Raw genomic sequence first — 72,089 nt, 5'->3', positions numbered from 1 at the left:
ATAACCTCCACCAAAAAACTCCTAGAAACAATAGACTTGTATAGTAAAGTTGCAGGCTATAAAATCAATACCCAAAAGTCCATGGCTTGCCTATACACAAACAGTGAGAGAGAAGAAAGCAACATGAAAAAAACAACCCCGTTCACAACTGTGCCCCAGAAAATCAAGTACTTAGGAATCAGCTTAACTAAGGAAGTAAAGGACCTGTACAAAGAAAACTACAAAATGCTATTTCAGGAAATAAAAGAGGACATGAGGAAATGGAAAGATATCCCCTGCTCATGGGTCGGGAGACTTAACATTGTCAAAATTGCAACACTACCGAAAGCATTGAATAAATTCAATGCAATCCCTATAAGGATACCCATGACATTCTTCAAAGAAATGGAGCAAACACTCCTGAAATTTATATGGAGCAATAAGCCCCCACGAATAGCTAAAGCAATTCTTGGGAAAAAGAAAATGGGAGGAATTAACCTCGCTAACTTCAAGCTCTACTACAAATCAGTAATAATTAAAACAGCATGGTACTGTAACAAAGGCAGAACTGCAGACCAATGGAACAGGGTTGAATACACTGACATCTCCCCTCAATCATATGATCATCTAATCTTTGATAAAGTTGCAAGAAATGTGAAGTGGAATAAGGAAAGCCTCTTTAATAAATTGTGCTGGCATCACTGGATGGCTACATGCAAAAAAATGGGCTCCGAACTCTGCCTAACACCGTGTACAAAAGTAAGATCAAAATGGATTAAAGACCTCAACATCAGAGCAGAAACCATAAGGTACATTGAAGACAAAGTTGGCAAAACCCTCCATGACATTGAAGCTAATGGTATCTTCAAAGATGCCACGCCACTGGCCGAGCAAGTGAAAACAGAGATAGATGAATGGGACTATCTTAAACTGAGAAGCTTTTGCACCTCAAAAGAAACAGTGACTAAAATACAAAGACAGTCTACAGAATGGGAAAGGATATTCGCCCAATACACATCTGACAAGGGGTTGATATCAAGGATATACAAAGTACTGGTTCAACTCCACAAGAAGAAAACATCCAAACCCATCCAAAAATGGGGCAATGAAATGAACAGAAACTTTCTCAAAAAAGAAATCCGAGTGGCAAAAAGCACATGAGAAAATGCTCTACATCATTAATCATCAGGGAGATGCAGATCAAAACCACAATGAGATACCATCTCACACCTCAGAGACTGGCCCATATTCCAAAGAACGAAAGCAACTGATGCTGGCGTGGATGTGGCGAGAAAGGGACACTCCACTGTTGGTGGGAATGTCGACTGGTTCAGCCCTTCTGGAAAACAGTATGGACGATTCTCAAAAAATTAGAAATTGAGCTCCCATTTGACCCAGCAATACCACTCCTGGGAATATATCCCAGAGAGGCAAAAATGTATAGTCGAAGTGACATCTGCATTTGTTTGTTCATTGCAGCACTCTTTACAATAGCCAGAAACTGGAAGAAACCTGAATGCCCAAGAACAGATGACTGGTTAAGGAAACTTTGTTTCATCTACACAATGGAGTACTATATATCTGTTAGAAAAGATGAAGTCATGAAATTTACATACAAGTGGTACAACATGAAAAGTATCATGCTAAGCGAAATGAGTCAGAAAGAGAGGGATAGACATAGAAAGATTGCATTCATCTGGGGGATATAAAGTAACAAAGTATTAGATTAATACCCAAGAATAGCTGAGATCAGCACCAGGAGGATTACTCCATAGCTTAGTGGCCAGTTGGGCATTCTAGAGGAAAGGGCAGCTCAGACAGAGAAGGGAACACCAAATAAAGGGTGTTTGGAGGATCCTCCCAGGTGGGGAGATGCATGTTGAAAGTAGACTATGGACTGAACATGTTTGCCACTCAAAGCCTCTTTTGCAGACCACAACACCCAAAAGGAGAGAGAGAACACAATGGATCGCCCTGCCACAGAGGCAGGGTTGGATGGGGGGGTGGGGGTGGGGAGGATATTATCCATGGTGGTGGAAAATGGGCACTGATGGAGGGATGGGTATTTGATCATTGTATAATCGAAACCCAAACACAAAAAATTGTAAATCTACAACTGTACTTCATGGTGTTTCACTAATAAAAAGAAAAAAAAAGAAAAAAATATCCTGCAGCATGTTAATAATATTATAAAAATGCATCTAAGAGATAATATCTGAGAAATTGAAACAATGATTTTACACTAAAGTATCTTTTTAAATATCAAATAAATTAAACAAAACCCAAAAATATTTTTTACTTAAAACAACTGTTGTAATACGTAAGTTTTATGCATCAAAATGAAGAAATTAATAATTTTTATCCTAGGTATATTCAAAAAAGGAGAGAGAGAGAAAGAGAAAGGGAGAAGGTAGAGAGAGAGACAGAGAGACAGAGAGACCGAGATACAGAGAGAGAGAGAGATAGGGAGACAGAGTTAATCCAAGAATACAATGCATACTACATATATTTTATCCACATACACTAAATGCTAATTTTTATTTTAAAAAAGTCACACAAAGTAAGTATTTCACTGAAGTATTTTTTGATATTTTTATTAGCCATTTAATGTTAATAAGCAATATGAAATAAATTATTGTGGACCTGCTATGGGGGCACACTTGAGGGTAGTAGGAAAAATTCAGACATTGGTGGACCAAAAGTAAGAGTGGTGGTGGGGTTTGTGTTGGAATCTTGAATCCTATAACAAACCATGGATAACTTTGTGAGCCACAGTATTTGCATGCAAAAAATGGGTGGAAAAATAATAGAGTTATAAAAAAGAGGTACTTTGGGAAATTAACTCAAGTAATTAAGAAAGACATTTGACTATATCCAAATTGTCACTGTCTCCCATTGTTCATTGATTTGCTCGGGCGGGCCCAGTAACGTATCCATTGGAGACTTTGGTTACGGTGTTTGGCATATCGAATACATCACGGGTAGCTTGCCAGTCTCTGCAGTGCAGGCGAGATACTCTCGGTAGCTTGCCGGGCTCTCCGAGAGGAGCAGAGGAATCGAACTCGGGTCAGCCATCTTGGCTGCGTGCAAGGCAAACGCCCTACCGCTGTGCTATTGAAATTGTACAATTAAAATCGAGGTGATATAAATGAAATACATAAAGTACAGATATCAGAGAAGGTAAGATGCTTATCTTTTGTGCAGCCTTCTTGTCTGGCACCCCATACAATCTCTGGAGCCCTCCCAGTAGTGATTGCAGAGTTAGAAATAATATTTGAACACCTCTAAGTGTTTTCCTAACCCATAACCCCAAAGAGAATAATACAAAGATAATAATATACAAACAATTAAAAAACATAAGGATTTCCACTCTGTTATTATCAGGAATATGTTATACTATTATCTTAAACTAAGTGCTGATATATGTATGTATGAATGTTCATAAGTGTGATTTGAATTTTGTGTTGATATTTTATGTATCTGAGAGAGATAAAGAAAATATGTATGGTATTGTGTTGAGATATGCTTAATGGAGTAGTATTAGTATAGAGTCTCAAGAGGTAGGCAAAAAATGTTTTAGCATTTCATTATATTTTAATAACTTGTTTTTAATCCTAAAGGCAATCTTAAATTAAGAAAGAATATTAATAGAATCATGGAATGTTAGCAAGGCAAGTTTGGTAGCTGGGTAGAAAATGGAATTAAAGGTAGAATGGTAAATAGGCTTTCAACTTCCATGCCAACTCTGATCAATTGGTAGTGACTCCCTTGGGCACATTTTGAGAAGGATTTTGAGGTTTTCACTAGGATTAGCAAATGATCATAATTAATTATTAATGTTTTCCCTTATATTTTTCTTTCCTAATTTTTTGTGGGGATATATCTATTTATAATTAATCGAGTCACTGTCCTCCTGCTGTTCATCGATTTTGCTTGAGCGGGCCCAGTAACGTCTCAATCGTGAGACTTTGTTGTTACTGTGTTTGGCATATCGAATACATCACGGGGAGCTTGCCAGGCTTTTCCATGCGGGCGAGATACTCTAGGTAGCTTGCCGGGCTCTCCGAGAGGGGCGGAAGAATCGAACTCAGGTCGTCCATGTTGGCTGCATGCAAGGCAAATGCCCTACCCGCTGTACTATCACTCCAGCCCATTATAGTTAATACCTACTATAAATATTATTTGTGCATCAACATGTTTAGGAAAAATAAAGATAGAATGCATTTATGTATATTTCCAAGATTATCACTGTAATATCACTCTTATTTAAAACAGAAAAGGTAGAGTTAGGATGAATATTACCTTATAGATCTATTAGAATTATCTCATCCAATTTAAAGGCACTAGGAAACAACACTTATTCATATTGCAATATCAAATAAAAAACAAATTAAATAAATATTAAGGCGAAGTAAAAAGATTATATGAGACCATTGTTTTAAAGTATATAAACACTTCCAAAGCTTGATAATATGTAATTTACTTGACGCTAGAGAAGAACACTTTTAGGAGCAGTGTACTCTGGACTCTCTCTTCTCCTAAACAAGTGCTCATAATTCAACAGGGGAAAGAGAAAGTTGAACTTCTTTCAAAGTGGCAGTTAAAGAGATAAAGGAACAAGATAAATGAGAAGATCAGCCAGCAGCGGAGATGTGGCTTCCCGGAACCTTGAGGAACAAGCATACATGTGAACTGGAAACTGTCTGAGGCTAAGGTTCCCACATGAGCATGTAGTCCAGAGGGAACTGCTGCAGTTTTAGAAGTGCTCCAGAATTAGAACTCTAACCAGGACCAGCATCAATGGGGAGCACCTCCCTCACAGGTACAGTGGTTTGGGTGGGGGGTGGATCTTGGCCTCCAAGGCAGCGACTGCTCATGGCCAGAGTAATTTTGACATTTCATGTGCTTTGGACTCACATCTCAGCCTCCGTTACCTAATTCTTACAAGGACAGCCTAGGTATGTCAGACACACTAGGCCAATTGCCATTAACCTATTCCAATCAAAATACTCCACAAACTCACCAAAATATTGGTGAGCACAAGAAGCAGAACAAGCCTAATGTTAGAGAACACATTCCCTGACTCTGTACTAGAGGACCCATGTAAGTCACAGAGGAGCACCAAAGAGGAAGTTAATATACTTGAAGGGGAAAAAGGAGACCAACACTGAGCTCATCCAGAATCCTCTCTCAGTCAAAGGGAGCACAGTGATAGTGAACCTGAGGGATCTGCCTCCATACTAGTACAGCAACATGAAGAAACATTGCAGAGCCTTACCATGAGGAGTGGATAAAGAAAAGAGCCCAGAAGCCTCAACAGGGAATATCCACAAATACAATCTTTCTGATAAAGAGTTCAAAGATGAAATGTTGAGGATGTTAAGTGAGCTCAAAGAAATGGTGGAAAAGCACATCCAGTAAATTAAAGGAGGATCTGAAATAAACAATGGAACGGTCAATAAAACACAGGAAGAAACAAGAGCAGAATTAAGAAAGCTACAAACTGAAGTGTCACTAATAAAGAATTCCGTAGATGAAATTAATAACTCAGTGGTTGCCCTCAACAGAAGAATGATAACAACCAAAGATAGAATAATTGAGCTTGAAGATGAGCTACAGAAGGCGTACAGAAAACAACATACAATGAAAAAAAAAAACTTCAAAAGAGCTAAAGGATGAATAACAGACTTAGAGGATGAATTCAAGAGAAACAACATAAGCATAATCAGAGTACCAGAAGAACAGAGAGACAACCCTAATGAAGTAGCAACAGTTAAATACATCATTTTTGAGAAGTTCCCAGAACTGGAGAATGCAGGTATCCAGATCCAAGAAGCCTGAAGGCTAAAAGCGACCCTAATAAAAGGAGACAGTTAAAAGAGACCCTAATAAAAATACTCCAAGACATGTCATAATCAGAATGATGAATACCAGAGATAGAGACACAATACTGAAAGCAGAAAGGCCTAAGAAGGATATCATATACAAAGGAGTATCCCTTAGAGCAATAGCAGATTTATCAGAGGAGACCATTCAAGACCAAAGACATCTCAATTAAATGAAATCCTCACTAAGAATATTTTATCTGGCTAGACTCACTCAGAATTGAAGGAATGATACACTATTTCGTGGATAAACAAAAACTCAGGAGCTTCATAGCCTCAAAACCATTCTTAAAAGGAAACTTTGGTACATCTACACAATGGAGTACTATGTAGCTGTTAGAAAAGATGAAGTCATGAAATTTACATACAAGTGGTACAATATGGAAAGTATCATGCTAAGCGAAATGAGTCAGAAAGAGAGGGATAGACATAGAAAGATTGCATTCATCTGGGGGATATAAAGTAACAAAGTATGAGATTAATACCCAAGAATAGCTGAGATCAGCACCAGGAGGATTACTCCATAACTTAGAGGCCAGCCGGGTATCCTAGAGGAAAGGGCAGTTCAGATAGAGAAGGGAGAACCAAATAAAGGATGTTTGGAGGATCCTCCCAGGAGGGAGATGCATGTCGAAAGTAGACTATGGACTGAACATGTTTGCCACTCAATGCCTCTTTTGCAGACCACAACACCCAAAAGGAGAGAGAGAACACAGGGGATTGCCCTGCCACAGAGGCAGGGGGGATGGGGGGGATGGGGGTGGGAGGGATATTATCCATGGTGGTGGAAAATGGGCACTGGTGGAGGGATGGGTATCTGATCATTGTATAATTGAAACCCAAGCACAAAAAATTGTAAATCTACAACTGTAAAAAAAAAAAATAAAAATAAATAAATAAAAAATAAAAGAGGAAAAAAAAAGGACCGAATGAACTTATCTTTGTAAGATAAAACAAACCTCACAGAAAGATGGCTTATAAAACCCCATGACAATAATCTCTCTCAATGTCAATGGTCTAAATGCACCAAATAAGAAACACAGAGTGGCCAAATGGATTTAAAAATTGAATCCAACATTTTGCTGCCTACAAGAAATATCTGAACAGCTGAAGCAAACACAGACTCAAAGTCAAAGGATTGAAAACAATACTCCAAGCGAACAACTCCCTCAGAAAAGCCAGGGTGGCCATATTAGTATCAGACAACATAGATTTCAGGCTGAACAAGATTAGAAAGGAAAATAAAGACCATTTTTTTAATAATCCAGGGATATGTGCATCAGGAAGAAGTCATACTCCTAAACATATACACTCCCAAAAAGGGGCCAGCAAAATACTAAAAACAACTGCTAATAGACTTCAAGGAGGACATCGGAGACTTTATCATGGTCTTATCGTCTCTTGATAGAGAAGTACACTTTCAAATCCTGATTTTGCACTTGCTAACAATCATATTTACAGCAAGATTTCCTGGGTGTGCATCCTATTTAAGCATGAAGTACTAAGTAAAGTGAAATTTTTATGAAACTCAAGCTTGAAGTTGTGCATGTATATAAAATGTAAAGGTAAAGGTAAAGGCCCTCCCGTTGATCGTCGATTTGCTCGAGCGGGCCCAGTAACATCTCCATTGGAGACTTTGTTGTTACTGTGTCTGGCATATAGAATACTCTCGGTAGCTTGCCGGGCTCTCCGAGAGGGGCGGAGGAATCGAACTCGGGTCGGCCATGTTGGCCGCTTGTAAGGCGAATGCCCTACCCGCTGTGCTATCGCTCCAGCCCCATAGTGAGTGGTCGCAAGGTCAACCTAAAGTCAGAAATAAAATGTAACTGATAAGAAATATTGAATGAAATCACACAAACTTTGAAATTATTGTTTATTTCACATTGCATTATTAAAAATAATTTAAAATAAATGATATATAAAAGTTTAATAACATAGCATTTCTACTTATTTTGTTCAGTCACATACAAAAATGTCAGGTAGCCTGCATAATAATAAACTAATTGGATGAGAGAAGTCTATATTTACTGTGCTCCACACCAAACTAACATGAAATTGAGTTGGTTTTTCCAAAGAGACCACAAGATATAAGGACCTAGTCAGTATTAAATATAAAGTCAAGTGTAAATCAAAATTTATAGAACTATTTCAAATTGCTTTCATGGCACAAAGTTATTGATATATGAATTCTGAGATGAGACATGGCTTCAAATTCTATTTCATTCCCCAAAATGCACACATGGGATTTTAGACATGAGTAAAAATTGATCTTTTTACCTTTTAATGGATAATTGTCACCCTTCAATGACACCTTCATTGATGCTGCCATTTTAATCACAACTTTTGTTTGATTCTATTAAACAGTATTATGTTGAAATAGAGTTAGTACTTTTAAATAAATTATTGGCTTTCATACTGTTTCTTTTAACTTAGGAGAACTTTGATTGAAATATGGTCGTTTCAGTCATTTTCAGTTTATTTCTATTTCATTAGTTGACATAATCATAACCCTAGTGGCTAGAATTTCAAAGTCTAGAAAACTAAGCAAAATGTATTCAGAAAATGGAACCAAAGGCAGGCAAGATTTGGGAAAACGTGATTATAAAAACTATTACTCCTGACCAAAAAAAGATATATAGAGGGTTTGATAAAAGCACAAAAATATAAAATAACTATTCTAAAATTTACTCCCTTATTATTGTAAAACATTCAACTTTTAAAAAATGTGTTTAACTTTAAAATAAATTATTTTCTATAATTTACCATAAATATCCTATAAGTTCATCACTCTTCAATTATATAAAGACCAAAATACTAGCAAAATGAACCATCTTGTAAATGCTTCACTATATTTAGAATTAAAATATGTCTGTTTTGTGATCTCTAGCAATTCATGTCACATATTATCATCTTCTTTTCATTTAGGAGAAGCATGGGGATAGAAAATGTACTATCTGGTCATGGTTGAGCTTCTTTATGTTTCACTTCAGTTTTCTGGGCATTACTAGAAGCTTTTATTTCACAGTTGTTTCTTGTTTAAGTCTCACACAAGATGACAACAGCATGGGGCAAATCATTTTTGGCTTAATTTGAAATGCTGTTTTCAGTGTGTTTTAACAGCAGCAATTCTCATATGAGCAAGTAAAGATCATAAATGTTATCTGTAACTCCCCAGATAAACTACAAATAGAAACACAAATACACAACAGAATTTGTAAAGTGATAAAGGAATTTAGCATGTCTGAGCCATGACAGTAGAGTTTAACATGGGAAAAATCCATATAAATGAAATTTTATATAGTTTTAAAAGGAACAAGTTAAAAATAAAGAATATAAAAGTGATTCGTATCAAATGGTATACGATTGAGATTCAATCTAAATTTATGTTCCTTAGGTGAAATGTATGCTATGTCAAAAAAAGTTTATGATCACAAGTTTGTGAGTATTTTTTTGAGTATGCTAGAGTATTCCTTCTGAGTAGTGGCCAGAACAGCTCAAGTAGAGCTAAAGATGTTTTGGAACTACATCCGCGATACTCAGTCTGGCTGTGCAGGCTGGATGCAATGTTTGGTCCTGTGATGCTGTTCAAGTTAAGTGGTGCTGGATTCTACAAGGATCAAACTGATGACTGAGTATGAGCAAGCCTACAAATAGTGTTACTAGAGGCGATCATGTCAAGTCACGGATCAAATTTGAGGCCTCATTCATGCCAGACAAGCACTCCATCTATCTCAAGGGGAGCTTTGTGCTATGTCACTAGCATTTTGAAAAAGTGTTTTTTCTCTTTTGTGTGTGGTGGCTTTTCGATCACAGCTGGCAGTGTTCAGGGTATATTCCTGACTGGTCTCCTGAAGAGTTTGGGGGATCATCAAATGAACCAGGGACCAAACGGGGTCAGCCACATGCCAGTCTACCTCTTTACCTACTATTTCTATCTCCTGCCTCACTATTTCAGTGTTTTCTTTTCTTTTACATAGTTACTGAGGCTTATTGGTGATCATACCGTAAGAGTAAACATAAATTAGAGGCTCAATTTACTTGTTGAAAATGAAGAAAAATATCCTTAGCCTCTTCCTTTTTTTCAGAGCATAATATAAACAAAGAAGCTTTAAACACTTCTCATTGCAGGAAAATCTTTTAAAAGATCAGGGTTTCAGAGAGAGAATAGAAGGTTAGGCACTTCCCTTGCTTTTGGTCAAGGCAGATAGATCCTAATACTTTTTCTTACAGAAAAGGATAAATAAGTAATCCAGGAACCATGTCAGGACCTGAGAACTGATCATTAAACAATTTATTGGGCCTGTCTCCTAATTTTCTGGAACAATAGAAGCACAACTTCAGTTGGTGGCTGGCTTCAAAATGCAAACCTACATAAATTCATTTTTAATGAAAGCAGTTAGTTAAACAAGTGGTAACTCTAATTTCCAAATAATTTAAGATGAACTACACACAAAAAATATTCTATTGAGTTCCTTTACTAAATAATTAGTTATCATTTACCTTAAAATAATGCATACAATTTATCACTTAGCTGTAAAAAAGTGCGATTACTTAGTGTTTGTAATCTCTTAAGGGACTGCTTCTGAAGTTTACGACATTTCACTTTGGTTTAATGCTTTTTCTAATAATTAAACTGTCTTTTTTTCTCTTTTATTTCTATGCAAACTTTTATCGCAGTGGTAGAAAATTTTGTTTTTAGTATATATCTCAAGAAATATCAGTGACCTTCAAGACTCTCCCAATTTTAAGTATGATTTTATGGATATTGTGGGCAGGTTTTCATTGTTTCTCTACTACTGCAGCCCTATGTACATATGATATCTACCACGGATAACACTGTCTCCATCAATGGATGATATTATAATATCAACCCTTAGACAACTACTTTCCTACTTAAAAATTGATCCTCAAGATCACCTTGATTTGTCTCTTATGAGTAAGTAGTTTACTTATCATGCAATCATAATAAGGAGCTCTGATGTTAAAACTTTCATCAGTATCTTATATTTACAAACGACGCTACAAATCTAATATAGAGATTATGGCAACTGTGGGTAACTGACACAGAATATCTCCAGCCTATACTCAAGCAGCTTGAAGAACTTTTATTCTATGTTTGTCCAACTCTCCTTAAAAATATTTTAGTCAGATCCTAGAATAAGGGTCTTATTTTATTTATAAACTTTCTTTAAATGCTATAGTTACTTCATGTTTGCTTTAACTGAATCTTCAAATATTTCTTTATGGGAATAAACTGACTGATATTAGAAATGTTTTGGTATATTACCTTTCTTAGATTTATAATTAAATTGACTTAATATCAGAGGTGTCTTTTCTTAGTTATGGAGGAAATTATGGGTAAATTTATCACTAGAATATTTCATAGGTTTCCTTGAATAAATTGCATTGCTAATAGTAAAAAAATGACAAACTCAAGAGTTTGACTGCTGGTTTAGATTCTAGAATGAAAACTAAACAAACTCTATGGCAGCCTTAAATTAATCTGCTATTTTTTGTATCTTCTGAAGTATATTGGTAAAAATAAAAATAAACATAAAAAATTTTTTTTTGTGTAGCAAACATGCATTAGTTTAATTCAAAACCTCACAAAGTTCTCAAGTCAAAATTAGATGTGGCTAAAACATGAAATAAAAATATTGCACTCAGATGAAATGAGGAATTTGGATTCCCAGGTTAATCTGACTACTTTGCTAATGACATTTTTATGTACTTTGATTATTCACAGTGAACAACCTTTCTGATTTAGAAAAACTTGTAATAAGTTATTCTGGGATATTCTACCTGTACACCCTCATTCTTCCAATGATCTATCAAAATCACCTTATTTTATCAAAGGACATAGACTGCTATCTTCATCTTGCTGAGGAAAACAGAAGCATTGTCATATACTTGGAACAATGGTGGATATTAGTAATATGATAAATTTGCTTAAAAAAACACATTAGTGGTGACATTTACTAAACAGTATTTATGTCATTTGCTTAGTAGACATATAAATCAGATAGTACTTAAGTAATGACTAGATTCCTTCAAATTTAAATTGACTTCAAGTAAGGTTGCAACTGCTATTTTGTTGCAATATATTTATTGGTAAACCACCACAGTTCCTGACACTTAGTATGCAACTATTTATTTGTCTGATGCTTTTTTCTATAAAATTTTAAAAGATTATTAGAAGCAAGTTTCCCTTACCTAGGGAAAAATTGCAGTAATAGAGTCAATAGTATATCTTCACAGTTTTGCCTCAGGGTAATACCAGTCATGTTCATTGCCATAATATTGCCTAAATTTTTATTTCTTTTTACGTTCCACAAATCATTACATGTGGTTCATTGTTAAAAAAAGTCATTAATTTTGGGGGGGTATAATGAATGGGAGGTGACTCTACTTGCATATATTAATAAAACATAGGCCAAATATAGGAGATAGTGGTAAGACATTACCTACAGGCTAAATTATTAATAAATAAAAATTCATTAATAAAATCATGCTTATTTTGTTTGCTTATTATCTATGGTTTTAAAAGGCATATTTTGATTGAGATGTCAATATTTACAGTGCTATTACCCATGCTATTACTCATTCATTTCAACACCCCAGAAAGCTCACTGCCCTCCTTCAGTTTTCCAAGGACACCTCCTACCTACCAGTTCCCAATGTAAACTCAGTTCCTTGGTCAAAGTCTTCAGTTCTGATGATTGACTATTTGATGGCTCCTTACTATGTTTCTATATTATATCAGATTTGAGATAGATCTCTATTCCTCTTCTTTATTTTATTTTTTTTAATTGTGGAGGTTGTGACACCTTCACTCATAGGCGAATAGAGCTAATTCCTGGAATTGTACAAAATGGTAAATTAATGATAACTTGATGAAGTAAATATATTTTTTAAAATCTTGTATATTTTCTACAGGTGTGTACTTTTTAAAAATACTACAAATGTATAACACAATTTAGGATTTATTTTAAAAAATCCTTCAAACAAAATTTAGGAAGAGTGAAGAGAGTTAAGTAAACTTTAAGGGGAGATCCTGAAAATAATTGCATAGAAATATGAGTGTTTTATCCTGAGAGAAAATAATACCTTTAAGTTAGAGATATGAGGTCACAGATAATAGTTAAATGGATTAATAATGTATTTAAATAATAAATGATCTGTGACAGTAAAAAATAACTTGATCAAATAGATAGCATTTAATATAAAAATGTTAATTCTTTAATATGAATATATAAAATCCACAGCGAGAACTAGATAAGAAGAGGTCTTGCACATATGAATGATAATCTAACTGGACAGACTATTATTGGTGTTGTATTCATTTTATTGAGTTTTTGTACCTTCATTCTCTTCTGGCTCATAGAGTCTCATTTGACAAAGAACAAACTAAATGAACAGCTTTTTTAATAGTCATTATGACACAATTAGGACACAATAATGATGGAATTTGGGAACATAAGATGAATTATATGATTTTGGTACAAGATGATAATAATGTACTGTTTCACCAACAACCAGCACATACTATATTTTGGGGGAGGAGAATGGAAATGTATGTGACATTTTTATTATTCCTTATAGAAAACTCACAGGGTTGCTTCCTATACCAATGATATTTATAGTTTGGAGGTCTTACTTCTCACTTGGGCAACACTTACAGTATTGTACAAAGCAATGTTCCATTGAATTGGAAGATAAAGTATCACCTATTCACTTTGGGATACTTATAGTACCAAAACAACATGTCACAAAAAGAGTTACTCTACTAGTTGAAGTGATTGATTCTGGTTATCCAAGAAAAACTGTTTTGCTGCTGTACACTGAAACAATGTGAAGAGACAATTTATCAGGAGCTGAGAAGATTATTTGAGGGCACCTTTGAGAATTTTATTTTCAATAATAAAAACTAATGGAAAACCATGACATCCAAAAAAGGCACGAAGTTTCAGATGTGTGGTCATTTTTAAATAAAGATGCAAACACATGTACACACACACACACATACATATTGTACAAAGAAAATAGCAAAGAAAACTTGAAACTGGTAGTAGGGTCAATGGAAATATGGAATAAATAGTAACAGAGTCATAATTAGGGGGCTGGACAAATAGTACAACAGGAGAGGTGTTTGTTCTACAACCAGCCAACTATGGAAGGTTCTATCTGTGTACCCCATTTGGTTCCCTGAGCCCAGCAGAGATAATCCCTTAGCACAGAGTCAGAATAAGTTTTGAATACCACTGTGTGTGCTCCCATCAAAAAAGAAAAGAAGAGAAGAGAAAATAAAATTTTAAAGGCTTTTTAAGTTTAAATATTTATTTGGTTTAACTAACACCTAAGCTCTTACAATGAAGACCAAGCTAGACTAGCACATTTGCTGTATCTCCTTGCATTAGGTTATATACATATATGTACATTAAATTTTTGTCTCTTCCATTCTTTCTATTTTATGTAAAATTTCATGAATTTAACTTAATGGCAGTCATATTAACTATGCAAAAAATTTAGTTAAAGCACTGTTTAACATAATAGCAATGAAGTTACTTTGCCTTCCTATTTTGAGAATGGAATCCGCAAAATAATAGCTGCATCTTGTTTAAGTTATAACTTAAAGGCAATTGTCACCAGGATTTTAAGAGAGAAGTAAATTCTTATGGTGTATTTCATACAAAATCTCAGTTCCAGAAGTATAGTAAAATTCTGCTGCTAAAAATTGTTGTGACCCTAAAAGTTACCAACTAGTAGAATATCATATACTCCATGGGACCTTAGGATAAATCTGGACTTATCAGGATAAGACAAAATATGGAAAGTGATTTCCTTATAAGTGGTTCATTTTATTTATTATAATATATTTAGTTTGCTGCAAAGTCAAAATTTGTTTCTGTGCTTCATACTTTTCCCTGATTTTAACTTTGTTAATAGGATACTTTGTTAGAATACTTTAAGTGAAAAATCAGGTTCCCTATTAAAGAAGTACTTTATTCTTTGATAACTCTTTCTCATGTGATTTAGTAAGTTTTAAGGACAAAGATGATTAGCACCTACTAGGCCTTAATCACTTATCATTTGCTAAATAACTGACAATTCCATACATCTTTCTGAGTATTCTGAGAAAAACTAGCATGCGATAAATGGAACTTCTATGCATTTCTTTGATTTAGGCACTAACGTTTGTTTGTCTTGGTCCTGTTGGCCAGGGAATCCAAGTTCAAGGATGGAGTTTCAGCTAATTTCAGTGGGGAAAGATATGATAAGTGACTCTGTGGAAGAAATTTTGAAGAAAATCAATATATTATTAATTTTTTGCATCTAAATACATACTAAAAATTAATGAGTTTCATGTTTATAGTTCACCGTATCATAAATCTCAGTGTGTTTTCTAGACTACAAAGAGATATGAGAATTGTCAAAAATTTTCTCTTCAGTTTCTTTTTCAATACTTCCATTTAGTGGTAGTAAGCACTATATAATAAATTATTTGGGGGCAGATTTGAAGGGTGGTTGAGAAAATAAGGACAATTGTGGTGAGAAGATCACAGTGGTAGTGAGATTGGATTTGGAATGTTGGATGCCTGTAACAAATATATAATGAACAACTTTGTAAATCATGGTTTTAAACAAAATGGGGGGATATAGAACTGATTAATTTTCTGTATTCATAAAAATGCGCAAATAAAAATCTCTTATTCTAACACAAGGCACCATGCTTACTCATAAGCACCAAACGTGAGTGCTATACTCAATGCCAGGTACTGGAAAGTTTGATATCATCTTTAAAGACACTCTTTTAATGCTCATTTTTCAAACTGGTTTAAAGGCTATCAATTCCCTAAACTATTGTCTCAAAGTCCTGTACTATTCCTGCACATCTGAATGATAATCTAGTTGAATAGAGTATTCTTTGTGAAGTGTTAAATTCATTGAATTTTTATACTACAGACAAGTTGATCAGATTTTATCTAAACTCTGTTGTCACATTTCTCAGAACAGCTTAGAGCAGTTTACAAATGAGAAAATTTAAGGAAACTAAAACATAGATAAGAGGGATGAATATTTTGGAGAGACAGTTTGGCCTGTAAACAAAGGCACTAATTGTTCTTTGTTTGGAGCTATCTTTTCTTGTATGTTCAAACAAAGAACTTCCATGAACAATAGACATGATGTTCTTCAAAAGTAATTACAGCTTTTGTGCTATTATAAAATATTTGAGTTTCTTTGTGCAGAGTTCTTCTTAAGAGATGTAACTGCTTAACTGTTAAAGCAGTTAAGAGATGTAGACCGTTAACTGCTTATACGCATAGGCACCTATCAGAGCTGATTAGTGTTCTTGGGTCTTAGAACAATAATTAGGACTGCTATATTAGAATAAACTGACTTACATGCAAAAAATCTCAAAATGGACAAAAAATATACCGTTTTAAAGAACTCTATGGATTAGTATTTTTATGTGGAAAACATATCCTTTGTTTTTATTTTTTAATTATTTAAATTAAATCACAGTGAGATACCCAGTTACAAAGTTGTTCATAATTGAAATTCAGTCATATAATTTTCCAACACCACTGAATAACCCTTCACCAGTGTACGTTTCTCACCACCAATGTCCCCAGTTTCCCTCCTGCCTGACTCTATGGCATACACTTTTCTTCTTTCTCCCTCTTTTTCTCTCTCTCAATCTCTATATATTAAACAGAAAGAAAAACAGCCAAAAATAATAATCAAAATAATTTAAAAACACTGACCCATATGAGTAGAATATTTCTATTCTAAAGTGAAATAGCTTTTCTTCTTAGAGTTTCGGTTAAACTGTGCCATAAGACTTTCTGATGCACAAAGGAAATATTCTAAAGAAAAGATACAAAAAACTTTGTGGCATATAACCGAATGGTGCCCATTTTGAATGCTTTATTAATATCTGCCTGTGAATAATTAAATCAAAATGATATTTCCATTGATAGATTTTTATTCAAAGATATGCACACTAACCTTAGTACTTAAGTACTAAGAGACTGGGAAAATTTTTAATCACATGTGATCAAGAAAAAAATTCAGTTATTTGTTTTTAACAATTGTTTCTTATAGTTCAGGTTAAGAATATAGAGTGTGGGATCTGAGGACATAGTTCTGGAATTATGGTCCTTGCTTTACACGCTGCAGATTTTCTAGTTTGACCCTGGCACAAAATAGTCTCCTTAGTATCACCATGTGTTTCGCAGGAGACCCCTGAACAATATCAGCCTGGTACAGGTAAAGCTGCAAAGCATAGGGCTCTAACTGCTCTGCATTCTGGGTCCTTAGTACTCTAACGCAGACTTGGTTAACCAGGCACTCCTGGAAGAGATTCCAGCTTTCTGAGCATTGCCTAGGAATGAAAAGCATAATCATTTGTGAATGCCCAATCTAAAAAACACTTCTCTGTTTGGTAAAAATATAAACAACCTAGTATATAAATATTCACTGCTGCTCCTTTACCCGTCATCTCTCTTTGCTTAAAAAAAAAAGGTTTCTAAATATACTTACTAGAAATAGCAAAACCCCACTGTCATGCACATTTTCAAGGTAGAACCATATTAATTTAACTTGCTTTTAAATAAATAATAAAGGTTTTATTTTTTTTTCCTTCGTCTGTTTTCCTGATAAACTTAAGACATTATTGTGCTCAATTATTTTCAGTGTTTACATAACTGATTTACTGCCTGAGGCAGAAGGCAAGACACATGCAAAATCTTCACTATGTTAAGGTCAGGTAATCAATTTCCTATCCCAAAAGACAAAACTAATAGTACAGAGGATTATCACTAAATACAAGCAGCTGCTTTGGTAAGACTGGAGCTTTTCTAGGGAATCCTGCAATAATGGAGTAGGCAGGAAACAGAATCCCATATATCTCTATCTTTGAATTCTGTAAAGCCCAAATAGGTGATTTTTAACTACAAATAAAATGAGGATTAATTTTGCTTTGATTCAAGTAATTGCTATTAAACATAAATGCATTTGAAGCTAAACATGAAATGGTTATGGTTAAAATAACATTTCTTTGTTCTGAGTATATTTTAAGATTTTCTTGGTTAGCAAAATTAACTCTATTCTTACACATTCAAGAATTTTTGTCTTAAATGATATGAACAATTTAATGAAAGTATTAACTTTAATACTCACAGTTTCTAAATATTATCACAATATGACTTTATGCCATAATTATTTAATAGAATTGATAACAGCTCCATGCATTATTTCCTCTCCATAAGTTCATATTCTGCAGAATGATTAAATATAAACAATTTCTAAATTTAATTAATTCTATAGATCAATTTCATTTAGTAAGAGAACACATATGTGATTTTATTCTTCTCTATGGGTTTTATCTTAAAATTTATTGATGCAATGTAACTCATTAATATTTCAAATCCTCCTTGGCTTTAATTCTAGGCATAATACATGTTGGCAAACTATATAATACTTTGCTTGAATATAAACAAAAGAATCAGTAATCTTGAAATTACATTTTTTACTATAATATCTTCACAACATTTAACACAAATATATCGAGGATTATTTAAAATAGTAAGTATCTTATTTGATATCAGATTATGTGTTTCTTCTATTTTTTGTCTTTATTGCTCGAGTTGACCTGATGCATCAATACAGGGATTCTTCAAGTATGTGTCATGCTCTTTTGATTTAACATGTCTTCTCTAACTTTTAGTATATTTGTTTATTTTCTTAACTTTAAAAATACCCAGTGTGAGTCATCAAAATATCCTTTAAAGAATCCAAATCCATTTATTCAACTATAGTATTCATTATCCAATTTCACACACATCTCTTAGTTACCTTAAATTAATATGTTCAGAAATAAATTATTGATCAGCTCTCATCCTACCTTATCCTAAATTTTATTCTTCCCTAGTTTTGTTTCAACCAATTTAGTTAGGAAATTATTCTCCCTGTGTTCTTAATTTCAATAGGATTTACTCTATAACAAGCTATTTTTATCTAAAAGCCACTATATTATACATAACCACCTCTTTTTGCTCCTTTAGTCTCAAATATCATGAATTTTATGTGACCAACATATAAAGTAAAGAAGTGCATACTGTCCTTCATAATTCCTAGTGTAGTAAAATCACCATCACTTCTCTGTAGAATGCTTTTCAACAACACTGTCCTCCCGTTATTCATTGATTTGCTCGAGCGGGCCCAGTAACATCTCCATTTTAAGACTTGCTGTCACTGTGTTTGGCATATTGAATACATCACATATAGCTTGCTGCTGTGCAGGCAAGATACTCTCAGTAGCTTGCTGGGCTCTCTGAGAGCTGTGGAGGAAACGAACTTGACTTGGTAGGGCTGGCTGCGGACAAGGCAAATGCCCTACGGCTGTGCTATCTCTCCAGCTCGAATGCTTTTCAATATCAGCAAATATTCAGTGACAGTTTAATGATTTCTCCTAAAATTGGGGATAATTTACATATTTTTTGTTCCTGGTCTCTATACCATTTTCCGCATATGCCTAACTTATCACTTGTCAATCTTGATTCTTTCTCTCTAACCTCCAAATGAATGACACAATTTTAATTACTGTGAATATTTTAATTTCTTGAACACATATATTCATTACAAATGAGCATGCATTTCCAGAGTATTTCCTACACCTATTCTCCATTTTAGTATCTTTTTTACAATTTAATTTATATATATGTATATGTGTGTGTGTGTGTGTGTGTGTGTTTGTGAGTGTTTGTTTCTGTGTGGGGGCTGGAGTGATAGCAGAGTAGGTAGAGTAGGGTGTTTGCCTTTTATGTAGCCGACCCAGATTCAATTCCTCCGTCCCTGTTGGAGAGCCCGGCAAGCTACCGAAAGTATCTCACACACACGGCAAAGCTTTGCAAGCTACCTGTGATGTATTCGCTATGCCAAAAACAGTAACAAGTCTCACAATTTGTTGTGAGACATTTCTGGTGGCTCCTCGAGCAAATCTATGCACAATTGGGAGGACAGTGCTACAGTACTGTGTGTGTGTGTGTGTGTGTGTGTGTGTGTGTGTGTGTGTGTACAGAGAGAGAGAGAGAGGGGTTCGGCAGGGTGATACCATTTCACCGAAACTCTTCAGTACCACCCTTGAGAACATCATGCGGTGACTGGAATGGAAAGAAATGGGTTGGCAGCTATACCACCTCAGCTTTGCTGAGGACATGGTTCTAATAACACCAAACATCAGCCAAGTAGCACGAATGCTGGCTGACTTTGACTGTGAGTGTGGAAAGGTTAGACTGCAGCTGAATCTCATGAAGACAATGTTCAAGATAAATGGACTAGTTCCTGACATTCCATTTGCTCTCAACTGAGCAAACATCCCTGAATCTCGCAGTTATGTGTATGTAGGTCGAGAAGTAAGCATGATGAATGACCTGGCACCTGAGCTGCGCAGGAGGAAGAGAACAGCCTGGAACACCTTCAAGAGCGTTGAAGAAGTTGTTAAGAGAATGAAGAACCTACGGCTCTGGGGACATCTTTTCAACTCCACCGTTTTTCCTGCACTAACATATGCCTCAGAGACCTAATCCCTACAAAAATGGGATGAGGATGCTATTTGGGTCTCCCAAAGAGGAATCAAAAGAGCTATGCTTGGAGTATCACACTTCACTCAAGTGAGACAAGGAAACCGGAGTTTCGAACTCCATTGACGATCAAAGATCATGGACGCTGTCTCTTTTGCCCAGGTGTCAAAAATCAGATGGGCCAGACACATAATGTGATTTCATAATGTGATTTGGAGATAACCTCTGGATCAAAATCATTACCGACTGGATGCCATGGGATGTCAAAAGAACACTTGGCCGCTCACCTACGGACTTCTTCATTAAGAACCTGAACGAATGGTTTGATGTTCTTTGTGTACTTAGAGTGAGCAGATGCCATACACCACCACATGACAGGGATGAATAGAGACATTACTGGCGCCCGCTTGAGCAAATTGATGAGCAATGGGATGACAAGAGATTACAAATGATATGTGTATCTATACGTATCTATATGTACCTTATGTTTCTATATGTATCTATACCTATATATATATATCCTGCTGTAAAATATAAAATTTGCAATTATGGATCAATCATGGGCTGGAGCGATAGCACAGCGGTAGGGCGTTTGCCTTGCACACAACCAACATGGCCGACCCGAGTTCGATTCCTCCGCCCCTCTCAGAGAAACCGGCAAGCTACTGAGAGTATCTTGCCCGCACGGCAGAGCCTGGCAAGCTCCCCGTGACGTATTCGATATGCCAGACACAGTAACAACAAAGTCTCCAATGGAGACGTTACTGGGCCCGCTCGAGCAAATCTATGATCAACGAGAGGGCCTTTACTTTACTTACTTTACATCACAGATAACTTCATGATGAATTGAGAATTCTTGCAGAACTCTCATCATGCATTTATCTATGACGTATATCTAGTCATTTGATTACTTTTCTATTCTCTTTAAGCAGTATGACTTTTGGCTTGTATTTGTTTTGTTTCTCTGTGTTTCAAGAATGTCTTCTAATGTCAATAGTCAGATTAGATGAAGTACTCATTAAGTAATTATACATAAAAAGTGCATTATAATATTGGTAGATGAATGTAATAAAAAATTCCTCATAGGAACTGAAAAGTTAGAACTCAGAATTGGGTACATATGTTGCATGTGGCTGTCCTTTGTTCAGTCTCCAGCACCATCTATCTCCTAGATATCACTGGATGTAGTGCTGAAAGCCCTGTGCACCATTGAGATAGTTTAAGTAATCCAATAATTATAAGACACAGGCAGTCCTGCATGTTTGTACTAGAGTTGAACTGCTATTCTAGCTTCCCTACACCACTGACTTAACTAAGAACCAAGTCGGAGACTCTGCCAAGATAATTCACTGTAGATAGATACAGATATGATATATATATATATATATATATATATATATATATGGGCTGGAGTGATAGCACAGCGGTAGGGCGTTTGCCTTACAAGCGGCCAACATGGCTGACCTGAGTTCGATTCTTCCGCCCCTCTCGGAGAGCCCGGCAAGCTACTGAGAGTATCTCGCCTGCATGGCAGAGCCTGGAAAGCTACCCATGATGTATTCGATATGCCAAACACAGTAACAACAGGTCTCATGATGGAGACGTTACTGGGGCTGCTCGAGCAAATAGATGAACAACAGGAGGACCATGACCGTGACATATATATGAAAATTTCTTAATATTCAACGCATTGCAGATGTTAGTAGCTATGTTCATTAAGTCTTTAAAAATTCAGTATATAGACAGAATAAGATACTCCCATCATCCTAGCTATAGTTTACAACAAGATATAATAGCATGGAACTTTATTATATTTAAAAATTCAAGATAATTTCCACAAAGAAACTGTACCAGTTTAAAAAAAACTTTGGTTTACTTTAATGCACAATATTTAACTATATATAGTTAAAAACTGTTACAAAATTTTATTCAGCTATTTTTCATTATTACTAGGCATATTTTTATTTACTAAAACAATTATAATATTTTATTATACTTTTGGAAACTGATATTTTTATTCATAAGCTATTAAGCGAACACTTTGAGTATTAAAGAATCAGAAAAATCATATATATATAGACAAGGAACATTTTTGTATAATCATTTCAAAGTTCTAAAGTGTTTCAATAGTTTTAATATTTTTAATTGGCAATGTTATTATCAAATTAGTTACTTTAGTCACTGAAAGAAGCACTGATCATACGCTCTTAGAGTAAGAAGGTGATATTACATTAAAGAAAAATTTATCTACACATTATTAAATGTTTACTGATCTAATCATCATTGATGAAAAAGTAAGTTTTTAAGTACCCACTGGTTTTCAAAAGTAGGTTCAGTGTTCACAAAGTCAGCAGGAGACTGAAGATGTTTTGCCTCTCTATTTGAAGCAGCCACTTTTGTGAAAGTTGATAGCAGAGAAATATCAAATGTTCTCTGTAAACCCATCAGGAATGCAAATAGGAACACTGGAGCACTCTGTTTATGACATAGTTATCTGACTTTTTCCTAAAAGAGAAAGACAAACATCAAGCTTCAACATTCAATAATAAAGGATGACTTATCATCATTGTGGGTTTATCATGCTATGAATATACCACTTAAAATAATTAAAGCTCAGAAAATAGTTATTTAACTCCTGCTCAACTTGGTATCATGTATTTAAAAATCATATCATATTATTTCTAGCTTTAAGAAGCTTTAGTTAAGCCTAATAGAAGTTAGGCACAGAGTTATATGTCAGAGCAGAACATGATATGGACTGCATTTAGATTTCAAAAAGTGGAAGTAAGATTCAATTTATGATTATGTAAATAAACAAATTTTAGTTTTTAAAAATGTAGTAAACTTAAAAGACCTAGTTTTTGGGCTAAAATATAAGAATCAATACTGGCTATGAGAAAGAGTGAACTGAAACATTTTCAGAAGCTCAGATATGCATAAATAGTGTGAAAAGCTGGAGTAAATGGCATGTGGTCAATTCTTGTTTTAGCATGAAATTCTAAGACATAAACAAAAACAAAAATTCAGAAATAAAAATAAATGATTCATCTTAAAGATGTATTTAATTGATCTTGAAATATGTATTTTATATTAAATATCTGGGACTTTATTTTAGAAAATTTGAGAAATTAGCAAAGTCCTAAACAGCAGTGTTGTCAAATGAGATAGTAAAGAGGGTAAGGCGCGTGCTACCCACCCAGGTTTGATCCCCACACCATATGTGGTCACCCAGATCACCACACCAAGCAATCTCTGAGCACAGAACCCAGAGTAAGCCCCGAATACATATGGGTGTATCTTAAAATCAAATAATAATAACAACAGCTACAATAACAACAACAACAATAATAATAATACGGCAAAGTCAAAGCCAACCCTCTTTCAAAGAGAGGACTTTATTCAAATATAATAGCACTGCAAGAGAAAATAGACACATTCCCCCATAGTTCATTCGTTTTATTATTTCTGTCCCCCAGATGCTGCTCTCATGGGAGAAATGGGAGAAATGGACAGATAAAAGTTATTTTAAGAAATCTTCACCGTTCAGAGATGAAAGGTTTCTTTCTATTGACTTCTGTTTTGTAGACACAAAGTATGGATGCCAAGGAAAGAAGATAGAAATGGTTCCCCACATTATCCACTTAATGGAGGATCTTTTTCCTCTTGGAAAACTTGATGTGTCAGGATGTCCTATTGCTAGGGAGATTAATGTCATATTCCTGATATAGTCTTGTTACTATGTTTGGCATATTGAAGACGTCACAGGTAGCTTGCCAGGCTCTGTCGTGTGGGTGAGATACTCTCTGTAGCTTGCCGGGCTCTTCGAGAGGGGCGGAGGAATCGAACTCGGGTCAGCCATATTGGCTGTGTGCAAGGCAAATGCCCTACCGCTGTGCTATCGCTTCAAACACAGTAACAAGTCTCACGATGGAGATGTTACTGGGCCCGCTTGAGAAAATTGATGAACAATGGGAGGACTGTGGTTCCGTGGTTCCTGATATAGTCAAAGTTGAGGCTGCCATCTGAGCATTGTGAGCACCCATCCACTAAACCCACAGTAGAAGATATGGCTTCATATTAAATTCACTGGGCTGGAGCGATAGCACAGCGGTAGGATGTTTGCCTTGCATGCAGCCAACATGGCCGACCCTAGTTCGATTCCTCCGCCCCTCTCGGAGAGCCCGGCAAGCTACCGAGAGTATCTCGCCCGCACGGCAGAGCCTGGCAAGCTCCCCGTGAAGTATTCGATATGCCAAATACAGTAACAACAAAGTCTCCAGTGGAGACGTTACTGGGCCCGCTTGAGCAAATCAACGAACAACGGGAGGGCCTTTACCTTTACCTTTTATTAAATTCACAGGAGAAAAAAATGAGATGGTAAAATGGGTTGAAGAATATGCAATATTATTCATTTGTCTGTTCAGATCTGCTCCTCCCTATGTATGCAATATTTAGTGTCCCAAATGTTGACCAGTATAACATATATAATATGGTCCTATTATTTCCTTGTTTTAAACTCGTTTAGCTCAGAGAATTCAAAGAGTTTTTCATTTTATTTGTAATTTTATTATTACTGTCAATTGTCTTCTGCATTAAGCTTCAGATCTTTTAAATTCTATTTTTTGAAAAATTTTAAAGAAAATCTTTTAAAGAAAAGAATATAGATCTGTAATATTTGTAGTATCAGCATTTTAAAACAAGTGTCCAATATTAGATATTTTAAGTTGTACAACTTGTGAACATTTTAGTGTCTAATTATTTATTTCATTGAATTAATTGACTGTTCATAAAGAGAAACAGAAAAATTAATGAATATATGCAGAAAGAATGTTTTGATATATACATTTGATTTGCACTTAGTTGAAAGATGAGTCTCTTGTTGAAAAAAAAAAACAACACAATTCTAATCTTTAACTCATTTCCATAATGTTCATTACAAATTTGAAGCTGAAAAATACTCCAAAAAGTTTCATGACCATATTATGTTTTAAATTTTAATATGTATAACTATTACTTCTCATAAAGGAGTATTCATATTTATATACAAGCATTGACTTTTGTCACTGACAATATATTTTTCTGCTTCGACACTGACAGTGTATTTTTCTATAGTTAATTTTATGGTATCTATAATTAAAAACTACCCTACAAGAAGGGAGACATCTACAATATTGGCAATTATTGCCTGATATGTCTATTGTCTGTCATCTACAAGCTGTTCACTCGAGTCATCCTGAATAGGATTGGCAGAACACTAGATGAAGGACAACCATGTGTGCAAGCCGGGTTCCGCAAAGGATTCAGCACCATCGACCATATCCACACGACAACCAAGCTCATTGAGGTTTCTCGGGAGTTCAAGATGCCGCTCTGTCTAACATTCATTGATTTAAAGAAGGCCTTTGATTCTTTTGAGATGGAAGCAGTCATTGAAGCCCTAGCCAAACAGGGTGTTCAAACTCAATACATCAAGATCCTCCGTGAGATGTATTACAGATTCACTACGAGGATCTCACCACTCTATGAAGAAGTGATCATCCATGTCAAAAGAAGTGTTCGGCAGGGTGATACCATTTCATCGAAACTCTTCAGTGCCACCCCCAAGAACATCATGCGATGTCTGGAATGTGAAGAAATGGAAGAGAAGATAGATGGTCAGCAACTACACCACCTCTGCTTTGCCCAGGAGTAAACTTTGAGCATTGAAAGTGTGCCAATAAAATAAACCAAACAAAATCACTTAATCACTTAACTTCCCGTTAGTCGTCGATTTGCTCGAGCGGGCGCCAGTAACGTCTCCATTTGTCCCTGTCGCGTGCTAGTGTAGCCCAATGGCATCTCTTCGCTCCGGGAACATGGAGGGCCTCAAACCGATCGTTCATGACCTTGACAAAGAAGTCTGACCATCTGGTAGGTGGGCGGCCACGCGGTCTCTTGACATCCCGTGGAATCCAATCAGTAACAGCTCTAGTCCAACGGTCGTCTTTAAATCTCATTACGTGACCAGCCCATCTGATTTTCGACACCTTGGCAAATGAGACAGCGTCCCTGATCCTTGATCGTCGACGGATGTCAGAACTCCGGATTCGTTCTCTCATTTGAGTGAAACGTGATATTCCAAGCATAGCTCTTTCTATTCTTCTTTGGGAGACCTGAATGGCGTTCTCATCTTGTTTGCGTAGGGCCCAGGTCTCTGAGGCATATGTTAATGCAGGAAGAACAGTGGAATCAAAGAGATGTGCCCGGAGCCGGAGGTTCTTCGTCCTCTTAGCTATTTCTTCGACGTTCTTGAAGGCGTTCCAAGCCGCTCTCTTCCTCCTGCGCAGCTCGGGTGCCAGGTCATTTGTCATGTTGACCTCTCGACCTAGGTACACATAGCTGTTGCATTCGGAGATGGTCGTTCCATTGAGAGCGAATGGGGCGTCAGGAACAAGGCTGTTTCTCATAAACATTGTCTTCGTAAGATTCAGCTGTAGTCCTACCTTTCCACACTCACGGTCAAAGTCGGCCAGCATTTGTGCCGCTTGGCTGATGTTTGGTGTTATTAAAACAATGTCATCAGCAAAGCGGAGGTGGTGTAGTTGCCTACCATCTATCTTCACTCCCATTCCTTCCCATTCCAGTCGTCGCATGATGTTCTCGAGGGTGGCACTGAAGAGTTTTGGTGAAATGGTATCACCCTGCCGCACCCCTCTCTTGACATCAACGATCACTTCTTTGTAGAATGGTGAGATCCTGGTAGTGAATCCGCAATACAGCTCACGGAGGATCCTGATGTATTGGGCTTGAATGCCCTGATTGGCTAGGGCTTCAATGACCGCTTCCGTCTCAACAGAATCAAAGGCCTTCTTTAAATCAATGAACGTTAAGCAGAGCGGCATCTTGAACTCCCGAGAAACCTCAATGAGTTTGGTTATCGTGTGGATATGGTCGATGGTGCTGAATCCTTTGCGGAACCCTGCTTGCTCACATGGTTGTCCTTCATCTAGTGTTCTGCCAATCCTATTCAGGATGACTCGAGTGAACAACTTGTAGATGACAGACAATAGGCAGATCGGGCGATAGTTGCCAATGTCATGGATGTCTCCCTTCTTGAACAGTAGTACGGTCCTGCTGGTTTTCCATTGAGATGGAACCTTGCATTCAAACAGGTAGCGAGTGAAGAGCCGAGCCAGTGTATTGATGAGTACTGACGGCAGGTTCTTCAGGTGTTCAGGTCTGACCTTGTCTGGGCCGGGTGCTGTTTGCTTCTTTACTGACGAAATGGCGTGTCGGATTTCGGAAGGGAGAACGTTGGGAACGACATACCCATCCTGTGGAATTTGGTATGTCGGCAAGTGGACATGGCTATCGAAGAGATTTGAGTAGAAGTCATGGATAATCTTCTCCATTGCCGTTCTGGAGGATGTGATGGATCCATCAGGACGTCGGAGGGCAGTCATCTTGGTCTTATAGTTGGCGAAGGACAGGCGGGCGTTACGAATACTTTTCCCGGCTTCTGCCGCATCTACCAGTACTTCTGCTCTTCTCTCTTTGAGGTCTTCCTTGATCGCATCTCTGCACTGCTTTGCAAGCTCGGACGTTAGCTTGCGGTTGCCTGAGGCATGCGCCAAACCACGCTGGCGAATTAGCTCAAGAGTTTTCGAAGATAGGCGACTTTTTGTGGCTATCTCTCTCTTGGCGTTCCTCGCACATTCATGGAGGTGCTGAACCAGTCGATCGTATTCCTCGTCAATGTTGTCAACAATGGCATCTTCCCATGTTGCCGCAATAGTACCAAAGAGTTCCCAGTTGGTGGTCGTTCTGGGAGTTCTCTTTTTGAACTTTGCAGCCCTTTCCCCCCGCTCTGTGAAGTAGAATTTTGCACGAAGGAGACGGTGGTCCGATCCCGTTCGAAATTTTGGGACAACAGCGACATCAGTCAGGCAAAACCGTCGATTGAATATGATGTGGTCTATTTCGTTGTGGAATCGTCCACCGGGAGACTCCCATGTCCATCGTTTAGATTCTGCCTTCTGGAACTGTGAGTTACCATGAATGGTCTTGGTCGACATGATGAACTCAGACAGTCTCTCACCCTGTTCGTTCCATTCTAGGCCATGGGTTCCGATGTGAAGTTCTTCAGCTGATCTTCTCGGTCCTATCTTGGCATTAAAATCACCCACAATGATCTTGTAGAAGGTGTGGTCTTCTTTATAGAACTTCTCTAGCTCCATGTAGAACTTCTCGATTTCTCTTTCATCATAATGAGATGTTGGTGCGTAGACAACGAAGATAGAAACTGCAGGCAGTGAGCCACATCTATTCAAATGTAAACGTCCGATTCGGGTTGTTAGGCATTCAAATGAATCAATGCTCTTGGCCAAGTTTGTGTTGACAAGGACACCGACGCCTCCAACACCTCTTTTATCGCATGTTCCGAGGAACAATTCTTCTCCAGTGTCGAAAACGGCATGGTGAGATTCGTGTCTTCTTGTCTCGGTCAGACCAATGATGTCGTACTTGATCATTCGCGCTTGTACCATCAGGTCCTCGATGGATGCATCTGATGCTAGCGTACGTGCATTGAAAGTACAGACGATCATTTTTGTCTTCCTTCGTTGTGGCAGCCTAGGTCGGCCTTGAGATTTTGTCGGCCTCTCCTTTCTCATCCTTCTCAGTGCTGCCATGTCGGTGAAGCCTTCAGGGTCAGGTGAATGAGACCAGTTGTAGTTACTGGTTTTGGCATATCGAATACACAGCGGATAGCTTGCCAGGCTCTTCCGTGCGGGCGGAATACTCTCGGTAGCTTGCCAGTCTTTCCGAGAGGTATAGAGGCTTTTGGGGTGACCTCTAATCACCCTTGTAGGTGTTACCATATTTGAACCCTATCAAATATGGTACAACAATTCCAGAAGACGGGTATTTAGTGTCTTATGATGTGTCGCGCGGCCGCTTGCGGCCGCGCGGGTCCGGAAAGCGTCCTGGAGTGTGGCGACGGCTGGGTAGTGGAAGTAGTGTCGAGAGTGGAAGTCTGCCAGTGGGATATTTATCTGGGTAGGGTGGGTCTCCTGTGCACAATTCGATCCCTGGGTGGTTGATGGAAGCAGACAGGGCAGGGTAGGGTGGGGCTCCTAATTAGAATCCCTTTGTCACCTGTGGTGGTGGGAGCAAGCAGAGAAGCTCTGTCCCTGGGTCCGCCGAGCCTGGAGTCCAAAATAAACCAAACAAAATAAAAATTATGTTTTATTTTTTTTAATCAATTCATTTTTGAAAGACAGAATATATTCAAATTTTGTAAAAATAAATTAAATGTAAAATGATTGCATCCTGCTTAACAAAAATGACTAATATGCAACTATTTAATCTGCCATTTAGTTTTATTTAGAAATACAAGCAAGATGTTATAAGTAAAAACAATGTTTGAATAAGTGAGATTATTAACGCATTTCTCTCAATAAATGAAATGCTGAGCTATTAAACCTTTTTTATGTCTCAGATGACTCATCTAAATGCAGATCTAATTTTGAAATCAAAGGAAAATATATATGAACAGAATGAAGAGACACAAACATAAACAACATAGGTACACAGCAAAATGTGACCTTTTATTTTGTTAGGCTAAAATATAAGCACTTGTAGCACTGTAGCATTGTCCTCCTGTTGTTCATCTATTTGCTCGAGTGAGTCCAGTAACGTCTCCACTGTGAGACTTGTTGTTACTCTGTGTTATATATCGAATAAGTTACGGGAAGCTTGCCAGGCTTTGTCGTGCGGGCAAGATACTCTCAGTAGCTTGCCTGGCTCCCCAAGAGCGGTGGAGGAATTGAATAAAAGAACAAAAATAATATTCAAACTTATAACAGCTTTCTACTGGAATTTGACTTTAAAGTGATCTAAATTCATAGGTTTAGAAATAGAAATATTTTTAAAAACAAAAGCTGCATTATGAACAAAATTTGAAAAACATTGTAGCATTTTTGTCTTGAAAAGCATGTTTACATTCATAGAAAAAACACAATGGAAACCTAAAATAGATTTTAACACATTTACAAATGAACAAAATAGCATCACAGTTTTAATTATAACTACAGAGCGGAGTAGAATTACCACTGAGTCTGAAGGGCAGAGTTACAAAAGCTACATTTCTTAAATGTGTTTTGGTTGCTTATTAAAATTATATTCCTTATCATTTCTGCATGTTTACAGCCACAACTCTGCCTTTGGCACTTTTAGGTGTCACAGGCTACCATCTGGAAGGTGGTTGTGCATAGTAAATGAGTCCTAACAGAACCGATTGAATTGGTTTCTTCTCTGAGACAACACCTAACTGCAGTCTTAGTATTGCGATTCATTGCGTTTCACAGAGGGAAAGCCAGCCCTACCTATTTGCTATATCTATACTTGCTACCAGTTGTTTTATGCTCTCTTGGCTCCCCAGCTGAGACAATTAAAGGAACAGGGTTCGGCATTCTGTACAAATATGAGATAAAACTCCAGAGTTGTTTCCAGTTTGGCAGTGCTTAGGGAAAATGATAAGGCTCTGCTCCAGAATGAAGGCTTTTTCATCTTATAGGCAAAGATGGAAGAATGAATTGGCAGGTGCTAAGTGAATATTTCAGGAGAAAATGGAAGCATGGTCATCAGCAAAACATTGTAAATTAAATTAAGTGCAGATGAATAGTTGTATCCACAAAATCAGGCAAGGAAGAAAATTACAAATGTTTGGGTAAGGGTGGCAGATTGGGAGCAGATTGCTCTGTGTGACACTTTCCCTGCACATTGCATCAAGATAAACATTACCAGTTGTAGCTACATTCCACTAGAGCCTCTGTCATCCATTGGGCTGTTGAGTTTGAAGCCCTATAAAGAAAATGTCACTGGGGAAGGAATTTTGGAAATGATTAATAGGGCAAGATGTGCCTTTTCAATGGAGCTAATGTTAGTGTTAAAATAGAAAGAACTTTCCAATGAAACAAATTGTATTTTCAAGAGATTTTATCTTTTATAATCTTAATTTGTGAACAGTATCATTTTTATAATTTATTTTCTACGTAAATAGTAACATCTACAAATATATAAGCTGAAATACAAATGACCACATTAGTTCTTTCCCCCACTTTAAAATGCCCTATGATTAATATGCTATTTTATGTGGAAAATCTAAAAATAAAAACTCAAGTGTTTTCATAGTCTATGAAATCAGTGGCTGAAAAGGTTTCTTGGAAAAGAGCTGTCTATGTGCATATCATTACAAAGCTGTGTTCTTTGCTTGACTTACAACCAAAGCACAAGATTCATATCAAATTAATTGTTGCCTCAATGAGAAAATATCTCACAACTGAAAAGAAAATTTCCCGTCACTTAAGTTGTATTTTCACTAATAATTCCTTTTTTTTTTAGTAGGCCAGACCACTGCAAAATTGTTTAAGGGAATATTAATATGAGCTGTTTCGCCTAAAATTAAAAGGGATCCTCTTGTTACTTAATTCTCTTTTCCTAATCACATCACCTGTAGGATAACATTGGTTTGTTCTTTCTGCCTTGGAGCTTAGGAAGCTTAGGAAGCTTAGGGAGCTTGGGTATTTTGGGTTACTCCCATCACAGTGCTCCCATTCCCATGTGTTTATTTGTAACCTCTTTCTTTGTGCTCTGCTTCTCCAACTGGTCAGTCACCTTTATCTTATAATTAGACTTTGTTAACTTATAAATATTGCTTTTCTCTTGTCTTTATGTTCTTCGCATAGTTAATTCAGAACAAAGTCCTTTTTGGATAGACATAGGAAGACAGTTAATGCTATGCTTTGGTAACTTGGGAGTTCATTGATTCTAAATGATACTCACTCCTGGACATCTGTTTTCTCATTTAAGCCTCAATTGCCCTTATATCCTAGCACCCCAAAGGCAGGGTCCTGACAAAAGACTAGATGGACCCAGGGCAAGCTGTTGCTACCCTGGCACCGAAATGGGCCAGGCCAAAGCACCATATTACTTAGCTATAAATTAAGAGCATGTCATGGACAAATTCTGTCATGCTCCAAAATGTAACAACTAGATTAGGATACTGCTAGGGTTAGGAAAGATTAATCTGGCCCGAAGCACTGTAGTCTGAGATCTCTCCCGGACAGGGACATGTCTCCAGGACAGGACACCATACAAGCTTAATGTCTTTTATACTGTGTCCTAATCAAATAAGTAATATTAAGAAGTAGAATCAGGATGTTAAACTACTGGACTAAGGAAAAGAGAAAATCCCTAGGTGGTATTTCAGCCTTTAAACCTGATCTCCTGCCTGCAGGCAAACAGGAAGGGCTTTCATATGTTGATTGTGCTACCAGACCTGGGTGTGTGGTTGCTGATCCCAATGCTGTGAGTTGGGGAGAAACTAGAGTGAGACCAAGGTAGTGAGTCTGGAGAGATGGATGCAGGAGACAGAAGGAAATGGGAATGAGTGGCTTAGTGAGACCAGAATGGGCGCATGGGGAGAATGGAGTAAATGATAACTGATTACCAACCAGCCTGGCTCTTATTTCCTCTTTCAATCCTCCCATGACATTTGCCGTCTTGGGTGGGGAAGTGGCCCAAGACCACTGAGAACAGGCTTCAAGAGAAAGCTGCAGGGTTCCTAGTCATTCAGTGACTACATAATCACCCAACATTTACTGCATAAGAAGTTAATCTTCAAGCAAATACAAACTTCATCCATTGCATTTTCTTGCTACCACCATAAAAAAGTCAATATTTCATTGTGATTACTACGATTTAAAAGTAAAACAGATAGTAATTTTTAAAAATTCAGAGATAGAGAGATAGGGAGAAAGAAAGGAAAAATCAAAATTCCTTTCCTTAAATTATAAAAGTGTCATGCGGTCTGCTTCTACATGTATAGCCCTTCTCTCTTTATATCCCCTATTATCTTAAATTGCATGCAGTTTTAGCTTTTCAGATATGACAAGGCATTAGCTAGCTGAAAATCCTTTAAATAGGTCTTGGTATTCAGATAACAAAATGTGACTAATTGCATCACATCATTTTTTTTTCCCTACATAGTACTTAATTCTCTCTCTCTTTTACTCTGTCTCCACTCCTACACACACACAGCCTGGCAAGCTACCTGAGATATGATAGATAGATAGATAGATAGATAGATAGATAGATAGATAGATAGATATAAAGATATAGATAGATAGATAGATAGATAGATAGATAGATAGATAGATAGATAGATGGATGTCCACTGGAAATTCATTTTTTAGCAAATAAAAATTTCTTCTCAGTTGCTATCACTCAGTGCTATCAACTCTGGATCATTATAAAACATGTTAGGGATCAGTCATTACCATTTTGAAAGATATTTTTAGACTAACAGGCACATAATACAGTTTTACAGAATCATAAAATATTTTAACTTATTGAATGAGTAATAAAGGTGTAAAATCATTATACTAATGCATCAAATATGTTTTGCTTATTTGATAGCCATAATACTGCAGTTTATATTGCAAGCTTTTAGTCAGTCCACACAAATACTCATTTTTTTTCTAATAAATATATTCTTTACTTTTGAAATTCACTAATGATGATTTATAACATCACATTCCTCTCATACTTCTCTAAGTAAACTTTTTCCAAAAAAGACTACTTTGCTTCACTATTTTGTGCCCCACTGATTTTTCTCTTTCCTGTAAGGGGAAGGTACAATTCCTGTACCATTGAGGTGAGAACTGACTTTTTTTTTTTTTTTGTGCAAAGATCAATTCCTCACTCTGCCTAAGTCTGTGAATATCCGAGAATTCAGATGGTGGGACCAGTTTCTGTACTGTGCAGAACAAGTGCATATCAGGTGCAGCTTGATGGCTGCTTCCTAGGTTTGGTGATATGAGCACCCATTCTACAGAGGTGCTTATAGAAGCTTTCTTAGCCCTAACCCATGCAAGGCATTTCTCAGAATGGTTGATGTGGGTTGAACAGAGAGCTGTAATAACTTTTCTTTAGGTTACTTCACTTGTTCCACTTCATCTAAGCCACCCACCACACTGGGAATATATATATATATATATATATATATATATATATATATATATATATATATTTGTAGCCATTACTATTAAATCACACACTATCACTATCACTATCACCCTGTTGTTCATCGATTTGCTCGAGCAGGCACCAGTAATGTCTCCATTTATCCCTGTCACATGCTAGTGTAGCCCGATGGTATATTGGGGGCTCTTTCAGGGTCAGGGGAAAGAGGACCAAATCATTCTTACTGTTTTTGGCATATTGAGTATGTCACAGGTAGCTTGCCAGGCTCTGCCATGTGGGCGAGATACTCTCCGTAGCTTTTCGGGCTCTCCAGGAGGGATGGAGTCTTTTGGGACAGCCTCTAATCACCTTTACAGGTATTCCCAGTCAGGCATATATGCGGGCAAGATACTCTGGGAAACTTGTCGGGTTCTCTGAGAGCAAGAATTAGACAATAAGAGGTCAAGCAGCCACACATGCAGTCGCGCACTTCTGGGGGCTTGGTTTTATAGTTTCTGGATCTTGGCCGTTGATGGGGTTACACAGCAGTTGGTGGATGTAACTGTCCAGCTACTGGAAGATGGGGGATCTGGGTGGAGGAGGCCCTGTCCCAATCCGAGCAGGCTTGGAGATCTCAGCCCCAGGTCCCACACACACAGTTTTCCATATATACTTTTCTAGAAAACGTTACATAATATAGCTTTTCTACTTCAGGATATTTATCAAAAATGAAAATATTAATTTAAAATATGTATGCTCAAGCTACAGTGCCTGCTGCAATATTATCTGCAAAAGTTAAGATTTGGAGACAACATAAATTTTGAATCACAGATAAGTAGATATGGAAGAATAAAAAGTATGAATACATATATATGTGTATATGTGTATATGTATATACATATGTATGTATGTACTTATATGTGTATATATGTGTGTATATTTTATGGGATATTATCTAACAAGTAATAAAGATGAAGTCTTGCTATTAGTGACAACATGGTATAGAGGAATCACATTAAGTTAAAAAGTCACACAAAGAAAGAAACATATGTAATTTCTTTCATATATTAAAAATGAAGAAATAAACAAAAAACCCCAAACAAATCAATCCCTTAAATTCTTAGACTAAAATAATTTCTAATGGAAATACAGGGGATGGGTGGTGGATGGGGAAATGGGTAAAATAAATCAATTGCATGCTGTTGAATGAAAACTGTACTTTTCACCATATACATCATACAGTAATATAGGAAACAAAATATTAATGTGTGTATTCATAGAAAATTATTTTATTATGTTTTATAACCTATAGTATTGACCCAATTTTCTAAAATTCATTTTATTGCATTCACATAAAATAAGATTACTAAATGAATTGCTAATATGGTATATATATAGAAATAACTTTTGTAACATATTAGTTAACTTTAAATTTTATGTTGTGTTGGTATTTTTTTGTTAACTTTCATTGAGTGTTCTAATACACTAAATTGCACCACTGTATAGCTTGCATTTATCAGAATTCTGTGCTTTCTTCTAAATAGATTTGCTTGGCTGGAAACAGGCATAAATTAGATAGAAACATGCAACTAATGTAAAATGAAAGTAAAAGTAACAAACACAAGCCGAATAGATAAATTTAAACAAGTCCCAGAAATGTAAGCTACTAGGACACAACAGATTAGCTAGCGTATCACAATGACAATTGCCCGCAATGTCTTTTTATGAGAGATATTTAGTAAGTCCCATTTTCCTTTGATTAAATATATTTAACAACTAAGTAGAGGAGCCAGAGAGACAGTATGAGGTTTGAGTCCTTGCCTTGCACACAATGATCCCTAGCACTGCACATAGTCACCTGACCACCTCCAGAAGTGGTCTCTGCACACATAAAGTAAGCCCTGAACACAACTTTGTGTGACCTGGAAGCCAAACAAAATAACTAAGTCTAAATTGACTATTTCTCATATTCTTCATTTTGCTTATATAATATGTACTGTAAGTACTATTTAATATATATATAACAAAGAGGAATGGGCTGGAGCAATAGCACAGCAATTAAGGCGTTTGCCTTGCAAGCGGCCAATATGGCCGAGCCGAGTTCGATTCCTCCACCCCTCTCAGAGAGCCCAGCAAGCTACCGAGAGTATCTCGCCCTCATGGCAGAGCCTGGCAAGCTCCCTGTGACGTATTCAATATGCCAAACACAGTAACAACAAAGTCTCCAATGGAGACTTTACTGGGCCCGCTTGAGCAAAACAATAAATAATGGGAGGACAGTGACCATGATAAAGAGGAGTGCAAGCTATGCTGATTAAGTTCTTTCATTATTCATAGATAAAATCATTTTCACATTAATTCCGTTATCAGCAATTTAAAGGAATGAAATGACATGCGGTACGGCATCATTTTTTCCAGTTATATTTTTATTGTGATCTCATAGTTTTGGATAGCCTTGATACTATTGCTGTATATTTGCAATGCTGTTACAACCTGCCCACAACCAAAGTGACAAGATCCTTTGTCCTTTGTCCCAAGCATCCTAATCCTTGCCCTTTATAGTAAGCCTTTTTTTCAGATCACAGTTCCATTGACCATCTCACCATTTGTTTCTACTGACAATTGTCTAATCTTTTTCTCAGTTTCTTTTAAACTTCAAACATGAGTCAGCTCATATAGTATTGTCTTTTTTCTTTATGACTCAATTCACTTAGCGTAGTATCCTTCAATACTATCCAAGTTACGCTAAACTGCAAGTTTTCATCTTTACTCAGAGCTGACCAGGTAATTTCATTGTCGGGTGGTGTGTGTGTGTGTGTGTGTGTGTGTGTGTGTGTGTATGTGTGTTTGTGTGTGTGTGTATTAGTGAGTGTGTGTGATGCATTAGTGTGTATGAGTGTATGTGTGTGGTATGAATTAGAATAAGTATTGTGCATGTGTGTATATGTTTTAAAAATATCTTTATCCACTCATCTCTTATTCTACACTTAAGTTGTTCTTAGATCTTGACTTAAATTAGAAATGATGCTATGGTGAACATAGGTGAGCATATCATTTAAATTAGTTTTTGTTTCTTCTATGAGTAGATGCAGAGGAGTGAAATTGTAGGTTTTTATAGACGTTTTCTAAAAAAATTTTGACAGGTCTCCAAACTGTTTATAATGAAACTAAACCATACATTACCAGTGTTGAATGATGTTTTCTTTTTATTTTCAACCACATCATTGTCAGGATTTTATTGTTTCTGGAAATTTTTATTTGAACAATTCTTGCTAGCATAAAGAAATATTTGTCATTTTATTTGCATTTCCATGCTACTGATGATGAGTACTTTTTCATGTGTCAGTTGACCATTATTCTATCTTTCTTCAGGGAACTGTCAGTACATTTCCTCACTTTGCTTCTTGATGAGGCTTTGTTGTTGTTGCTGAGTTTTGAGGGTGTTTTATATATGCTGGATTGCTCGACTATCTTAAATGAAGTGTTTCTGGAAACTAGCACAAACTAAATTATATCTAAGACATGGTGACAGCACTAAAGCACAAATCACTTAATGCATGAGAAGGCAGCAGTGTGTATATAATTATTTTAATGACATTAATCATTTTAATTACTTTCAAATGTCTTTATAAACATCCATAGGCCTCAGAATAGCTCAAGTCATTACACAATTGTTATAAAAATATATTCCATTGCTGTGAGTTGCTCAAAAATTAAGCTAGATGGTGCTAAAGAACACTGTTCTATTTATTATCCGATCAAATTTATAGCATAATAGTTGTAGGTAATAATGAATGAAAAGGTCAGGACCTATTGCATTGATCTTTAATTTGGCATTGCTTTCTGATTTAAAGACAAAACATTATAAAGAATCTTCCATCAATAATGGGGTGACATTAAAAATGGTACATATGCATAATTTATATTGAAGTATAACATACCATATTCAGAAAACATAATTTTTACTCTATAGTAAATCTAGACAGCGAATGTATATGTGTGGGCATTTTGATTTATAGGAGATACATTTTCTTTCATATGATTTTAAAAATCATTAAGTTTAAATTGCTATAATGTAATTGGGCTATAAAAATATTTTAGTTTATTCTTTATCTGAATATTGCTATTAACCTTACTTATACAGATCCTAAGAGAAAATTATTGTTCCAACTAAAACTGACTCTTTAAAAATATATGACAAATGTAATTTAAAAATATAATATATTTAAAAATATATGCCATAAAAATATATGACAGACTGAATGGATTAAACAGCAGAAAATTATTTTCTTGCATTGTGGAATTGAATACTCCAAGATCAAGTACTGTCAGAATTGGGTTTTGTTAAAACATCTTTCCTAGTTTGCAGATATCTGACTTCCTATATTGTCCTCATGAGTATTATGTGTGTTTGCGTGTGTGTGTGTGTGTGTGTGTGTGTTTGTGCGTGCATACATACAAGGGGGGCCTAAGATACGAACTCTATTTTATCTCTTCTGGAAATGACAACAACCCTATAGGATATACCCTACATCCTTCTGACATCATATAGTTTAAATTTGATTTTCACTCTTATTGTTTTGGCCACACCTGGCTGGTACAGGGCTTTCTCCTGGATTAGCACTCTGGGATCACTCATGTGGGCTTGACGGAACACACAGGGTGCTGAGAATCAAACTTGTGTTGGCTGCATGCCAACCAAGCACCCCAGCCACCAAATTGTATATCCAGTCCCTTAATTTCCACTTTATGGTGACTAATGATGCTGATTATATTTTTTAAACACTTTTTATATCCAGATACTAACATTAATCGAAATATATTTTAACTTTTATACACATAACTATTGAATCACTCGAAAAAAATATTTCAGTCCATGAAAAGTCATGTTTTTATATACCCATAAGACCATCAACATTAAAATACTTATATACAAATCTGAAGCTGGAGAGATAGCACAGCGGGTAGGGCATTTGTCCTGCATGCGGCAGATCTGGGTGTGATTCCTCCATCCCTCTTGGAAAGCCCTGCAAGATACCAAGACTATCTCGACCCCATCGCAGAGCCTGGCAATATACCCATGTCGTAGTTGATATCCCAAAAACAGTAACAAGTCTCACAATGAAGATGTTACTGGTGCCCGCTGGAGCGAATCAATGAACAATGGAAGGACAGTGATACAGCACTACACATCTGAAAATGATGGTGGTTTAGAAGAAATAAGATTTGTTTTTAGCATATGAAGAATTTCAATAACTCTTTTCCAAGTAGTGGAGAACTGATGATTTAGTGCTTGGGGGACTGGAGGGAGGTTAGGGCACAGGGGCTATACCTTTAAGTATTCAGAGAACCATATGGTTCTGAGGATCAAATTCAAACCTTCACACATACATTTGTCTGCCATTTGACTTAGCTCCATAGCCACCAAAATATTTTAAATAGCTGTTATAAAAATAATAGTTGGTCATAAGGATCAGGATTAATAAATTCATTGGTGTTGTTCAACTTTATGAGAAGGTATTATTTACTCCTTGTAAAGGTGTACAACGTTTATGATAGTTTCCTATTCTCTAAGGTACTTACAACTGGATTTGTAATAAAAAGAGCTAACAGAGATGTAAGGAATTAAGATTTTTCTCAGAAAAAAAAAGACTAAATTTTACCACCAAGTGTATGTACATGCTCATGTGTGGATTTTGCAGTCTAATATACAAGGTGTTAATATACAAGTTAATGTATGAGATCTAATTATTTAGAGTAGGGTACTAGGGTATAGCTTGCTATACTCTGGACTTCATCCAGCTCTGTGCTCAGTCTTCGTCACTGGCAATGCTTGAGAATCATATGAGGATCTACCATGGTGGTGGAAAATGGGCACTGGTGGAGGGACGGGTATTTGGTCATTTATAATCAAAACCCAAGCACAAAAATTGTAAATCTACAACTGTACCTCATGGTGTTTCACTAATAAATATTAAAAAAAAAAAAGAATCATTTGAGGATCTGGAGATTGTGCCCATCTCTGCTGCATGAAAGAAAAGTGTCTCACCTTGCTGTCCTATTTTTTCCATCCCTTTAGAATAATTTTTGTTTCAAATGTACATGGATTTTGACAAAATATGTAATAATAGGGAGCATAATTTAAATAATAAAAAAATCTTATTTTTGCATTTTCAAATGTTAATGCAACAAAATTCTCTTATGTAACAGAATATGACCAAATAGATTTTCCATATATCTCCAAAAATACTATACTTAAGACTGACATTATGCTTCTTTAATATTTTTTTATCCAGTACAATTGTAGAAAGTTTGCAGAAATAGGTATTTCTAGTTACTTTCTTAATTTCCATTCTCATTACCCTACAAAGAACTAGGTTAATAAACTAACAGCCTTTACTATTGTGTTTGAAAGGTAACCATGCTTTTATAGACACTGAGATGTGAAGGAAACACACATACAAATATACAAGTGAATTGAAAAGTATAGGAAATTGAGAGCAGATGGATCAGTTCTGCTAGTAAGTCCATAACAAAATAATCTTCTCATAGCTGAGGTAGCTAGCTTTTCATTCAAAGCATGCATCACAAACCATCTAAGAAGTTTAAAATCAAATACACAGATTAAGCTGGGTGAAATGTTAATCATGTAAAGCAAAACTGATGGATTTAAGTTTCACACAAGAGTATGCACTATATGAATGTTAAATATTGAAGGACAAAATTCAATGTATATAATTGAAAATAAACAGGGTAATTTTAACATTAAGGAACATGTTACTACAGAGATGCCCTTAAAACTTGTTTTGCCTAATAAAAAACTGTTTAGTAAAGTCCACTGTTACAATGTAGTGAATATTATTAGAAAAAACTTCCATTTTTGAGAGAAACAGACATATGTAGTATCTTCATTAATCTCAAAATTGAATAATATTATTTTTAATTCTATAAGAAATAAACTTCATATAAAATATTTTAGATTATAGGAGTCTTCATAAGAAGTAAAATGCTATAATAAAAAACAATTGTGTTCTACAGTGCCATCATATTGAAGTATATGTTGAAGGACAGTTAATAGAAATAATAAATCTGAAAACTATAGACCATATTATATTCTTATTGTTTAGTCTAGGAAAAATTAGTAAAACTCAGAAATCATAGTGTTTCCAATATATTCAGTAGGCTGTGACTGGAGTACAGGGACTATATCTGGTAGTATCTGTGCTTCATATAATAAAAAGTTAGTTCATGAAGATTCTCCCATCTTTAGGCACCTTTTTCTGTAGAAATTAAAATAACATTTTGAAATTTTTAAAGAGGAGCTCATCTTGTTGAATTAAATTCCAACTTCATTCAATTTATTCATTCTTCCCTAATTAGAAAAGTTTTAACCCTAGCAAATTGTTAGCAGATAGAAACATGAAAGAAAACAATGTTTTGATTTAACTTTATTCCAGTGATTAACTTTATTCCATTTTATTCTGCATTTAGGTTACATATTTGAAGGTTTACATATGACTTTCCCATGACACTATAGTATTTAATTGACCACTGGTTCTGGTAACTAATAGTATAATGTTTACAAAAGAAACACTTTTCATTGGATTGAAATATTTAAGACAATTTGAAATATTCTAAAATATTTTTCTTAAACATATTATTTAGAAGTTTCTTTTACACTCACATGGTAGGATACTTCTAAGGTTATCACAAGATTTCTACTCCCTTCCATAAGTGCCTTTTATATCCCCTTCCTTTATAATAAGAATAGAACATAACATTAAGTATGGCTTAGTTAAATTATATGAATAAAGTAACTGGAATTTTCATAATCAATTAATATATTTCACCATGACCTATAAGTAATTAACTCAAATGCTCTATCTCCTTGTAGTTGTGACATAATCCGGTGAGCCAGGAAAAAGAACCATTGGAGGTCAAGACATGAAGCAGCTATTAATATTCCTTCAATCTTATAACAGCAAAATGACATTGTTGTGGAGGGTACCATGTTGCACGCAAGAATAGAAATTTGAGACCTTTAGTTGTACGGTTTCTAAAAATTCATTGTTATTACTATTTACTTTGAGAGAAGATCTGAGTGTCATATTCAGTTAGGCATTATAGCATTTTCTAGTAATTTGGCCAAATCCATTAGAATTCCCAGAGCAAAGATTTTAGCAAACCAAGTCTAAAAATCTGCATTATAGAATCTGGTTCTTAGTTCCAACTGCAAAAGTTATGCAGCAAATGTAGCTAATGAAATTATTTTATTAAAAATCAGATTATATTAATATAAAGTTATCTATATGTGAGGGCTTTCAGAGACCATAGCATTAAAAGATTTTAATGAGAATGTTAGTGGTCTAGATATTGAGTATAAAATAAAATAATAACATAGAACTAAAAAATTTTACCTAAATATTGAAATCTATTATCTTTGATACTTTTATGTTAAATAAGGGAAAGAAATATGAACATAAATTTACATTTTGAGTATGATTACTTTATTACATTTTGTGTATGATTGCCTTATTTTTCCTGGAGTGTGTGAGAATATCCAAGTATAAGCCAGAAATTTGTTATTTGAGTATATGTACTTTACCAATTAGTTGAATACTTACTTCTAATTTAGTTTCAGTTTCCCTTCCTATTTAAAACCAGCATTCATTTATCTCAGTATAGAGACTGGCATTCATCAAAAAGAACAAGAAGAATCAGTGGTGGAGCAGATGTTGAAAGAAAGGGACTCTCATCTCTTAGTAGGAATGCTGATTGGTCCAACCCTTTTAGAAAACAATATGGACATTCCTCATAAAAACTAGAAATTGAGCTCCCATCTGACCCAACAATACCACTTTTGGTAATATATCCAAAAACACACAGCAAAAACACCATCTACATTTCTATATTCATTGCAGCACTATTGACAGTAACCAGAATCTGGAAACAACACTACTGCCCAAGGACAGGTGACTGGATAAAGAAACTATCATACATTTGCACAATGGAATACTAAGCAGCTGTTAGGAAAAATGAAGCCATGAAATATTTTTTTATAAATAGATGGACATGGAGAGTATTATGCTGAGCAAAGTGAGATAAAAAGAGGGGGAAATACATAGAATGACTCATTTGTTGGTGAAATATTAAAAATATTATATTAAATGAATATCCAAGGCCAGGGAAAACAGGGGCAAGGACAGTTCAATGCTTGGGAGCTTGCTACGAGTGTGTGTGAATGACCATAATAGTTGGAAATGATCAATCTGGGTAAGAATTGAATGTTGAAAGTAGGTAAAGGGATATTTACATTGGACTTTCAGCAACTGTTGCAAACCACAATTCCAATTAGGAAAGAGAGATACACCAAGAAAGAGAAAGAGAGAGATGAGAGAGACAGAAAAAGAGAGGAGAGAAAGAGAGAAGGAAAAGAAGATGAGAGAAAAGATGAAAGAGAGAGGAAGAAGAAGAGGAGGAGGAGGAAGAAGAGGGGGAGGAGGAGGAAGAGGAAGAAGATTAAGAGGAAGAAGAAGAAGATAAAGAAAATGACGAAGAGGAAGAGGAAGAGGAGGAGGAAGAGGAAAAGGAAGAGGAAGAAGAAGAAGAAGAAGAAGAAGAAGAAGAAGAAGAAGAAGAAAAGAAGAAGAGGAGGAGGAGGAGGAAGAAGAGGAGGAGGAGGAGGAAGAGGAAGAAGATTAAGAGGAAGAAGAGGAAGATAAAGAAAATGAGGAAGAGGAGGAGGAGGAAGAGGAGGAGGAAGAGGAAGAGGAAGAGGAAGAAGAAGAGAAGAAGAGAAGAAGAAAAAGAAGAGAAGAAAAGAAGAGAAGAAGAAGAAGAAGAAGAACAAGAAGAAGAAGAAGAAGAAGAAGAAGAAGAAGAAGAAGAAGAAGAAGAAGAAGAAGAAGAAGAAGAAGAAGAAGAAGAAGAAGGAGAAGGAGAAGGAGAAGAAAAAGAAGAAATGCCTGTCACAGAAGCACATGGTTCAGGGCAGGTGAGAAGGAAAATGATCAGTAACAGTGGGATATGAACTCTGGTCAAGATGTTGGTGTCGGAACATTGTATGACTGAAGACCTATCATGGACAAATGTATAATTGTTTATCACACAGGTATTAAATTTTAAAAAAAAGTATTGTTATATGGTAAACTTCAAAGAAGTTAGTTTAGATTCATTTACCATGTTCGTGATGTGTTTCTATTCAAAGCCAGTATTATTTTAGTGAATGAAGGATATAAGACAGGCACATTTTGGGAATTAAGAACTCTTCATAAAGTGCACCAGAAATATGAGGGCTAAATTTTATTGTTTTCAACATCCTAAAATTTTACAAATAGTCATGTTGTTACCAAGTTCAATTTCAGGTGGCTGACACTTGAAGGCCAGTATTTGAGAGACAAGACATGGTATAACAATATAAGATTTATTCTGGTATTAGTGCTACAGTGAGAGCAAGGGAGACAGTCATTTCTGTGGATATCACATGAGTGTTTTAGTATAATTGATATTATAGAATTGATCTGGTAGGTCATTATCTAGGTGATCGCCTCCATCATTTTGTGTAATCACTCAGATTGATTTGTTTGCAAGGTTTCCTTTATATCAGGCATAACTAATCAGACTACAGGCACAAGGGTGGAAGAAACATATAAAGCTAGGTCATGCATGGCTAGTATTGTGATCTTTGAGGAGGAAAAAACCCTTTTGTGCAGTTGCTACATGAAGATAGTCACCAGAAAGAAGTTACACAGAGAGAGCTGCTGGAAAGAAACTGCACTGTGAAGGGAAGCTACTGCCAGAAGCTGGAAGAGAGTTGGGAAAAGCAAGCTCATGGGATGCCCACTGTGCTCAAAAGTTGCTGTCAATCCACTTCAGAATTCTAAATAGATTGTGACAAGAAAGATATCACGTAGCCCCAGAAACTGGAAGCTAGCCATTGTAAACATGTTCTTTTGAAACACTACAACTTGAGAATATGTCAAAGTTATTGGTCAAAAACGCTACACTGTTTGGTATCTAGTGGTTTATATAGTGCTTTCTGGTCTGAAAAGGAAACTAGAATAAATTATTGAAAATGAGTTAGGGAAAGAAAGAAGTCTGAAAAACTTTGGGAATCTTTTCCTTCCCTTTTCAGTCCAAAACTGGAGCAAATTTTCTGTCAAACATGCAATGCATGACAGCATCTTTTAAAAGTTTGGTCAGCAGGGTAAGCGCAAGGGTGAGTGAAACATTATAAGAAATACATCAGTAAAGAATAAGGGGACTCTTGCACTGCTTCGTTGTTTACAAAACTATAATATTGCTCTTTGTCTTTTAAACATATTCATAAACTATATAGAGACTTTACATATACATAGTAATGATATATTACAATAATAATTCTTTAAAGCAACCCACAAATAAAAAGTTGGCTTCATTTATCCTGTCTGTATAGTATAGTTTTAAATTTTTAGCCATGTACGTGTATTGTTTGATGCTTGTACTAAAGATTTAAAAACATACTTTTCCAAAGATATTATCACCTTGAAAAAATCTGGAAATTATTTAAAAATGTTTATAATGTAGCACTGTAGCACTGTCAATCTGTTGTTCATAGACTTGCTCGAGTGGGCATCAGTATCATCTACATTCGTCCCAGTCCTGAGATTTTAACAGCCTCTCTTCTCGTTTTTCCCAACTTTGCCGTATCGAAGACTCTTTCAGGGTTAGAGAAATGAGAACCATTATTGTTACTGTTTTTGGCATATAGAATACAACATGGGTAGCTTGCCAGGCTCTGCAGTGCAAGCAGGATACTCTTGGTGGCTTGCCAGGTTCTCTGAGATGGTTGGGGTTTTACAGCTGTTCCCAGCCTATCGAATGTAAGCTTTTGGTTGACTGACTTGTACAGGGTTTTTGTTTAATAGTCTCTGGATCTTGGCCATTTATGAGATTACATGGTGCTGCAGGCAATTTGTGGGTGTGACTGCCAAGCTACTGTAAAATGGGGGATCTGGGTGGAGAAGGCCCAGTTCCGATTCGAGCAGGCTTAGAGATCTCAGCCACAGGTTTTGGCAGAAAGAGACTAAATATTTAGTTTATTATCACCCTGGAAGTTTCTGTCTTTAATGTTGCAGGAATAAAAAATATCAGGGAAATAAATTCCAAACTGCTTCTAAAGTCACATAGGTCCTATATGATCCACTCATGAGAGAGAGAATGCATTGTTTTAATTCATTAAGACAGCAATAACTGGGAGTCTCAATCCTAGAAACGAGATGATTAAGAAATCACAACATGTAAAATACAAATCAGCTGCCTACACAGTTTCAGCCAAGAACCACTGCTTGCTACTTTCTACTGAGACACTAATACATGACTTTCTCCTGTCAAGGCTATGTTTTAAATCCTGCAACTTATAACTGAGTGTTTAGGAAGTTGAACTTAGAAGGACAGGCTAGTCGGCATGTGAAAAAGTGCTCATCACAACTAATTATGGAGAAAATGCAAATCCAAGCAATGAAATATCTTCTCACTCCAATGATCACGGCCTGTGTGTGGAAAAAAATAAAAAAAGGAAAGTGCCAGTGTTGGTGGAGATGCAGTGAGAAAGGAACCTGCAGTCAGTGCTGGTGTAGTCAACCAATCCAGCCTCTATGGGGACATAAATGAGCAAGCACAGAGCTTTCTTATGTTCTGGCAATTCCTCTTCTTGGAGTCTTCCCTCCAAAGACAAAGACATCAATTCCAAGAAGTATAGATGCATCGTTGCCTCTACTTTTTAAGTCTCAACAGCAGTCGTTGTTGGAAGTCAGAGACAGACAGGTGTGTGAAGAGCCACAGTGGGTGGCTCGAGCACCCTTGGACAATGCCTCTGGACTCGGACAGTTGTGAGACTTCGGTTCCCCACGCCCCCCATACACCACTTTCCCTGCTCCTGCAGCATCATGTCAAGTTTCGGGGTGATTTCCTGGGGTGCCGCATCCATCCTGAGATGAACTTTGATATTCCCCCTGCTTCTCTCCACGGCAAACATGCCACTGTCCTCCTCATCTCGTGTCCCAGGATCCGTTTGAGACAATTTGAGACAAGACTTCGGTTTCCAATTTCTCAGAACAGTCAGAGACCACTTAAATGAGTTAGGCATGTTTACAAGAGCCGGGATGCTCGCCTTGCCAAATGACTTCTTAAGGAAATAAAGAAATTAAACCCCAAAGCTGGGTTTTGTTTTGTTTGTTTGTGTATTTTTACCCCCCACCCTGTTACTTCTCTGGGAACAGGCAGCAAATGTATCTGCAAAGCTGCACAATCGCTCACACCCAGAGTTGCGGGGAGGCTGGGGCAGGGACATCAGTGTCCACTGCTGAGCCCGGGTCTGTCCAGGGGACTGCAATCAATGCTGGTTGGGCGACTGGTGGCGCCCGCTCTCCAGGTAGGACCCCGGAGACCCAGTGATGGGGAAAGGCACCGAAGAGCCCGCCTGGGAGCTGAGAAGTGCAGTGATCTGGGAGCGCCTCTTCCTCACGGGAGAGATGTGGCTACGGTTGCCTTCAAAACGGTCCTCCAGGTCACTCTGAGAGACGGCTGATGCCTTTGGATTCTGGAACCTTCTAGAAGTGTCTTCCCGTGTAGGCACTGCTGCTGTGGGTGGACAGTGTCACATTGGTTTGGGGTGTGTCTTGTACTGAGTCAGTGATCCAGCAGGGGCAGTGCTGTAGGTGGTAATGGTGACCATTTATATAATAAAATAAATCGTTTATAATAAAAGCATTGGATATAGAATCTTTAAAATCTCTTCAAAAATTTTTGAAAACACTAAGTTGTGTGAAGTAATGAATATTCTTATATGTTTATTTAACATAAGCGGGAAATTGTCAATTTCAGGACTCCCTTACTAAGATGTTTGAAGAAAAATAAAAACACATACTACATAGTTTGTTGCATGGCCTCCACCTACTTAAAAAGGCAGCAATTCAAAATATTTTCATTTATTAAAAAAATACTTAACCTATCACCATAACTAACAGATGCTGGCTATGAGAACATATGGCTCATTCATAATACCTAAAATTAAACTTTAAAACTCTACTTCTTGTCTCAATTTTTTTCTTATCAAGAATTCCTTTAAGCTTTTACATCTCAAAATTACATTGTTATGTTTAATTATATTCTTAGAAAAAGGGATCTTTTTAATGTCTTCATCAGTCTTACATTGAATGATTGCAGAGAAAAATGATAGACTTGGAGTTAATAAGACACAATTAGAAATTATCTTTTTTAATACTGGCTGATAAATTTAACTTTAATGACATTACATTAAATTAACGTAATAAAAATCAATCATTCTATACTACGCCTGCATTGTAGAAGATGATAGAAATGTAAGAAAATCAATTTAGCTTTTGTGCTATTTGATATGATACATGCGGTTTGTGACAGCTGAAAAACTAAAGAAAGGTCTTTGGCAACTATTAATAGTAGTGACATGGTAATTAAAATCCAATGTAATTCTAAGCAACCTTTGTTAGATTCTAATCTTTTGTGAATTGAAAAGAAAATTTGTTGGTAAATTATTTAATTCAATATATTGCTATTAATCTTCAAAGTATATTTTAATAATCTAATATTTATATTATTATATTTGTATTGAAACCAAGTAAAGATGTTGTTTTTATTGGAAATTACATTTCCTACAGAAAAGTAAAATAAGGGGAGATTTTCGTAATGACATGACTTTTTTTTGTTGTTGTTGTTCTTTAGGTCACACAGAGCGATGCACAGGGATTACTCCTGGCTCTGCACTCAGGAGTTACTCCTGGCGGTGCTAGGGAGAACGTATGGGATGCTGGGGATTGAACCTGATGTCGGCCGCATGCAAGACAAACACCCTACCCACTGTGCTATCGCCCCAGCTCATGACCTGACTTTTTTTTAAAATTTTTTTTATTAGTGAAAAGCATGAGGTACAGTTGCAGACTTACAAATTTTTGTGCTTGGGTTTCAGTTATACAATGATCGAGTACCTATCCCTTCACTAGTGCCCATTCTCCACCACCAATGAACCCAAGTATCCCTCCCAACTCCCCACCCCATTCCCCCACAAACCTGCCCCACCTCTGTGGCAGGGCATTCCCTTTTGCTCTCTCTTTCCTTTAGGGTGTTGTGGTTTGCAATAGAGATATTGAGTGGCCATAGTGTTCCGTCTGTATCTACTTTCAGCATGCATCTTGCATCCCAAGCAAGTCCTCCGAACACCCTTTACTTGGTGTTCCCTTCTCTATCTGAGCTGCCTTTTTCCCCAGCAACTGCTGCTGGCTTCCAAGCCCTGGGGCAGAACTCCTGGTACTTAACTATTCTTGGGTGTTCGTCTTCGTTCTGTTACTTTATATTCCCCAGATGAGTGTAAAATTTCTACGTCTGTCCCTCTCTTTCTGACTCATTTTACTTAGCATGATACTGTCCAAGTAGAACCACTTGTATGCAAATTTCATGACTTCATCTTTCCTAACAGCTGCATAGTGTAGATGTACCAAAGTTTCTTTAACCGGTCATCTGTTCTCGGACACCGGGGTTTTTTCCAGATTTTCGCTATTGTGAACAGTGCAGCAATGAACATAGAAGTGCAGATGTCATTTCGACTATACTTTTTTGCCTCTCTGGAATATATTCCCAGAAGTGGTATTGCTGGGTCATATGGAACCTCAATTTCTAATTTTTTGAGAATCGTCATGAGCTGACTTTTAATTTAGTTTATTGAGTGATATTTAAGTGGAATCACTGAGTAGGAAGCAATTTAACATGCTTTTTTCTTTTTTGTTAACTTTTCTTCAGATAGAATAATGGTTGAATATGTTTTCAGTTTTTGCTGAAATTTCAGACAAATGATACTTTAACTTGTGATTTAATACATATAATTCCTATCTAAAATATGTCAGTAGCATAGAATCTATTTTAACATACATTTAAAAATCATATTTTATGCTTAATCATAATATTGATGTCACTTAAAAAATTACACGCAAAAATAAACATATACTTGAAAAGACTTTTCTACCATTCCTCACTCCTTCTCTCTTTCCCTTCCTCCCTCCCTTCCTGTCTCCTTCCTTCCTTCCTTCCTTCCTTCCTTCCTTCCTTCCTTCCTTCCTTCTTTCCTTCCTTCCTTCCTGTTATTTTGGTTTAAGTGTGACACCTGGCAATGTTCAGGGTTAACTTCTGTCTCTGTTTTTAGAAAATTTCTTTGGTGTTGGGCTGGAGAGATAGCACAGCTGTAGGGCGTTTGCCTTGCATGCAGCCAACATGACCGACCCGAGTTCGATTCCTCCACCCCTCTCGGAGAGCCCGGCAAGCTACCGAGAGTATCTCGCCCACACGGCAGAGCCTGGCAAGCCACTCATGATGTATTCGATATGCCAAACACAGTAACAACAAAATCTCCAATGGAGATGTTACTGGGCCTGCTCAAGCAAATCGATGAACAACGGGAGGGCCTTTACTTTTACTTTACTTTTCTTTGGTGGTAGTCAAGGTAACTTATGAGGTGCCAAGGATTGGACCCAGGGCATTTTGACATGTACATATTACAATAATGTAAAATATTATACATTACGCCTCTCACTTACCCTTCTCCAGTCTTCATTCTTTCTCGCACTTTTAAATGTCTTATTAGTTTTCTTTTCTATCTCATCTTCCTTTATTAGATTTTATTTATATTTCTCAACAGTGTCATTCATAGTCAAATGTCTTGCCATAATTTTGATATTTTTCTTCATAGAATTTTTTTGGGTAATATATCATGGTCACGGTCCTCCCGTTGTTCATCGATTTGCTCGAGCGGGCCCAGTAATGTCTCCATCATGAGATTTGTTACTGTATTTCGCATATCCAGTACATCATGGATTGCTTGCCAGGCTCTGCCGTATGGGCGAGATACTCTCGGTAGCTTGCTGGGCTCTCTGAGAGGGGCGGAGGAATCGAACTCGAGTCGGCCATGTTGGCTGCGTGCAGGGCAAACGCCCTACCACTGTGCTATCACTCCAGCCTGTGTAATATATATACATATTTTTTTTTCAAGACTAAGGACATGTAGATTTTCACTTAGTTTTTTTTGTAAGAGTTAGTGCAGTTTCCGATCATTTTCTTGTCAATTTCTAGCTAAATTTTTTAAAACATTTAGGGGTTCTGGCTAGATTGATTTTTGGATTTGGTAGCTATTTCAGCAGAATTTATTTATTTATTTGCTCTTTGGATTATACTTGGTGATGCACAGGGGTTACTCCTAGCTTTGCACTCAGGAATTATTACTGGCAGTTCTGGGGAACCACATAAGATGCTGGGAATCAAATCAGGTACATGCCAGACAAATGACCTATCCTCTGCACTATTGCTCCAGTCCCGCAAAATTTATTTAAAAATGAAACTTTGTGGCTGGAGCAATAGTACAGAGTTAGAATGCTCGCCCTTCAGGTTTCTAACCCAAGTTCAGTTCAGGCAACCATGTGGTCCCCTAAGATTGTCACTAATGGTCCCTGAGCTTAGAACCAGGGCTAAGCCCTTAGTACAGCCCGTTGTAGCCCCCAAACAAGTAAACAACAACAACAACTTAAAAGCTATCTTATATAGTTTTAACTATATAAGTTTGCTTAACAAATTAAAAGTCAATTGACAGTGGGAGAATGAGACAGTTCAGGGTTTGAGGAAACCCTTGTTTGATACCTGGCATTGCAAATTGTGACCTAGGATCCACTAAGAATGATCCCTGAGACCACATTTGATGTGGAATCCAAAAAAATCAAACAACTCAGTGCGTTTTAAATTAAATCACCATGAGATACACAATTGCAAAGTTTTTTTTGATTGAGTTTCATTTATACAATGTTCCAACACCAGTCCCTTCACCAGTATACTTTCCTTACCCATCCTGCCTCTCCAACAGGCACTTCTCTCTCTCTCTCTCTCTCTCTCTCTCTCTCTCTATCTATCTATCTATCTATCTCTCTCTCCCTCTCACTGTAGCTTGAGTCATTGTGGTTTGCAATACAGGTACTGAAAGGTTATCATGAATATCACACTACTTCCTCTCAGCACTCAGTTCTTATCCAGAGTGACCATATCCAACTATCATTGTTAGTGGTCCCTTCTCAAACAACTCAGTGTTTGGTTTGTTTGGGGCCACACTTGGTGGTGCTCTGGCATATTCCTGATGGGCTTGGGAGACCAGGAGGTTGCAACTCCTCCAGGTCAGATGTGAGCAAGAGCAAGATAAGTGCCCTTTGCTCTGTACTATAACTGTAGCCCAAAATAAAAATTTTCATTTTAATCTGTTTCTAATCTTTCCATACTATGCAATTTATACACTAGCATATTATTTTGGAAATAACACATCATCTTGAGCGATAGCACAGCGGTAAGGCGTTTGCCTTGCATGCAGCCAACATGGCCGACCCAAGTTCAATTCCTCCGCCCCTCTCGGAGAGCCCGGCAAGCTGCCGAGAGTATCTTGCCCACACGGCAGAGCCTGGCAAGTGACCCATGATGTATTCGATATGCCAAACACAGTAAAAACAAAATCTCCAATGGAGACGTTACTGGGCCTGCTCAAGCAAATCGATGAACAACGGGAGGGCCTTTACTTTACTTACTTAAACTTTGCTCAAATAATTTGTTTTTTAATTTTATATTTCATAAATTTGAACTAAATATTTATATTATTCTTTATATATGTATGCACTTAATGTTATATTTTTCTCCCTAATTACTGTTTTAACTGAATCTTATATCTTTTGAGGTTTCCATTCATTTTTAGGAAATTGTCAGTTTGAGATTTCTTATTTGCCCATGTAATATTTTGACTTGAAGTTTAACTGCTCTGGGGTTTGAAAATGTTCTAGCTTTCTTTTGCTTATTAATTTCTTGTTTGATTGCTTTGTGGCCTCTGAGCAGATTGTATGTTTCTATTCTTTTTCTCTTGCTGAAATCAATTTTAAGACCCTAAATATGATCTTAGTGAGTAACTTGTCTGAGAAAGTATAAGGAATATTAGCAAGTTCTGCAGTTGGAAATGTTATTTATATAGCCAATTGATTAATAATAATGTTAGCCACCTGCTTTGGATAAGTTCAGATTTTTAACAACCAATACTCTTCAAAAAATCTAAACAATACAAATTGCATTTAGAAGTTAAAGACACTTTTCTATTTGAATTTTTGTTATCTTGGTTGATGTTCTATTATTAAGGAGCATTTTAATGACTTATTTCTGTATTTGATCCAAGAAAAATATTGTTGTTAGAATGCTATAAATGTTCTTCAACTTACAAAACCCCCACATAATTTAATTATGAATTTATATTTAATTTTGGTTGTATAATTATTGAAGTATTCAAAAGTAGTTTATTATATCAACAGATAAGCTCAATATATTTTACATTAGAATTGTCAAAGCATTATGCATTATTGTAAATAAAATCTATTTAAATCACTGCTGACCAATTGAAAAATTTAAGTATTGAGAAACTTAAAAACTCATTTTGCTATTGGTAGCAAACACTATTGTCATGTTGTTCTATGACTGAAAGTTTAAATCTTGTTTATCTTCATAAAAATGTCTTTCAGGTACCTAGGTCGAATAATTATAGCTTATCTGTCAACTTGTTTTATCAAATAAAATATTGGTCACTGTCACTTTATCAACTGTCATCCTGTTGTTCATCGATTTCCTCGAGCAGGTACCAGTAATGTCTCCTTTGTCCTAGCCCTGAGATTTTAGAAAGTGCCACATTCAAGACTCTTTCAGGGTCAGGAGAATGAGACTCATCATTGTTACTGGCTTTGGGCATATTGAATACATCACGGGGAGTTTCCCAGACTCTGCCATGTGGACAGGATATTTTTGGTAGCCTGCCAGGTTCTTCAGAGTAAGAACTAGATAATCAGATGCCAGCTTCCAGAAGCTGGGTTTTATAGTCTCTGGGTCTTGGCTGTTGGTGGGATTGCACGGCACGGGGGGCAGTTGGTGGGTGTAACGCCTACATACTGGAAGATGGGGGATCTGGATGGAGGAGGCCCAGTCCCAATTGGAGCAGGCTTGGAGATCTATTCCCTGGGTCCTGAACACCTGGATTCCTCTGCCGATTCCTTCATGCATGAGGCACGTGCGAACATGTGGAGAGTGTTCTTAAGCATGGCTATAGCTAGAATCGGAGGTCTTCAGCTGCTGGGGCTCTGCTCAGGGTGGGGAGGGAAACTAAACCTACCTTCCTCCAAGGGACCCTGGTGAGGACAACCAGGCGCAGAGGCAGGAGACTCCTTTATCAAAGATTAACAGACCATACACTTGAAGGTTTGTTTCTAGGTTTTTCATTCTATTCCATTGATCTGAAAGTCTGTCCTTACTTATTGTACCATGCCAACTTCAAAACTGTAGTAGAAAATGTTGGCCATGGGAGAAAAATATGTGAATCCACAGCTCAAAGATTGTCTATATGCTTTTCCTGGATAAAACTGTAATAACTTCTTCACAAAAGATTTAAGAAAACTAATAGAAATGTATTCAATGTAAAGATGGAAAAAGATGTCAGTTGCAGAGCCCAGTGTCAGTGGTGCACAGGGAGCCATTATCACTTTAGTCCTGTGACAGTTGGAAGTTTGCACCCATGCTCAACCCCAGGCATGGCCTCACAAAGCAAGAACGCTACCATTTGAGAAACATAATCATACTGAATTGGTTACTTATAAAATTTGATCAATTTTTAAATTTTATTTTTCCCTTACACATTAGATAAAAACTGTGGCTTACCAAGTTGTTCATGATGATATCATACAGATATTAAATTACACTTTTTTCTTTAAAATTCTTTGTTAACTTTGTGAGTGTGCCTTTCTTTTAATTTTGTTTTAACTTTCTTTTAACTTTCTTTTTTTAACTTTGTTTCTTTGGGAGTGTGCCAGTCCTTATATAGTACTCACTAAATTTAAATATTTTGAGCAATAAGAAAAGGTAAATACAGAATGTCATATTTTTTATTTTATAATTTTTATTAATTAAACAACATGAGGTACAGTTGTAGACTTACAAATTTTTGTGCTTGAGTTTCAATTATACAATGATCAAAATCCATCTCTCCACCAGTTCCCATTTTCCACTACCATAAGTTCCAGTATCCCTCCCACCCCCCATCCACCCATCCCACCCTGCCTCTGTGGCAGGACATTCCCTTTGGTTCTCACTCTTCTTCTGGGTTTTGTGGTTTGCAAAAGAGGCATTGAGTGGCAATCATGTTTGGTCTACGGTCTACTTTTAGCATGCTTCTTCCATCTGGGAGGATCCTCCCAACACCTTTTATTTGGTGCTCCCTTCTCTATCTGAGCTCCCTTTTCCCCTATCATGTGTGGCTGGCCTCCAAGCTATGGAGCAAAACTCCTGGTACTAATCTCGGCCACTCTTGGGTGTTAGTCTCCTATTTTGTTTATGTTCCCCAGATGAATGCAATATTTCTATGTCTATCCCTCTCTTTCTGACTCATTTCACTTAAGATGATACTTTCCATGTAGTACCACTTGTATGTAAATTTCATGACTTCACCTTTTCTAACAGCTACATAGTACTCCATTGTGTAAATGTACCAAAGTTTCTTTAACCAGTCATCTGTTCTCGGGTACTCAGGTTTTTTACAGATTCTGGCTATTGTAAAGAGTGCTGCAATAAACAAACAAGTGCAGATGTCACTTCGATTACACTTTTTTTTGCCTCTCTAGGATATATTCCCAGGAGTGGTATTGCTGGGTAAAATGGGAGCTCAATTTCTAATTTTTTGAGAATCGTCCATACTGTTTTCCAAAAGGGCCGAACCAGTCGGCATTCCCACCAACAGTGAAGGAGTGTCCCTTTCTTGCCACATCCGCACCAGCATTGGTTGCTTTTGTTCTTTTGAATGTGGGCCAGTTTCTGAGGTGTGAGATGCTATCTCATTGTGGTTTTGATCTGCATCTCCCTGATGATTAATGAGTAGAGCATTTTCTCATGTGCTTTTTTGCCATTCGGATTTCTTCCTTGAGAAAGTTTCTGTTCATTTCATTGCCCCATTTTTGGATGGGGTTGGATGTTTTCTTCTTGTGGAGTTTAACCAGTATTTTGTATATCCTGGATATCAACCCCTTGCCAGATGTGTATTCGGCGAATATCCTTTCCCATTCTGTAGACTGTCTTTGTATTTTGGTCACCTTCTTTGGAGGTGCAGAAGCTTCTTAGTTTAAGATAGTCCCATTTATCTATCTCTGTTTTCACTTGCTCGGCCAGTGGTGTGGCATCTTTGAAGATACCATTAGCTTCAATGTCATGGAGGGTTTTGCCAACTTTGTCTTCAATGTACCTTATGGTTTCTGGTCTGACGTTGAGGTCTTTAATCCATTTTGATCTTACTTTTGTACATGGTGTTAGGCAGAGTTCTGAGCCCACTTTTCTGCATGTAGCCATCCAGTTTTGCCAGCACAATTTGTTAAAGAAACTTTCCTAGTTCCACTTCACTTTTTTCGCCCCCTTATCAAAGATTAGATTATCATATGCTTGGGGGGAGATGTCAGTATACTCAACCCTGTTCCATTAGTCTACAGCTCTGCCTTTGTTCCAGTACTATGCTGTTCTAATTATTACTGCTTTTTAGTAGAGTTTGAAGTTAGGGAGGTTGATTCCTCCCATTTACTTTTTCCCAAGAATTGCTTTAACTATTCATGGGGGCTTATTGTTCCATATAAATTTCAGGAGTGTTTGCTCCATTTCTTTGAAGAATGTCATGGGTATCGTAATGGGGATCACATTGAATTTGTACAGAGCTTTGGGAAGTATTGCCATTTTGACAATGTTAATTCTCCAGATCCATGAACAGGGGATATTTTTTTCCATTTCCTCCTGTCCTCTTTTATTTCCTGAAGTAGCGTTTTGTAGTTTTCTTTGTACAGTTCCTTTACTTCCTTAGTTAAGCTGATTCCTAGGTACTTGATCTGCGGCACAATTGTGAGTGGGATTGTTTTCTTCATGTCACTTTCTTCTCTTTCACTATTTGCATATGGAAAAGCCATGGACTCTTGGGTATTGGTTTTATAGCCTGAAACTTTACTATACAAGCCTATTGTTTCTAGTAGTTTCTTGGTATAGGTTTTAGGGTTCTCTAAGTATAGTATCATATCATCTGCAAATAGTGAAAGCTTGATTTCTTCCTTTCCTACCTGGATGCCCTTAATATCTTTATCTTGCCTAACCGCTATTGCAAGTACTTCCAGTACTATATTGAACAGCAGTGGAGAGAGTGGGCATCCTTGTCTTGTACCTGATTTTAGGGGGAAGACTCACAATTTTTCCCCATTGAGGTTGATGCTTGCTGTAGGCTTGTGGTTGATGGCTTTAACTATATTGAGGAAAGTCCCCTCTATCCCCATTTTGGTGAGGGTTTTCATCATAAACGGGTGCTGGATATTGTCAAATGCTTTCTCTGCATCTATTGATATGATCATATATTTTTTATCTTTTCTTTTGTTGATATGATGGATTATGTTGATTGATTTCTGAATGTTAAACCATCCTTGCATCCATGGGATGAATCCCACTTCGTCATTGTGTATGATCTTTTGGATGAGTTGCTGAATTCTATTTGATAGTATTTTGTTGAGAATCTTCGCATCCGTGTTCATCAGGAATATCGGCCTGTAGTTTCATTTTCTTGTGGTGCCTTTATTTCCTTTTGGTATTAGAGAGATATAGACTTCATAGAAACTGTTTGGGAGAGTTTCTTTTTTTTTCAATTTCCTGGAATAGCTTGAAAAGGACTGGCAGTAGGTCCTCTTTAAATGTTTGGAAAATGTTGCTAGTGAATCCTTCTGGACCTGGGCTTTTGTTTTTGGAAGAATTTGATTACAGTTTCAATTTCCTTGATGTTAATAGGTCTACTCAGGTACTCTATATCTTCTTGATTCTGCTTTGTGAGATTACAGAATCCAGGAATTTATTCATTTCTTCTAGGTTCTCTTATTTCGTGGCATACAGACATTCAAAGTGGTCTCTGATGATCTTTTGAATTTCTTTTGTTTCTGTTGTGATATCCTCATTCTTATTTCTGATTTGATTTATTAGGGTTCTGTTTCTCTCTTTCTTTGTGAGTGTTGCTAGTGGTTTATCTATCTTATTTATGATTGTCATATTTTTAGTGGAAATTTTAGGCTTTTTGATCAACTGAGTGCACATAAATTCCCTGATGTATAAATTCTAAAATATACAATAATAGCATAGCTTTGCAGTTTTTAAAATTCTACAGAAAAATGTCATATGTGAGCAAAGTTCATTTATAATATGTTTTAATATATTAGCATGAGTTATAGAATTTTCCCATGTAATTAATATTAAAATTTATGTCAATTAGAAACCTGCACATGGTATAAGATACTAGAAAATTATCATGAAACTTTTTATGGAAATGCTTATAAATATCAGGAGTTGAAGTTTAGCTAAATAATTTCTAAGACAATGTCAATGAGGTGATTTTAATGACTGTCATTTAAAATATATAGTGTATAATTTATTCTAATTTTGCATAAAAATTGAAATTTAAAAAATCAAAAATTAGAGGCAAAAATAAAAAAATTATGAGGAATAAGATGCAATCATTAGGGGCATATGCTGCCAGAGCCCATGTGCTTCTTGCACCCTTCCTGAACATATGTGTCACCTGTATCTTCCCTCTTGAGATGTGTATTTTTATGTTTTCGTGTCTAATGCTAGGATGTGTGTAGGGGCTCTCTCTGCCCTGGAGAAGCCCACGTTCTCTCTTGAGCATGTTACTCTCTCTCTTACTCCCCACTCTCTCCTACTTTCTCTTCCTCCTTCCCTTCAAAAAACTCTCCAAATAAAATCTTTTTCACTTAAAAAATAAAGATGTAATCATCAAAAATTATCAATTGCCTTTCCTCTTTTGGAGATGATGAAATGTATGAGAAATTTTGTGCAAAGCAATTTACACTCACTTGTCAAATGCAAAGATCATTATATAGAGAGACTCACAGTTACTACTAGGCAGAACAAATAGTAAGAATTAATTCTTATATTTCAATTAACAGTGAGATATAGTATCATCATAGACTGTTATCTTTTATATATTTCCTTTACATATTTTCCAGACAATATTTAATTCATAGTGATATATATAGAACATATATGTGCTAATATATGTTTGTATTTCAATTAATATGCATCATAAAATGTATATGTTGTCTCTTACTAAAAGATATGTAGATGCTTGGTAAAGAACTTAGGATTCTCAAGATATAGTGTCATATCATTTGCAAATAGTGAGAGACAATACTAAATCCTCTACCAAGAAACTCCTAGAAACAATAGTCTTGTACAGTAAAGTTGCCGGCTATAAAATCAATGCCCAAATAAACCATGACCTTCCTACATGCAAATAGTGAGAGAGAGGAAAGCGACATGAAAAAAATAATCCCTTTCACAATTGTGCCCCAGAAAATCAAATACCTCAGAATCAGCCACACTAAAGAGGTAAAGGATCTCTACCATGAAAACTACAAAACACTACTCCATGAAATAAAAGAGGACATGAGAAAATGGAAACATATCCCCTGCTCATGGATAGGAAAAATCAACATCGTCAAAATGGCAATACTTCTGAAGGCATTATACAGATTAAATGCAATCCCTATAAGGATACCCTTGAAATTTTTCAAAGAAATAGATCAAGCACTCCTGAAATTCATATGGAACAACAAACACCCACAAATAGCTAAAACAATTCTTGGGTAAAAGACGTGGAGAGGCATTACCCTCCCCAACCTTAAACTCTACTATAAAGTGGTAATAATTAAAACAGCATGGTACTGGAACAAAGCCAGGGCCACAACCAATGAAACAGGGTAGAATATCCCTACACACAACCCTAAATGTATGAACATCTGATCTTTGATAAGGGAGCAAAAGTGTGAAGTGGAACAAGGAAAACCTCTTCAGCAAATGGTGCTGGCATAACTGGACAACCACATGCAAAAAACTGGGCTTAGACCTCGACTTAACACCATGCACAAAAGTCAGATCAAAATGGATTAAAGATCTCAACATCAGGCCAAATTCCATAAGATACATTGAAGACAAGGTTGGCAAAACCCTCAACGATATTAAGACTAATGGTATCTTCAAAGACAACACTCCACTGTCCAACCAAGTGGAAACAGAGATAAACAAATGGGAATATCTTAAATTAAGAAGCTTCTGCACCTTAAAAGATACAATAACTGGAATATATAGACAATCTACAGAATGGGAAAGGATATTTACCCAATCCCCATCTGATAAGGGGTGGATATCAAGGATATACAAAGCAGTGGTTGAACTCTACAAGAAGAAAACATCTAACCCTACCAAAAAATGGGGTGATGAAATGAACAGAAACTTTCCAAGAAAAGAAATCTGAATGGCTAAAAGGCACATGAGAAAATGCTCTACATCACTAATCATCAGGGAGATGCATATCAAAACAACAATGAGATATCATCTCACACCACAAAGACTGGCCCACATCCAAAAAAAAAAAGCAACCAGTGTTGGCGTGGATGTGGCGAGAAAGGGACTCTCCTTCACTGCTGGAGGGGGTGCCGACCTGTTCAGCCCTTCTGGAAAACAGTATGGACGATTCTCAAAAAATTAGAAATTGAGCTCCCATTTGACCCTGAAGTACCACTCTTGGGAATTATTCTGAAGAGGCAAAAAAGTACAGTCGAAATGACATTTGCACTTCTATGTTTCTTGCTGCACTATTCACAATAGCCAATATCTGGAAAAAACCCGAGTGCCCAAGAACACATAACTGGTTAAAGAAACTTTGATGCACAATGTGATATACACAAACCACAGCACCCAAAATGTGATCTACACAATGGAGTACTATGCAGCTGTTAGAAAAGATGAAGTCATGAAATTTACATACAAGTCGTACTACATAGAACATATCATGCTAAGTGAAATGAGTCAGAAAGAGAGGGACAGACATAGAAAGATTGCATTCATCTGGGGAATGTAAAGTAACAAATTGGGAGACTAACACCCAAGAATAGCCAAAATAAGTACCAGGAGGTTCACTCCATGGCTCAGAGGACAGCTACACATGCTGGGGGAGAAGGCATCTCAGATAGCGAAGGGATTACCAAATAAAGGGTGTTGGGAGGATCCTCTCAGGATGAGAGATGCATGCTGAAAATAGACTATAGAACAAACATGATTGCCACTTAATGCCTCTTTTGCAAACCACAGCACCCAAAAGGAGAGAGACAACAAAAGGAAATGCCCTTCCACAGGGGTGGGGTGGGATGGGGGGATGCGGGGTTGCAGGAGGGATTCCGGGAGCATTGGAGATGGGGAATGGGCACTCAATGGGCACTCAATGGAGGAATAAGTAATCAATCATTGTATAACTGAAACTCAGAACATGAATCTGTAAGTCTACAACTGTACCTCAAGTTGTTTCACTAATAAAAAAAAATTAAGTCTTTTAAAAAAATAAAAATAAATGGTATGTAGATGCATTGAGACTTTAATTGAATATTAAAGTTTCATACATTCTGAATTTGATCACTTGTTCACTTGACATCTGTTACTCATTGATTTACTCAAGCAGGCACCAGTAACATCTCCATTCATCCCTGTCGTGTGCTAGTGTAGTCCAATGGCATCTGATTGTTCAAGGAACATGAAGAGCCTCAAACCGATCATTCAGGGTATTGACAAAGAAGTCTGACTATATCATAGGTGGGCGGCCACATGATCTTTTGACGTCCCGTGGAATCCAGTCGGTAATGGCTCTAGTCCAGTGGTCACCTCCAAATCACATTTTGTGTCCAGCCCATCTAATTTTCGATGCCTTGGCAAACGAGACAGTGTCCCTGATTCTCGGTTGTTGATTGAGGTCGAAACTCCAGATTCTTTATTTTTATTCTTTATTTTTACAAATATTTAAAGTGACCTGTTTTTATCTAAGAAAAGTGAATTTAGTAAAAATATTCAAATAAAGGAGTATGCTGTGCTCTAAATTTGTCTATCATAATTCAATTTATAAGCCAGAACATATGCTGATTTCACACAAAATTATAACCAGTATTAAAGATGCATTATCAAAAATATGAGGTCCAGAAAGATAGTACAGCAGTGATGGCACTTGTCTTGCCTGTGGCAGACTCTGAGTGCATTGTGGCACCACATAGGGTTCTCTAAGCAGGTATGTTCATTTAGCACAGAGCCAGGAGAAAATCCTGAGCACTGCTGGGTGGGACCCAAATATCAAAAAGAATAAAGAAAGAAAGAAAGAAAGAAAGAAAGAAAGAGAGAAAGAGAGAGAGAGAGAAAGAAAGGAAGGAAGGAGGAAGGAAGGAGACAAAACTCATGATTTATGGAAAAACAAGTACCAATTTTTGTTATTGAAATTAGTCTTTTCAGGTATTGTCTTAAACAGTAGCTGAACAAATATATTGGAGTTAGGTATGGTAAAAGAAGAAAAATGAGATTATACAACTAATATTTGCATTAAATATTTACATAATACAGATATAAACATAAAATAAAGTAAAGAAATTTTTTTACAGATTAAAAGTTTTATGAAAAGAAATGTCCCCCACACATACTCTTTCTTTCCCCCTTGTGGATGAATTTGAATCTCACAAAACCTGTAACTATTTTGTGTGCATATGGTGCCAGGGAAACGGTACCACGTTTATTATGGTTTTGAGAGGTTAAAATCATACTATCAGTTGTGAGGTTCTGAGTTTAATACCTGGTACCTTATGACCACCTGAAAATTGCCATGTGTGAATATGGCATTCTATAATTTAATTTAATAATTAAAATGAATATTTTAAAGCATCCTGTATAGCAGAGCAGTAAAACTCAGGAAATTTAATAAGATATTTTTTCTTTGAGATGTTAAAAAAATGTACTGATGGGGCCACAGAGATAGTACAAATGAAGGGTATTAATAGTATACGCGAGAGGAACAGGAGCAAAGAGTGATTCGAACATCAGTCCTGGCCTGAGAACTAAATTTTCTTTCCTCCATATCCAGGAGAGTATTACTCTGAGTGTACACCACACCCACTGATGCAATACTTATAAAAATAACTTAATATATGTTTTAGTATAAAATAAATTGTTTCTATTTGTCATTTTAATAAATTATTTGATCAAATTAAAAATATTCTCAGATGTTTCCTGAAACTAACAATATGTAAATTTAATTAATGTCAGCTTTACAATGTATTTATAATACCTACTTAATTATTTAGATTACCTCACTGTTTCAAATGTGTGCACCATTGTTTAGGGTTTGCACATTCAGCTTTACTTAACTAATTTTTCACAGGTTGCCATAGTTGGCAATAAATCATGACTCATTTTTTATTCTCATCTTGTCAAGGAAGTAATGTAGCTATTTATATCAATATAAAATATGCAGATATATAATTAGAAAGTGTTTTTAATTATTGTCTTGCTTCCCAATAACAATAAACCTAGTCAGCTGATGACAAAAATGTATCCCAACACAATTTCTACTAATGTTAATAGTATACAAAAGTAATTAATCATCACAAATATGATCCTACAGGTAAATTTCACTTCTAATACAAACAATATTTTCTATACAGTGCTCTGGTAAAATTAAAAACAGAGTGAAATGAATGCGATATTTAGGACTACATAAGTAGAAAATTCATCTCCTGGTAATCATTACTTTAATTGGTAAAATACTCTTTTTTAGTACTCATATTTACTATTAACAAAAAAGAGAAAGAGCAGATGCAATTTAACAGACATAAAGTTACTTTACTTTTCAACAGATGTGTAAATCATCTCAGACATCTGTTTGCTCTATTTTAATGCCTATTCATGTGTCTAAGTGTATAATTTGTATCAATTTATAAAATTATCTTAATAAAAATGAATACTTTAAAAGAATTGAAGCTTTGAAAAAATAAGATATTTTAAAGCATTCTGTGTAGCATAGCAGTAAAACTCAGGAAACTTAATAAGATGTTTTGTCTTTGAGATGTTAAAAAAATGCACTGATGGGGCCACGGAGATAGTACAAATGAAGGGCATTAATAATATATGCGAGAAGAACAGAAAGATAGTATAGCAAAGAGTGAGTAAGCCTTTTGTACAGCCAGGTTTGTGCCCAAAGCAAATAGTAGTAGCAGTGGTCATAGTAGTAGTCGTAGTAGTAGTCGTAGTAGTCAAAGTCATAGTCAAAGTAGTAGTCAAAGTGGTAGTAGTAGTAGTAAAATTAAAACAAAAATCACCCAGTTTTGTGAAGAAATACTTTATATAATAACCTATAATTAAGGAGCTTCTGATTATTTCCTGTAAATGTAATATCAGTAATAAAAGTCAATTAAGTATATTTCAAACAAAATTTCTTCAATAATGTCATGATTTTGAATATCCTCATGGCAAACTCATCAAAATATCATTCTGACTATACATCATTGAGGTTTTATCAGTTATTGTCACCTCCAAAAACACTCTCCCCTAACTATAAAATATATCCTCAAACTATAAACTTCTTGATGATTTTAATGCACTAAATTATTGATTTAAATCAAATCAATAATATATGATTCATTGAAAATGTATTTTAAGGACAATTTTACTTTATTAAATATCCTAAGCCTTCTAGCATATTGGTCTTACTATTTAGTTAATCATCGATCTTTGGGAGGTAATTGCCCTTATCTAACCTCTAGACTCCACTCTTTCTGCAGATTAAGCTAAATATTTCATGTAGACTATAGTATTTCCCATTGAATCCTCACCCTCTTTAAAATCTTAATTTTCTTACCATTGTAAGATGTTATTATTTTGAACTTGCAGGACTCTATGCTATGTTCATCATCTGAGTGTTAGGATTCCTCTACCATTTTTTCAAGATTCCAATAACTCTCACTAGCACTCTCAGATTCAATTTAGCTCAGTGTTACTTCCATTAGGTGGACCATCACCTGCTTTGTTTCTTTATACTCCACAAAGGAGTAAATCATCTGTTCCTTGTTTTTCTCTGTAATTCACATCGCTTAGCTTGACTTCCTCCAGTTGCATTCAAGTTGCAGCCAACGGCAATATTTCTTTCTCATATCCAACTTGTACCCTTCTGTGCATCTATACCACAGATTCTTTGCTCCTTTTGAAGGTCTCCCAAAGATTCACTCAGCTGTGGAAATATTTCTATCCTATTTCACTCCCCTTATCGCCACAAAAGTTCACAAACTCATTTTCAAGAGAGTCAGTCTCTTTACAGATTCTTGAATGAAACAGCTGGCACTACAGGATTTGGAGGTCATGGCATTGTTAGTGTCCAGCTGGAGAGAAGGTTTCCAACTGAGTTTTTGGAGTACTTCATTTCCCTGTCCTTCACACTCCCCTAGAGTATTTTGCCTTATCTATTTTCTCATTTAACTTTCTTTCTGCTAAATTCCTGTTTACTGAAGGAGATAATTAGCTCTGGGTGATTATGATAATTTTGTCTTCACTCTCCAGTTATTCTCCCAATAGGCACACAAACACACACACACACACACACAAACACACACACAAATGCTTAGCAAAGTGGTTTTCCATCCCTCTTGGAGAACTGCAAGCTTTATGAGTAGCGTGTGAAGTTAATACATGTTAGATTTGTATATCTGTCCTAAAATTTTCTGTCCTAGAATTTCTAACTCAATATAACCATCTGTTCCACTAGAAGTAAGGAATGACTTTGAGAATTCTTGTCCAATGAATTTTTTCCTCTCTTCTATCATTTCTTTACAAATATTTTTGTGTGTTGTAGCGATATGAGAATAAATCATTAAAGGTAAAGGAAAAATAAGTAGAATATTTCTCTTTCCATCCATGTTTACCAATACCTCTTAGTAAATTGTGCAATGATATGTATTTGTATCTATTTTCTGATTGAGTTATTATGATATATAAGTATAGGTATAGAAGTATATAGATGAAGAAATTTGGTGACGCAGATTTAATCATTTTAATATTCGTACATATTTTACTTCTTGGGTTGGAGCAATAGCACAGCGATATGGAATTTGTCTTGCAAGCAGCTAGCCAGGCCTAGACGGGTTCAATTCCTCTGCCCCTCTTGGAGAGCCCGGCAAGCTACCAAGAGTATCTCGCCTGTGCAGAAAAGCCTGGCAAACTATTCGTGACATATTCAGTATTCCAAACACATTAATAACAAGTCTCAAAATGAAGACATTTTACTGGGCCCACTCGAGCAAATCGATGAACAAGGGGAGGACAGTGTTTGTTTACTTCTTGCCTACAATGAGTATATTTGTGTGTGTGATATTATTGTGGCAACAATAATTATTCATTTAAAATGGAAAATATTAATGATTATTCAGTTGAGTTTCTCTGAACAATAAAGTTATTTGATATATGTATCTTCTTTATCAAAATTTTCCTGAATAACATGACATATTGAAGATATGGCATTGATTAATTCGTACAGATAAAAACAGAAAAGTCTGTTATACTTTAGATTATCGTGGTATTCTTTATCAGATGAATTCTTTGATAACATGTATTAATCTTATTCCTTACATTTTTATTACTATATTGATTCAATACACTGTTATATTTTGTTTAATTGAGCCCTTAATGAAAATGGTGGATTTAAAATAAGACTTAATTTAAAAGTAAATTTAGCCATCTTTTTCCAATGTTGTAAAACAGTGCCAAATTCTTGACAGGTGATTTTCCAGTGTTGACAAAAATAAACTAAACCTGCCAACAAAAGGTTCCCTCATATCTTATTCATACATAGGTGAGATATGTAAAAAAATTAAATTAAATAAATTTTAGCAGACATAACGATGCACATAAGTTGGCACAAAAGTGGCTAATAATTTGGAAAGAATTTTTGCACATACTTAACCAGTAAAGCTATGAAGGAAAAATTAGAAGTTTTTTCTCCTTAAGAACCTAATAATGTGCCTCGCGATTGTTGCCTTTATTCATTATGAGGTTAATTTTAAGATTATGTACACGTAGTCCCAAGAGTCAGAGACTAGGCAATTCTGCATTCTAAACTAAAACCTTTACACATCTTATCTCTGGTTTCAAAGAAATTCCTTACAAAAAGAATAACCAGAATCAGCTGGTGTCTTATACCTGAAACAACATTCTACTATATTATTCTGATGTAAACCTTTCAGCATTTCATATCTTCATTCATTAATTCATATTTTCAATCTTCTTGATTATTTTCCTTAGGCTTCCCAAAAGGCATCAGTTTATCATTTTAATTTTCTTTGTGATTTATTTATTTTTTGTCTGACTCCTTTAACTAGATTTTAGATTTCAAGAGCATAAAATATGAACTCTTAATTATTGGTTTACTGTCCAATGTCTACCATGGCACATAGGCATTTGAAATATATTTGATTTATTTATTGTATGCATGCAAAAAGATCAATATTTTTATTAAAATGTAATGTTCAGAACTGAAAAGATTGCCCCAGGGCAAAGTATGGACTTAGATTTTTGTAGTTCACACAATTTGCTAAAATCTCCAAGCCTTTGGAAACATTGATTTTTCAACTGCTAGGAATTTCATGAATGATTATACTCTATTGCAGCTGATTGTGCTTACCCTGATCTTTTTAACTTCTATTTGCTTGCATTAGCATGGACTAATACATTTTTCATTAGAAACTGCATCTAATGCTCATTTTAAACTTATTTTTGCTCTATTAATGGTTTTTATATTTTAAGAAGCAAGCAAACTAAGGACTGGGTAATTGTATAAATGGAGGATCATCAGTGTGATGCACAAATCATTTTTTATCTAATGGTATAAATGTTTAATTTCCATGATTTCTGACATGACCTCTCCACTAACACAGCTTAATTGCACTTCTAAGGGCAGTACCATATATCAGCTTAAGTAGAATGACTGCCTTAAATTAGAATCTGCCTCTGCACAATAAGAAAGACCTAAAAGCTGCAAATATCTGTAAAACCTTCTTTTAGTCTAAACTGTGGAGGCTTTTTACTTAAGCTTTGAATGATAAAAGTATTTATAACCAGTATGGTTAGCTATTCTACTTATTTCTACAACAGAGAAACACTAAAATGTAAGGAAACAACTTTCAATTTGAGCAACTGAAGAGTATAAGAACAATTGGAAAGAAATTGGGGCACCGAGCCAAAACAAGTCTAAATGTCTAAATGCCTTAGAGAAGATTTAGTGTTGAGAAATTTTCCATTGAAGGACAACTTAATGCCCTTCAATGTTCTCAAATGTGCTGTGTCTTTTAAACATTTTTAAGTATCACAAAAGTGTCAACTACTTTTGTAAACTGAAATAATTCCCATGATCTCCAACTGAACTTTCAATTAAAAATAATATTTAGTGTCATGATATAAGACAAAAATTGCAAAAAATATGACATTATATGAGTTAAAACTATAAGTGTATATATATATACATATATATTATTGAATGAAAAACAGAAATTGTAAGGCTTGCATTTTATATCTAATTCTACTAGAACCTATCATAATTACTGTGAAATAAAAGATAAAAGCCAGAATAATTTTAATTAAGATTGATCACTTGATCACTTGATCACTTGACTTCCTGTTAATCATTGATTTGCTTGAGAGGGTGCAAGTAACGTCTCCATTTGTCTCTGTCGTGTGCGCTAGTGTAGCCCAAAGGCATCTGTTCATTCTAGGAACAAGAATAGCATCAAAACCATCATTCAGGGACTTGAAGAAGTTTGACCAGCTTGTAGGGAGGGCAGATCGGGCAATAGTTGCCAATGTTGTGGATGTCTCCTTCTTGTACAGTAGAATGGTCCTGCTGGTTTTCCATTGGGACAGAACCTTGCATTCAGACAGGTAGTGCGTGAAGAACTGAGCCAGTGTATTGATGAGTACTGATGGCAGGTTCTTCAGATGTTCACATCTGACCTTGTCTCGGCTATGTGCTGTTCACTTCTTTACAGATAAAATGGCATGTCAGATTTCGGAAGGGAGGACTTTGGGAACGACTTATCCACCCTGCGGAATTTGATATGTGGGCAGGTGGACATGGCTATCAAAGAGATACAAGTAGAAGTCATGAATAATATTCTCCATTGCCCTTCTGGAAGATGTGATAGATCCATCAGAATGTTGGAGGGCAGTCATCTTGGTCTTGTAGTTGGCTAATGACAGGTGGGCATTGTGAATGCTTTTCCCAGCTCTTGCCACATCTGCCAGCACCAATGCTCTTCTCCCTTTGAGGTCTTCTTTTCTCTCATCTCTGTACTGCTTTGTGAGCTCAGAAGTCTGCTTGTGATTGTCTGAGGCATGTGCCAAATCACGTTGGTGAATAAGTAAAGAATTTTCTTTTGTGGCCATTTTTCTCTTTGCGTTCCTCACACAATCATGGAGTTGCTGAACCAGTTGATCGTATTCCTTGTCAATGTTGTCAATGACGGCATCTTTCCATGTTGCAGCAGTAGTGCCAAAGAGCTCCCAGTTGGTCGTTCTGGGAGTTCTCTTCTTAAACCTTGCAGCCTTTTCTTCCCGTTCTGTGAAGTAGAATTTTGCACGAAGAAGATGGTGGTTCAATCCCGTTTGGAATTTTGGGACAACGGTAACATTGGTCAGGCAAAACCATTGATTGAAAACAATGTGGTCAATTTTGTGGTGGAACTGTCCACCGGGAGACTCCCATGTCTAACATTTAGATTCGGCCTACTGGAACTGTGAGTTACCATGGATGGTCTTAGTTGGCATGATGAACTAAGACAATCTCTCACCCTGTTCGTTCCATTCTAGGCCATGGGTCCCAATGTGGAGTTCTTCAGCTGATCTTCTCGGTCCTATATTGACATTAAAATCACCGACAATGATCTTGTAGAAGGTGTGGTCGTCTCTATAGAGCTTCTCCAGCTCCATATAGAACTTCTCAATTTCTCCTCCATCATAATTGGATGTTGGTACATAGACAATGAAGATATAAACTGCTGGCAATGAGCCATCCAATTCGGGTTGTTAGTCATTCAAATGAATCAATGCTCATGTCCATGTTCGTTTTGACAAGGACACTGACGCCTCCGATGCTTTTTTTGTCACATGTTTTAAGGAAAAGTTCTTTTTCAGTGTCGAAACTGGCGTGATGTGATTGATACCTCCTTGTCTCAGTCAGACCAGTGACGTCATACTTGATCTTCCGTGCTTGTACCATCAGGTCCCCGGTGGATGCATCTGATGCCAGCATACGTGCAGTGAAAGTACAGACAATCATTTTTGTCTTTCTCCAGTTTGGCAGTCTAGTTCAGACTTGAGATTTTATCACCCTCTCCTTCCTCCTGCTTCTGAACGTTTCCATATTGGTGACTCCTTCATAGTCAGGGGAATGAGACCCATTGTAGTTACTGGTTTTGGCATATCAAGTATGCAATGGATAGCTTGCCAGGCAAGCTCTGCTGTGCGGGCAGAATGCTCTCGATAGCTTGCCAGGATCTCTGAGAGGGATAGAAGCTTTTGAGGTGGCCTCTAATTGCCTTTATATATGTTCCCATGGTTCAAACTATATTTGAGCCCTATCAAATATGGTGTGGCAATCCTGGAAGATGGGTATTAAGTGTTGTATGTTGTATGGAAAGCGTCCTGGAGCTTGGCAGTGGCTGGGTAGTGGAGGTAGTGTAGAACTGCAGGTAAGGTATATATCTGGTACCAGTAGGGTGAGTGGTTGGTAGAAACAGACAGGCAGGGTAGGGTGGGGCTCCCGGTTTTAATCCCTTCATCACCTGTGGTTTGTGGGAGCAAGCAGAGGATCTTTGTCCCTGGGTCCATGTAGCCTGAAGTTCAAGGTCTCAGAGTTCTGTTTATCTTGTTCTGTGGGGCTTTACTCATGCGTGAGTCTTGGCCCGAGCATATGGAAAGCATCCTGGAGTGTGGCAGTGGCTGGGTAGTAGAGGTAGTGGAGCTATATTCTAAAATACCATTGTATAAAATATACCATTAAGCTATATTCTAAAATGCCATTGTATAAAATAATGAGATTTTATAGATAAGTTTTTTCAAAAGTCTTAAGCAGTTTCCATTGTAACATTACATTTTTCAGGAGTACAGCATCACAAATCAAAGTCTATATGTACTAGCTTATGTTAGCTATATAATCTTTGGTAAGGGAGCAAGAGATGCGAAGTGGAGAAAGAAAAGTATCTATAACAAATGCTGCTGGCAAAACTGGACAATCACATGCAAAAAAAATGGGCTCAGACCTCTAGCTAACACCACGCACAAAAGTCAGATCAACATCAGAGCAGAATCCATAATGCACATTGAAGAAAATGTCAGAAAAACCCTCTACAACATTGAAGCTAAAGATATCTTCAAGTACAAAACGCCATTGACCAAGCAAGTGGAAACAGAGATAAACAAATGGAACTGTCTTAAACTAAGAAGTTTCTACACCTCAAAAGAAACAGTGACCAAAATACAAAGACAGTCTACAGAATGGGAAAGGATATTCACCCAATACCCCTCCAATAAGGGGTAAATATCAAGGATATACAAAGCACTGGTTGAACTCTACAAGAAGAAAACATCCAATCCC

The 72,089-nt window shown here is 36.4% G+C and overlaps 1 protein-coding gene across 1 annotated transcript; it reads right to left on the bottom strand.

Moving 5' to 3' along the window:
* Positions 1 to 47,825: 47,825 nt before the first annotated feature.
* Positions 47,826 to 70,712, bottom strand: LOC130018094 (uncharacterized; the record flags this gene model as incomplete). Its single annotated transcript, XM_056108945.1, has 3 exons — positions 47,826 to 48,073; positions 69,538 to 70,199; positions 70,528 to 70,712. Coding segments are annotated over 3 exons (1,095 nt in total), but the record flags the coding sequence as incomplete, so codon positions are not given.
* Between the last annotated feature and the right edge of the window lie 1,377 nt (positions 70,713 to 72,089).

The sequence above is a fragment of the Sorex fumeus genome, unplaced genomic scaffold (assembly GCF_029834395.1).
Source record: "Sorex fumeus unplaced genomic scaffold, SorFum_2.1 ptg000008l, whole genome shotgun sequence".
NCBI lineage: Eukaryota > Metazoa > Chordata > Mammalia > Eulipotyphla > Soricidae > Sorex > Sorex fumeus.
Note: the sequence above shows the minus strand (reverse complement) of the source record. Positions and strands in the feature narration are given on the sequence as shown.